The sequence below is a fragment of the Xenopus tropicalis genome, chromosome 3 (genome assembly GCF_000004195.4).
Source record: "Xenopus tropicalis strain Nigerian chromosome 3, UCB_Xtro_10.0, whole genome shotgun sequence".
Taxonomy (NCBI): Eukaryota; Metazoa; Chordata; class Amphibia; order Anura; family Pipidae; genus Xenopus; species Xenopus tropicalis.
Window position 1 is genome coordinate 5,803,740 of NC_030679.2, and position 72,089 is coordinate 5,875,828.

General features: G+C 49.2%; 3 protein-coding genes across 5 annotated transcripts in view; all 3 read left to right on the forward strand.

Moving 5' to 3' along the window:
- The first annotated feature begins 3,366 nt into the window (after positions 1–3,366).
- ssbp1 (single-stranded DNA binding protein 1, mitochondrial) lies at positions 3,367–10,379 on the forward strand. Of its 2 annotated transcripts, none has more exons than XM_012959268.3 (7): positions 3,367–3,457; positions 5,264–5,317; positions 5,667–5,727; positions 6,385–6,525; positions 6,613–6,703; positions 8,532–8,620; positions 10,220–10,379. In XM_012959268.3, exons 2-7 carry the CDS (start codon positions 5,294–5,296, stop codon positions 10,258–10,260), a joined length of 447 nt encoding a protein of 148 aa, XP_012814722.1. In that variant the 5' UTR covers positions 3,367–3,457; positions 5,264–5,293; the 3' UTR covers positions 10,261–10,379. The 2 variants fall into 2 exon arrangements, with proteins under 2 accessions (XP_012814722.1, NP_001072658.1); NM_001079190.2 differs by having other exon boundaries at positions 3,400–3,462.
- An 8,738-nt stretch (positions 10,380–19,117) lies between these two features.
- Positions 19,118–51,230, forward strand: creb3l2 (cAMP responsive element binding protein 3-like 2). Its single transcript, NM_001126879.1, has 6 exons — positions 19,118–19,524; positions 43,310–43,529; positions 45,605–45,792; positions 46,072–46,159; positions 46,465–46,644; positions 50,995–51,230. Exons 1-6 carry the CDS (start codon positions 19,426–19,428, stop codon positions 51,033–51,035), a joined length of 816 nt encoding a protein of 271 aa, NP_001120351.1. The 5' UTR covers positions 19,118–19,425; the 3' UTR covers positions 51,036–51,230.
- A 13,933-nt stretch (positions 51,231–65,163) lies between these two features.
- The window catches only part of dgki (diacylglycerol kinase, iota), a 153,764-nt gene continuing 146,838 nt past the window's right edge, over positions 65,164–72,089 (forward strand). For both annotated transcript variants that reach the window (XM_031898545.1, XM_031898546.1), the window contains exon 1: positions 65,164–65,442. In XM_031898545.1, coding sequence (XP_031754405.1) covers positions 65,276–65,442 — 167 coding nt within the window. In that variant the 5' untranslated portion in view covers positions 65,164–65,275. The remainder of the gene's footprint in view (positions 65,443–72,089) is intronic.

Consider the following 72,089-nt stretch of genomic DNA (forward strand, 5'->3'; position numbering starts at 1 on the left):
TGTAACTGTCACTGTGTCTGTCCCTTTCCCTTCTCTGCACTGCTGGTTCTGACTCCTGATACAACTCCCCAATATCCATTCATTCCTCATTCTCACTGGGTTTATAGTTATGTGTAACTGTCATTACAATGTCCCTTTCTGTCTGTCAGATTGGGGTGTCTGGGACCAACCACCCCCCATGTCTGTGCCCCCTGGACTGATCATGGTGGGCACATCACAAACTGATGCCAAAGGAAGAGGGGGGCCAGCCAGAAGTTGGTTGCCTATAGTAGTACTAGGCCTAAATCCTGCCCCCCCCGCTCTGCCTATTAACTGAAGTGATAGGGGGTACATCACACCACAGATTGCATAATAAAAATACATAACTGATAGAGATCCTTGCACAACAGAGCTTACAATCTAAGAATGGGAGGGGCTAGGAGACCAATTGTAGGGATGGGCAGGATAAGGAGCTGGCAAAAGTGAAACGTGCGCTGGCATTTACAGGGATGGGGGTCACCTTTGAGAGTTGCAGTTTTCATTAGTTTTTGAATGGTTTGCCTTCCTCTTCATTTTCCCAGCTTTCAAATTGGAATCACTGGCCCCAACACTACTCTTCTTTTTGAGCATTTACTATTGCTTTCAGGCCTCAAACTATAGCCTGGTTGCCAAGCATTAACAAGACCCTAGCAACCAAATAGCTGCTGTGAACAGTGTTGGACTGAGATGGCAGGGGCCCCCCAGAAAATGCTGGACCAAGGGCCCACTTTCAAAACTTTAATTCCAACTCTCCTCCCTCAAACTCTTTATTATTCTAGTCTCTTTTCTCTGCCATGAAACAGGCCAAATAGTTAGAAGCAAGAAGACCCCCTGACACCTGGGCCCCCCGGGAGTTTTCCTGGTATCCTGGGGGCCAGTCTGACACTGGTTGTGAAAAGAAAACTAACTGCAAACTGTATACATGGCTTATAGGCAGAGAGATTGGGAGAAAGTCAGTGTGAGAGGGAATGGGGAGTAGAACAGAAAGGGGGTTCCCTGGGTGAGTCCCTGGAGTACAGAGATGCTGGGTCACTGGTTTGGAAGGTATCGGGGGCCGATGCAGGGACTGGTATGATGGGCTGCTGATGGGAGAGCCTGGCAGTGCCACTTACTATGGGCCGGAGGTGCCAGTCTCTGCAGGGGGAGTCAATTCAGTCACAGTAGTTTATGTGATTAAACATGGAGTCAGAATGTTGGTGGCACCTCTGTGTCAGGGCTTGGGGACTGGGAGGCTATAGAAGCACTTACTATATTATATAGTGGCACATGCTTGCGTTATATGCCCTTTAGCGCTCAAACTGCAACTCCCAGCAGCCTCCCAACCGCTCAGGGTCAGTCTGGGAGCCTTAATCCTGCCTTGTCCCACAGTTCCCATACCCAGTCCCCTTACCCAGTCCCACAGTTCCCATACCCAGTCCCCTTACCAAGTCCCACAGTTCCCATACCCAGTCCCCTTACCCAGTCCCACAGTTCCCATACCCAGTCCCACAGTTCCCATACCCAGTCCCCTTACCCAGTCCCCTTACCAAGTCCCACAGTTCCCATACCCAGTCCCCTTACCCAGTCCCACAGTTCCCATACCCAGTCCCCTTACCCAGTCCCACAGTTCCCATACCCAGTCCCCTTACCCAGTCCCACAGTTCCCATACCCAGTCCCCTTACCCAGTCCCATAGTTCCCATACCCAGTCCCCTTACCCAGTCCCACAGTTCCCATACCCAGTCCCACAGTTCCCATACCCAGTCCCCTTACCCAGTCCCACAGTTCCCATACCCAGTCCCACAGTTCCCATACCCAGTCCCCTTACCCAGTCCCACAGTTCCCATACCCAGTCCCCTTACCCAGTCCCACAGTTCCCATACCCAGTCCCCTTACCCAGTCCCACAGTTCCCATACCCAGTCCCACAGTTCCCATACCCCAGTCCCCTTACCCAGTCCCACAGTTCCCATACCCAGTCCCACAGTTCCCATACCAGTCCCCTTACCCAGTCCCACAGTTCCCATACCCAGTCCCACAGTTCCCATACCCAGTCCCCTTACCCAGTCCCACAGTTCCCATACCCAGTCCCCTTACCCAGTCCCACAGTTCCCATACCCAGTCCCCTTACCCAGTCCCACAGTTCCCATACCCAGTCCCCTTACCCAGTCCCACAGTAGTCCACAGTTCCCATACCCAGTCCCATAGTTCCCATACCCAGTCCCCTTACCCAGTCCCACAGTTCCCATACCCAGTCCCACAGTTCCCATACCCAGTCCCCACAGTTCCCATACCCAGTCCCCAAGCCCTGACACAGAGGTGCTAACAACATTCTGACTCCATGTTTAATCACATATAAACTACTGTGACTGAATTGACTCCCCCTGCAGAGACTGGCACCTCCAGCCCATAGTAAGTGGCACTGCCAGGCTCTCCCATCAGCAGCCCATCATACCAGTCCCAGCATCGGCCCCCGATACCTTCCAAACCAGTGACCCAGCATCTCTGTACTCCAGGGACTCACCCAGGGAACCCCCTTTCTGTTCTACTCCCCATTCCCTCTCACACTGACTTTCTCCCAATCTCTCTGCCTATAAGCCATGTACAGAGAAGCTTCCCCCAGTGCCCCCTCTGCCCCCCCCTAACAGTAGCCCTAGGGCACAGAGCCAGTAGCCCCCCGGCACCCACTTCCCATGAAACAATGTTGCGGTGCCACACACTCACTCACACACACACTCTCACACACACACTCTCACACTCACACACACACTCACTCTCACACACACACTCTCACACTCACTCACACACACACACTCTCACACTCACACACACACTCACACACACACTCTCACACTCACTCACACACACACACTCTCACACTCACACACACACACTCTCACACTCACTCACACACACACACTCTCACACTCACACACACACACTCTCACACACACACTCTCACACTCACTCACACACACACTCACTCTCACACACACACTCTCACACTCACTCACACACACACTCACTCACACACACTCTCACACACACACTCACTCACACACACACACTCACTCACACACTCACTCACACACACTCTCACACACACTCTCACACACACACTCTCACACTCACTCACACACACACACTCACACACACACACTCTCACACTCACACTCACTCACACACACTCTCACACACACACACTCACACACACACTCACACACAATGTTTATTACACAAATAGAGTTAAATCGACAAAATAAACGACCAAGTTGAACCCCAGCGCCCCACAACGTTCTGCGCCTCAACTCTCCCTCACACACACACCCCGCCCTCACAGCCGGAAGTGGGGCAAACGCTGCCTATCCGCTGCCGGAAGTGGGGCAAACTATCCCGTTAGCAGCCGGAAGTTGGGCCGCTGGAAGTGTCCCCTGCCTGCTACTCACGTGGATAGAGTGACCCGGTAAGGTGAGTGGGGCAGAAAGGGCTACAGGGGCTCCGCATTGCCCGGCCTGGGGTAGGGGCGTGTAGCCGGGAATACTGCCGCTGGTAGAGCATGCTGGGAGATGTAGTTCTAAGTTGCAGCTGTTAGGGGTATATTCATACACTGGAGACCAAAGTGCCACCTCCTAGTCACTCAGCATTCCGCCCTATTGTATTGGCATTTGGTTATGGGGAAATGGCGTTTATTAATAACATTTTGGGGTTGAATGTGATGATTTCATGGGGCAATCTATATTATCACTAGGAGTAGGGGTGTACAGCACTCATCTGGGGAGTCACCCCCCCCCATTCACTAAACAGCCCATAACCCATAATGAGACATTAGTGCAATAGGCCCTTTAGAGTTAATTGTACAATGGCTCCAGGCCCTGTTTAATTATAGGGGTCTAATCATTGGCTCCCACGTCTCTGTATTACATTAGGGGGTCCCCAGAAAACAGTTGGCCCCCGAAACACATTGATGTCCTGATGCAGTTTTAGGTGCTGTTATCTGGGCCCTTAGCGGGTATGTTGGGAAGGTGCTCGTTTGGGTCAATAAAGGGCAATTACGTGCCATTGGGGCCCAGGGGGGCAGCTTATGTCTCTCTATGTATGGGCAGGGGGGTAAAGGGGGTACAACTGTACCAGTCCCCGTGAAATCTTCTTTGTTAGTGGGGCCCCAACGCGTCGCAAAAGTTACGTAACTTGTGCAAAAATGAAATTAAAAAAACTTAAGATAAATCCCACTGCCCCCAATGACCTGACTGACTTATTAGCACATCAATGATTTATTTTGACTGTTTATATGAACTGCTTATTATAGAGTAATATCGGCTGTATTGGGAGCTATTAACTGGAGTATATCAAAGTTTCCTACATGAACTTTCCAGCAGGGGAATGACTGGTTATCGGGCCCCACAGTAACATCATTGGGCCCCTAGGCTTACGCAATTTACGTAACTTATTCAAAAACTTACGTTACTTTCAAAGAAACTTATGTATAAACCCTGCTGACCCCCCCATTAAAGTACTGACTTATTAGCACATTCATTTATATGAACTACTGTTTATATGAACTACTACTGTCTGGTTATTGGGCCCCACAGTAACATCATTGGGCCCCTAGGCTTACGCAATTTACGTAACTTATTCAAAAACTAACGTTACTTTCAAAGAAACTTATGTATAAACCCCGCTGACCCCCCCCCATTAAAGTACTGACTTATTAGCACATTCATTTATATGAACTACTGTTTATATGAACTACTACTGTCTGGTTATCGGGCCCCACAGTAACATCATTGGGCCCCTAGGCTTACGCAATTTACGTAACTTAGGCAAAAATGTTACTTGGAACTCCACTGGCCCCCCAATTAAAATGCTGACTTAATTATTTTTACTAACTACTACTGACTAATTATTTGGGCCCCTAAACTTACGCAGTTTACGTAACTTTCATATCAAGCACTGACCATACAGAGGAGGGGCAGGTAGGTGGGAAGGGGTTAAACTAAGGGTAAATTACACTGACTTATTAGCACATTAATCAATTATATGAACTGTGTATTATAGAGTCACATCGGCTGTTTCTATTGCACACATAAGGGGCGTGGCCAATATTTTGGTACTGTGTTCATAGGGGGCCCCATAAAAATAATTTGTGTGGGTTTCTGATGGCAGCCCTGTATATGGGCCCCTGTAGCCTAGGGGGGCAATGCCCCAACCCCACACCCCTATATAATACATCCCAACTGCTACTCAATCCTCCAACTCTTCTGCTTTGTAGGTATCATTGGGATTAACAACCACAGGACAGATGTTCCAGCGGCCAGTCCTTCGGGTGCGTATGGGTCAATTGTATATTGTCTTATTGGGCACACAAACCGGCCAACACAAATATAGGCATCTCTTACTATACTGAAATACACTATCAAGGGTTAAAAGATGCTCAGGCTCGTTCATAAATACTGGGCAAATTTGCTCCTGGGCTGTAACCTGAGGCAACCAATCAATAATTAGCTTTACTTAGCCAGATTTGTGATTGGTTGCTACCCAGTGTCGGAAACAAACTCGCTGGGAGCTGTAGTTCAGTAACACTAGGGGTTGGGGTCTTTAAGCATTAATGTTCTATAGATATTGTCCCCTTTAGCCCTTCAACTGATATCTCTCCCTTCCCCGTCTTCTCATAGGTGCTTCGCCAGTTTGCAAGATGTCAGTCCTCCGATGCCCCATCCCACATACTGGAGAGATGTGAGTATTATCTGGGGCCCCCAAAGTATTATTTTATTGGTGCTGATTCCGGGAAGGTCCCCACTAGATGTTGCTGGGAGTTGCTCCTATTCAGCCACAGGGGCATTAGTGAGGTTGGGCAGTGATATTGGGGTTCCAAATCATTCCACAGGGGTTCAGTTGGGTTGCCCCTCCCATTGCTGCTATAACTGCCCCTGCCCTTCTGGGAAGGTCCCCACTAGATGTTGCTGGGAGTTGCTCCCATTCAGCCACAGGGGCATTAGTGAGGTTGGGCAGTGATGTTGGGGATCAGGCTCACAGTCGGGGTTCCATCCCACAGGGGGTCAGTTGGGTTGCCCCTCCCTTTGCTGCTATAACTGCCCCTGCCCTTCTGGGAAGGTCCCCACTAGATGTTGCTGGGAGTTGCTCCCATTCAGCCACAGGGGCATTAGTGAGGTTGGGCAGTGATGTTGGGGATCAGGCTCACAGTCGGGGTTCCATCCCACAGGGGTTCAGTTGGGTTGAGGTCCGGTTCTGACACTCCCCTCTGTTCGGCATATATTGAGATGATTTTTGAGACTGTTCCACTTTACCAAGTTAGCAGGGGGTGACTACTTTAATACTGTAGGCTGTCTGCCAATTGGTTCAACCTGAGCGCTAATGCCTATTGGTCCTCAGCTCTGAATAAGGTGCAGCTATTGGGCAGAGTCGGACAGGACCCGGTCATGAGACAAGCGGACGGGAAGAATCCAGTGACCATCTTCTCTCTGGCGACCAATGAGCTGTGGAGGTCGGGGGAAAGCGAGGTGTTCCAGACAGGTCAGAGACTGTGCCCAAGGGACTGGGAGCTGCATTATTAATGGGAATTTCTGATTGGGCCCTAACCCCCCCCCCATTCATTTACAGCTGGAGACGTTAACCAGAAAACCACGTGGCACAGGGTGTCGGTGTTCCGGCCTGGGCTTCGGGATGTGGCCTATCAGCACGTGAAGAAGGGGTAAGTCCAAAATAAAACTGTTTTTCAGCTTCGGTCATGGGGTTCTGCTCTGTTGTCCCCTGAGTGATAGTGATGCCTGAATTGGACTGGACCCGTGGGTAGGGCCAGCGTTAGTAAGCACAGGGCTACTTGCTTGACTGGAGCTCAGGATCTTGGCCCTCTGCCCACCCTGGGGCTTTGGGGGGGGGGGGGTGGGCTCTGCCAACTAAGTAGACTGGGGACCTATGTTAAAAAAAACAAAGCTCATCCGTGCCAGTTCTGTCTAGCCACTAGTCTTGTGCGGGTCACCCACACCCCAAACACGTCTTCTAATGGAAGAGCTGAACTCACCCATGACCCACAAGTGATTTGCCGGGGTCGACTGAACCCCCCCTGCGGGTATCGGGCCGGCCAGTACATCACTACTAGCCACGTCCCATGACCCGCAAGTGATTTGCCGGAGTCGGCCCGAACCCCCCCTGCGGGTCGGCCCAAACCTCCCTCACCCCCCCCCCCTGCGGATATCGGGCCAGTCAGCACATCACTACTAGCCACGTCCCATGACCCGCAAGTGATTTGCCGGAGTCGGCCCGAATCCCCCCTGCGGGTCGGCCCAAACCTCCCTCACCCCCCCCCCCCCGCGGATATCGGGCCAGTCAGCACATCACTACTATCCACGTCCCATGACCCGCAAGTGATTTGCCGGAGTCGGCCCGAACCCCCCCTGCGGTTCGGCCTGAACCTCCCTCACCCCCCCCCCCCCGCGGGTATTGGGCCAGCCAGCACATCACTATTAGCCACGTCCCATGACCTGCAAGTGATTTGCCGGAGTCGGCCCGAACCTCCCCCCGCGGATATTGGGGCCGGCCAGCACATCACTACTAGCCACGTCCCATGACCCGCAAGTGACTTGCCGGGTTTGGCCCGAACCCCCCCTGCGGATATTGGGCTGGCCAGCACATCACTACTAGCCACGTCCCATGACCCGCAAGTGATTTGCCGGAGTCGGCCCGAACCTCCCTCACCCCCCCCCTGCGGATATCGGGCCGGCCAGCACATCACTACTAGCCACGTCCCATGACCCGCAATTGATTTGCCGGGGTTGGCTGAACCCCCCCTGCGGGTATCGGGCCAGCCAGCACATCACTACTAGCCACGTCCCATGACCTGCAAGTGATTTCCCAGGGTCGTCCCGAATCCCCCCCGGGGTGGCCACATCCCTAGCCACGCCCTTATCCACCCAGGCCATTCCCCAGTCCAGCCGAACAAATGCCCCAGCTGCTCATTCCCAGTTAAGCCCTGTGCATTTTGTGCACGTGATTCAGGACAATCCTGTCTTTCCAGAACCCTATAGTATTGGGGCCCTTGACTGGACTCTCACTTGCCCCCCCTAAAGGGCAGTTTCTGCGTGGCACAATGACCTTCTAGAACCCCTGTGGTTCTAAGGCTGCCTGGGTTCCCTCCCACACCCTTAATACATACAGGCAGGATAATTGACTCCTGTTGTTTTTTATGCATCTCACGTAACGTTAATAGCAAGGTGAACTTGCCCTTTAAAATATTTTGCCTGTATAAGATTCTGCAATCTCCCAGGCCAGACTCACCCTTCTTATTACGGGAGGAGATGCCTAGGAGTGCCCAGGAACGCAGCCACTTTCCCAGCAGCCCTGAGTCACAGAGCATTCCTCTATAGTTACTGTATTAGAGTGCCGCGTGTGGCCTCATATATTGGTTTAAATGGCCAGTTCACATTTACTGGTGGGGGGGGGGTTTGGGGTATTTGGACAACGTATGACAAGGGTAACTACCCCAGCATGGGTATCTCATTCTTTGCCCGGGTCTGTTTCAGGGCGCGACTATTCGTAGAAGGAAAGATTGACTATGGGGAATATACAGACAAGAACAACGTGAGGAGACAGGCGACCACCATCATAGCAGGTAAGTCGGCAGCACCGGAGATTGTTTTATACTGGGCAGTCCAAATGATGGCCCTAGGGAACTACATAACCCACAATGCATTGCACCTGGATGTTCCTTTCCTTATTGACATCGCGTGTGCAGCAGGGGATTGTGGGAATGGGAGGATGCAGGCTGAAGGCCAGTAGTCAGCCAGATCAGCAGGGAAACAGGGGGCGGGGCTTAGGGAACTGTCCCAAACCCTATTATTACAGGGGTTGTTTAACTTTTACTATGTTACAGAATGGCCTATTCTAAGCAACTTTTCCATTGGTCTTCATTAGTTATTTGTTATAGATTTCGCATTTGCCACCTTCTTCTGACTCTTTGCAGCTTTCATATTGGGGGTCACTGACCCCAGCAGCCAAAAACTATTGCAATTATATTGTTCTGGTTACTTGTTATTACTTCTCTTTCTATTCAGGTCCTCTCGTCTTCATGTTCCAGCCTATGATTCAAGCTGCTGCCTGGTTGCTAAGGTAATTTGGACCCTAGCAACCAGATAGCTGCTGAAACTCCAAACTGGAGAGCTGCTGAATAAAAAGTGAAATAACTAAAATACTAAAAAAAAGAGATGCACCGAATCCCAGATTAGAATTAGAATTCAGAAAGGGTTAAATCAGCAGTGAAAATTTTTTTAACCCCTTCCGATCCTAATCAACATATGCTAATTAGGATTCGGTTCGGTATTCAGCCGAATCCCGCTGGGTGGGTTCGAAGCTTCCCTACTAAAAATAATAAAAAAAAAATGAAGACCAATTGCAAATTGCCTCAAACTATTACTCTCTACTATAAACCTTGAATCATGAAAAAGGCTGCATATTTTTTTCATTGCAAAGTTGCTTTATTATTATGTTTACTTTTGGAAAGGCTTAAGTTGTGTTTGGGTGGAGTTTCCCTTTAATTTTGGGTTGGCAAACAGTTTGCTTTAAAGGGAAACGAAAGTCAAAGTCACTTGGGGGTGCCAAAATGTTAGGCACCCCCAAGTGACTTTAACCGCTTACCTCGTACCCCGGGCTGGTGCCCCTGTTAGGAGAAAACAGCACCAGCCCGGGGCACCTGGAGCGCAGCACTTCCGTCTTCCTCGCTTCCTTTTCCTGAGTGCCAGCGGTGGGCGCATGCGCAGTAGAGTGAAAAGCCGACTTTAACATTTAAAGTTCGGCTTTTCACTCTACTGCGCATGCGCGCGCAGCGAATCAGGAAAAGGAAGCGCCGGCAGCTACCCCGGGCTGGTGCTGTTCCTTCCTCACAGGGGCACCAGCCCGGGGTAAAAGGTAGGCGGTCAAAGTCACTTGGGGGTGCCTAACATTTTGGCACCCCCAAGTGACTTTGACTTTATTTTTCCTTTAATATAAAGTAAACCTCAGGCTGCAGTGCAGTACTGCTTTGTGCCAGCAGAGGGCACCACTACCTAAACTTCCAACTTATGTTTCTGAACATTCCTGCTCTATGTCGTCTTTTGGCTTAAATGTACTATAATAATGCAGTTCAACAACAGCTCCCAGCTGATTGGTCCCCACCATACTCCTGTCTCCCAGCAGTGGGCCAATCACCTATTTTTGCTTATTTTTCCCCCTACAGATAACATCATATTCCTCAGTGATCTCCGGGACAAGCTGTGACTCCCCGCACCTTGGGTTTGTGTACAGCCCCTCACCCCCTGTTCAACTCCCCCATTTCTGGGTTTAATTGCCCCTCCTTTGTCTTTAGGGAAATAAAATATTGTTTTTTTTTCTTCTTATAATTGAGTTATTACAAGTATTTGGGCACCTTGGCCAATGTGGTGGGGAGTGGCAGTCGGTTATGAAACTTAGGGCTGGGGTTTGTTCTCCTTCAAACCATCACTGATCATGTGTTTATATAACGAATGGCAGCATTTAGATTCCTTTCCTGGTTGCCAGGGTGTGTCGCCTTAGCAACCAGGAAAGTGATATTGCAGGTGTAGTGGTTATGGGGTTGGGTTACCGTATGACCCAGTTTCCACTTATACACCTTGGCACATCAGCAGAGAAACCCTAGTCACCCTAATTAGAGATGGAGGCGGCCCAGTTTGTCCTGATCCACTTTCAGCGACCCAGATCCGCCATCGTATGGACACATCTAGAGTATAAAAATAAACCCGTCCTGCCCAAATGAACAAGGGGAATAGTCACTATTATATTTTTCACAGTTATAATTGGGGCAGTCGTGCCCGTATCTAGCCCCCCTGATTCACAGCTTCATGCAAAAAAAAAGTTAGCTGGGAGAGAGGGAGTTAATTCCGCAGGGAACCTACTTGTTACATCAGAAATAAATCTTGGGCGTCCCCTGGTCACAGAGCCAATGTGAGTAACGTCTGAATCCTCCAGTGCCAGGCTGCCCGCTCTGCCCAATGTAAAGCAAAGATTAATTCTGTTTGTTTTACTTCCTAAGGGAAACACTATGGCACCTCCTACCCATATGTATAAATACAAATATACAGAGAAGGAATGTTCTGGGCACACAATAAGCTGTACCCCCATACTGTACTGTCTAAGGGAAACACTATGGCACCCCCTACCCATATGTATAAATACAAATATACAGAGAAGGAATGTTCTGGGCACACAATAAGCTGTACCCCCATACTGTACTGTCTAAGGGAAACACTATGGCACCCCCTACCCATATGTATAAATACAAATATACAGAGAAGGAATGTTCTGGGCACACAATAAGCTGTACCCCCATACTGTACTGTCTAAGGGAAACACTATGGCACCCCCTACCCATATGTATAAATACAAATATACAGAGAAGGAATGTTCTGGGCACACAATAAGCTGTACCCCCATACTGTACTGTCTAAGGGAAACACTATGGCACCCCCTACCCATATGTATAAATACAAATATACAGAGAAGGAATGTTCTGGGCACACAATAAGCTGTACCCCCATACTGTACTGTCTAAGGGAAACACTATGGCACCTCCTACCCATATGTGGGGGCACAGCAGGTTGGGTTTCTTAATAGCAAAATTTGTTTTTGTCTGAACAGGAAGTATCATGTTTATTTTCCCCTTTTAGCCTTGGGTCATACAGATTTACATGGTAAAAGTCACACTACAGAAAGGAAGGAGGAAGTTAAACTGAGAATACCAGCTGTGATAACTGGGAGGGGGGTACAGTAAATGTGCCTCTCTGCAAGTGGGAGGCGCCATAGTGCTTCCCTGATTACCATCGCCTTGCTAATGCAATGGGACATTTAATATCCTGTTTTTTTCCTTATTAAAAAAACGGATTGTAACAAAAAGCATTACTCAGTGTAGCATTAGGATCAATCTGTTTTATGGTTGTCGGGGTTAGTGACCCCCCCAGCAACCAGACAATTGTCTTACTGCAAACTGTCTCAGGAGATCATTTACTTCCCCTTTAACTGAGGATCTTGGCAGGTTTCAGACTATTCTTTGGGTCCTTTTTTCCTAAAATATCTCCATTTGATTTGTTTGGTCGCGGCAATTCAGCCGTAAGCCAAATCATTTAGGGACTTTTCCAACTAAAGAGAAGAGAGAGGGTTTTCTTGTGTATAGTGCTAGACCGAGGGGACCTAAAGGCTTATGTTTAAAGGGGAAGTACTGCCAATTACTTTTAGAACTGAAGGCATCTCAGCAACTTATTTTGATTTCTAAATTATTTGCCTTCTTCAAAGTGCCTGTACTTGATTCCAACTAAGATATAATTACCCCTTATTGGGGGCAGAACAGCCCTATTGGGTTTATTTAATGGTTAAATGATTCCCTTTTCTCTGTAATAATAAAACAGTACCTGTACTTGATCCCAACTAAGATATAATTACCCCTTATTGGGGCAGAACAGCCCTATTGGGTTTATTTCATGGTTAAATGATTCCCTTTTCTCTGTAATAATAAAACAGTACCTGTACTTGATCCCAACTAAGATATAATTACCCCTTATTGGGGCAGAACAGCCCTATTGGGTTTATTTAATGGTTAAATGATTCCCTTTTCTCTGTAATAATAAAACAGTACCTGTACTTGATCCCAACTAAGATATAATTACCCCTTATTGGGGCAGAACAGCCCTATTGGGTTTATTTCATGGTTAAATGATTCCCTTTTCTCTGTAATAATAAAACAGTACCTGTACTTGATCCCAACTAAGATATAATTACCCCTTATTGGGGCAGAACAGCCCTATTGGGTTTATTTAATGGTTAAATGATTCCTTTTTCTCTGTAATAATAAAACAGTACCTGTACTTGATCCCAACTAAGATATAATTACCCCTTAGGGGGTAAGAAAGGTATGTACTTTCTTGCTGCAGGCTGTACTCATTTCCGTGCAGCCATGCTGTATAAATGAATTGCTCTTTACCCATGTGCATTTTATATTTGTAGTTTGTATGAAGTTGCGGAATAACTCCAATGGAAGGCGGGGAGCAGAGGTAGAGGGGTTCGGGGGGGGGGGGCGGCGCAGGTGAGATTCAGGATACAGACAGCATTGTGCCCAGGGGAGAATTCACGGGATTAGAGCCGGGAGCCTCACAAGCCGCCTTGTTCTTTGCAATATGTGCCGAAGGATTAAGGTCAGGGAGGGCTCCTATCCGAGGAAGACTTGAGGTGGGGTGTTAACAGGAAGAGAGAAGAGGAGGGGGGGTAAGAAGTAGAGAAGAAAGCCCCTTGGTTTTTCCATCTATTCACCATTATGTAGCAGGAGCGAGCAGCACAGAGTCCTATTTATAAACGCTTGCCTCGCTACGCACAGCCCTGCCATTCAGCAAATTAACTGAAATAATATGGCAAGCCCCCCCCCCGCACAAAGGCAACACTGTCACACAATGACTAAATTTAACTTCACGTGGGCCGGAGCGCGGGGCTGAAAGGGTGCCTTCTACCTGGAAAATGCCATGTACAAATCCTTGTTCCTGTTCAGGGCGCTCGCCCTTTTCTTTGTCTGTTTGTTTGTCTTTGTATTATTGTCTGAGTCTCTTTAATTGGTAAATCTGTTGGGCAGGGGTGTAACTTCCTGCCCCTGGGGTGCCAAACAAAATAAACTACCCCCCCCCCCATGCTTGCCTGCATTTGGAGAGGCCAACGACTACCCCACAAGACCCAGAGAACTACCCCTCTGCAGGTGCCTTCTTCAGCCCCTCTTCCCCCAGCCCTCTGCAGTTTCTACCAGGTCCAAAATAAGACTCCTAGCATTTCAAGGTACACAGAGGCCCAAACTGTCTATGGCATCTTACAGCAGCCCCAGAACTCTAGGGTACTGATTACAAAGTGGGACCAGGCCAACAAAATACCAGATCTTCTACCTGAACCAAGCTTCAGAGGGTCCACTAATCTACCCAGCCAATTGGCCCAAATCCCTAGGCAGAACCATAGTTCTCCTCCTTTACCCTAGGCCTCTGTGCCCTCCAATAATGGCATGGTGACCAATTTAGGGCCCTGCACAAGTAGGGCAATAGGAGTCTCTATTACATACTGGGCTGTTCCCAATATTAAGGCTTTTGGGTTTGGGCCTCTTTTTGAGGCCAGAACCTTAGGCTAAGCCAGAGTTAAGTGTTTGGCAATGTGGGGGCGTGGCTTGTGAATGCATAAACTCTATGGGTTCAGAAAGAAGAAGTCGGACCGGGGATTAAGGAAAGTGGGGGTGTGACTGTAGGTGGGAAGGAGTGAAAACGTTGCACTGACGCGTGTGAAATGGGATCGGGGTATTGTCACGAGCGACTGAACGGCAGCACAAAAGCTTCAGCGACGTCACAGGAAAGTGAGAAGCCTCTCGGTTCGTACAGTCCCACGGCGTCCTGCTTTACTGCAAAGGGTTAATCAGGGTTGCATTCGGATTTTAAGGATGCAGATTTACTTTACAAGGTTAAAGTGCCCCCCCCCCCCAAACCATCATCATCACAATGACGTGTTATGTCACTGCCTCCTCAGATGCACCCCCCTCCCTTACATGGCTGAGGTTACAGATATATAGAAACATTGGGGTAACAGTCACCCCGCTATAGTTCCAGGGGTACCCAGGGCACAAATAAGCACTCACCCCAAATCCCCCCCTAACTGGCCTTCAGGCTGGGCCCCCTTAGCCCATAACAAGGTTACAGATATATAGAAACATTGGGGTAACAGTCACCCTGCTATAGTTCCAGGGGTACCCAGGGCACAAATAAGCACTCACCCCAAATCCCCCCTAACTGGCCTTCATGCTGGGCCCCCTTAGCCCATAACAAGGTTACAGATATATAGAAACATTGGGGTAACAGTCACCCCGCTATAGTTCCAGGGGTACCCAGGGCACAAATAAGCACTCGCCCCAAATCCCCCCCTAACTGGCCTTCAGGCTGGGCCCCCTTAGCCCATAACAAGGTTACAGATATATAGAAACATTGGGGTAACAGTCACCCTGCTATAGTTCCAGGGGTACCCAGGGCACAATAAGCACTCACCCCAAATCCCCCCCTAACTGGCCTTCAGGCTGGCCCCCTTAGCCCATAACAAGGTTACAGGTATATAGAAACATTGGGGTAACAGTCACCCCGCTATAGTTCCAGGGGTACCCAGGGCACAAATAAGCACTCACCCCAAATCCCCCCCTAACTGGCCTTCAGGCTGGGCCCCCTTAGCCCATAACAAGGTTACAGATATATAGAAACATTGGGGTAACAGTCACCCCGCTACAGTTCCAGGGGTACCCAGGGCACAAATAAGCACTCACCCCAAATCCCCCCCTAACTGGCCTTCAGGCTGGGCCCCCTTAGCCCATAACAAGGTTACAGATATATAGAAACATTGGGGTAACAGTCACCCCGCTATAGTTCCAGGAGCCCCCAAAAACAGATTTCAGATATACATAGAGAGTTACATGTGGTACAAGAAGAGAATGATAGACATGAGAGCAAACAACAGAGTTTATAATGTAAGTAATATTGGTCTGTTTGTTTGAGCTGGAGGCACCAGGATTTCATAACAAAGGATAATTAAAAGAAGGATTTCTGTATATGAGCTGCATGTACTACTCCTCATAGAACAAACTCTAATGCAGGGGTCAGATGGGGAACTCCACCCAAAAAACTGTTTTGCCTAACGAAAGAAAATGTCATTCTAAGCAACTTCCCAATATTCATTAATTTCTCGTTTTGTAGCAGAAGTAAGTTCTCATCAGCTGGTTGCTGCGACATTGTTGCAGGAGTCAGAACTAGCAGCACTGAGAATGTAAAGAGACAGACAGACACAGTGACAGTTACTCATAACTATAAACCCAGTGAGAATGAGGAATGAATGGATATTGGGGAGTTGTATCAGGAGTCAGAACCAGCAGTGCAGGGAAGGGAAAGGGACAGACACAGTGACAGTTACACATAACTATAAACCCAGTGAGAATGAGGGATGAATGGATATTGGGGAGTTGTATCAGGAGTCAGAACCAGCAGTGCAGGGAAGGGAAAGGGACAGACACAGTGACAGTTACACATAACTATAAACCCAGTGAGAATGAGGGATGAATGGATATTGGGGAGTTGTATCAGGAGTCAGAACCAGCAGTGCAGGGAAGGGAAAGGGACAGACACAGTGACAGTTACACATAACTATAAACCCAGTGAGAATGAGGAATGAATGGATATTGGGGAGTTGTATCAGGAGTCAGAACCAGCAGTGCAGGGAAGGGAAAGGGACAGACACAGTGACAGTTACACATAACTATAAACCCAGTGAGAATGAGGAATGAATGGATATTGGGGAGTTGTATCAGGAGTCAGAACCAGCAGTGCAGGGAAGCGAAAGGGACAGACACAGTGACAGTTACACATAACTATAAACCCAGTGAGAATGAGGAATGAATGGATATTGGGGAGTTGTATCAGGAGTCAGAACCAGCAGTGCAGGGAAGGGAAAGGGACAGACACAGTGACAGTTACACATAACTATAAACCCAGTGAGAATGAGGAATGAATGGATATTGGGAAGTTGTATCAGGAGTCAGAACCAGCAGTGCAGGGAAGGGAAAGGGACAGACACAGTGACAGTTACACATAACTATAAACCCAGTGAGAATGAGGAATGAATGGATATTGGGGAGTTGTATTGGGAACTGTATAGGACAGAGAAGGCATTCAGCGCATGCAACTCTGTCTAAGCTACAGATTTAGGTGCTCGTGTGTTCACCCCCATAGACGACAAGGAAACATAATACTGAGTGACTTGCCCTTTGTGCTTCTTCTTACTTTTTAAATGTTATGGGGAACAGGTTAATCCTCTTGTGCCAAAGAGGGGCCCTGCCCTGTGTATAACAATGCTCTGGGACGTCAGGGGAAAATATAGAGTCACAGTAAGGCAGGTGGAAAAATGCCCCAAGCAAGTAAATCTACTTGCAGTACAGGCGGCAGCAGCCAAAGGAGGTGGGTGCAGAATAGGATCAAGGGAAAGGCCATTAAATACAGAGAAAATATAAATATAAGGCAGATTAACCTGCAACCAATTTACTTTACTGAACTCCCATAGAAATGAACCCTGTTGATATCAAGGTGCTAGGTTCCCCTTTAAAGGAAAAGCAAACTGAGTGTGTGTATTTACCTGGACAGAAGGATATAGTTTCACACGTATGATGGTAACGTTTGCCCAGGGCAATATTTACTCACTGTAACACCGACAGGAAGGCAAACAGCAGGAAAATGTGTCTCTGACAAACCTTCTGTCCTTTTTAGCTGGTCACCCTAAAGAATGAAAACATTTAGCTCAAAACATTTTTTTTGCACCCATTTACTTCCTGTTATTTTGCACAACAGAAGCTTGCACTCCTGATCCCCATTGGAAACGGCATTCCTGCACTGCTTTATGGCTGAGATTCTAGCTATCTGTATAACAGAGCATTCTGTCACAGTGGCACAGATCCTATCTGATCCCCCCCATTGTAAGCAGCAGTCCTGCCCTGCTTTATGGCTGAGATTCTAGCTATCTGTATAACAGAGCATTCTGTCACAGTGGCACAGATCCTATCTGATCCCCCCCATTGTAAGCAGCAGTCCTGCCCTGCTTTATGGCTGAGATTCTAGCTATCTGTATAACAGAGCATTCTGTCACAGTGGCACAGATCCTATCTGATCCCCCCATTGTAAGCAGCAGTCCTGCCCTGCTTTATGGCTGAGATTCTAGCTATCTGTATAACAGAGCATTCTGTCACAGTGGCACAGATCCTATCTGATCCCCCCCATTGTAAGCAGCAGTCCTGCCCTGCTTTATGGCTGAGATTCTAGCTATCTGTATAACAGAGCATTCTGTCACAGTGGCACAGATCCTATCTGATCCCCCCATTGTAAGCAGCAGTCCTGCCCTGCTTTATGGCTGAGATTCTAGCTATCTGTATAACAGAGCATTCTGTCACAGTGGCACAGATCCTATCTGATCCCCCCATTGTAAGCAGCAGTCCTGCCCTGCTTTATGGCTGAGATTCTAGCTATCTGTATAACAGAGCATTCTGTCACAGTGGCACAGATCCTATCTGACCCCCCCCCCCCCCCCCCATTGTAAGCAGCAGTCCTGCCCTGCTTTATGGCTAAGATTCTAGCTATCTGTATAACAGAGCATTCTGTCACAGTGGCACAGATCCTATCTGATCCCCCCCCCATTGTAAGCAGCAGTCCTGCCCTGCTTTATGGCTGAGATTCTAGCTATCTGTATAACAGAGCATTCTGTCACAGTGGCACAGAACCTATCTGATCCCCCCATTGTAAGCAGCAGTCCTGCCCTGCTTTATGGCTGAGATTCTAGCTATCTGTATAACAGAGCATTCTGTCACAGTGGCACAGATCCTATCCCCCCCATTGTAAGCAGCAGTCCTGCCCTGCTTTATGGCTGAGATTCTAGCTATCTGTATAACAGAGCATTCTGTCACAGTGGCACAGATCCTATCTGATCCCCCCATTGTAAGCAGCAGTCCTGCCCTGCTTTATGGCTGAGATTCCAGGTATAAGAGCAGTCTAGCTCCTTAAACAGAACGCTCGCATAAAATAATTCGGTAACTTTATATTTAATTACCCCGCGGGCATATTCCTCTCACACAACAAACACAACACTATTTCTCACAGCTTCTCCGTTAAACACATTCACAACACTTCACCGCACTTGAGGGCGGGCCTTACATTGTGTCGGTCGCCCTGATATTCTTGTCGCTATCGCATTGGCCGCGCCATTTTACATCTCTCTTCCCATTGGCTCTTACATGTGCCAATTACCTTATTCATCCCGTTACTGTAAAACAGAATCTCGTTTCCTGATTGGCCCGAGTTATAATCAAACAAACCGGGCACCGCCTACATTCCAATATTTATCCTTGAGTGGTTTCCCTGAAGGGGCGGGAAGGGGGCTTCGGATTGGTGGTTGCTCGTAAAGGGAAAAATAAAGACGAAGGTGATTGGTTGATTGCAGTTTAGGGTTGTGGTTGGGTTACAGGATGGAGGCGTCGCTCTAGCTTCCCTGTCAGTCTGAGTTTGGGACTGGGGAAGGAACGTAGTTAGTTGCGCTTTTCCACTTACTGCCCTGACCTCCCAGTGGACCCCAGTGCTGTTTTACACAGGGACAGGATTAATTAATATCATATTGTGTAAACAATTATTGCATAGAAACCTTATTGAGCGAATAATTGGCCCCCATAGCAACAAAATCACTTTTTTTTTTGTTTTTGTTGTTGTTTCTTTTACACTTTTTGAGTTGAACAATTTTGCAGGGGAATCAACTCCAAACCCCAAGAATTCCAATTTCAAGGCTTCCCCCCTTGATTTTATTTCCTTTTTTGTTTGTATAAATACCATGGAAATAATGGAGAGTGGGGATCCAGTGATCCAGTGGGACCGCAAGCTGAGCGAGCTGTCTGAGGCTGCCGAGAGCGATTCCTTGTACAACAACACGGTAAGAAATCCCAATAGCGGGAACATAACACGTCGCTTTATGGCGATATACAATATATAATGTCTGGGGGGGGGGGGGGTGGAAATGGGTTGGAAGTTATTAAGTAATGATGGGGGGCCATTAAAGTCCACAAGTTCCAATTATGGCTTCCCTCTGACTTTAAATGAGCCCCATTGTTAAAGGGCCGTGAACGCTGAGCACGATTGGCTGAGGTCCTGGCATCACTGTGTATTGGAGAAGGATGGGCCCCTCGCTAATACGCAGAGATAAGGACCAACAACTACTAACAGCTGTTCCCTAATGGGTAGTGCTTTGCTTTCTACTGGCGCTCAGGGTGTTAATTGTGGGTGTACGTGGGTGCAGGCCGGAATCGGTGATACCCCCCTACACACACACGTCTTTTTCCATGGATTGGGCCAAGCACATGGTACCGGGCTGGATCCGATGACTTTAATGAGTTCCACACACATAAACAGAGAAGCTTTGGGGGTACACAGGGATCCCCCTTGGAGTCACCGAGATTGTTATGAATATTATTGGCTCATAAGGGGGGGCAATGAAACCCCCAAATCAAGTTCAAAGACTGGGCATGCATCTAATGATCAAGTGGATCTTGGTCAGATTTGGCCAATCATGTGCAGGGCTGATGTGATCAGTGGCCTGTGGGCCAATGATTAGATCATACTGTGGGGATAGGGTGGGCAATGACCGCATCCACTTGCCCCTCACCCAGATCTGCCCAATAGATATCTAGCCCTGTAAGCTGCATGTTTGCTGTGGTCAGCAGTCGGTTTATTGGCCTGTGCCTGGCCAGCTTAAACCTGTATTCTTTATACAGGGTATGGGGCTTCTGTATAACACGCAATAGCACTTTATACAGAGTATGGGGCTTCTGTATAACGGACACTGGGCAATAGCACTTTATACCGGGTATGGGGCTTCTGCATAACGGACACTGGGCAAAAGCACTTTATACAGGGTATGGGGCTTCTGTATAACGGACACTGGGCAATAGCACTTTTATACAGGGCATGGGGCTTCTGTATAATGGACACTGGGCAATAGCACTTTATATAGGGTATGGGGCTTCTGCATAATGGACACTGGGCAATAGCACTTTATACAGGGTATGGGGCTTCTGTATAACGGACACTGGGCAATAGCACTTTTATACAGGGCATGGGGCTTCTGTATAATGGACACTGGGCAATAGCACTTTATATAGGGTATGGGGCTTCTGCATAATGGACACTGGGCAATAGCACTTTATACAGGGTATGGGGCTTCTGTATAACGGACACTGGGCAATAGCACTTTATACAGGGTATGGGGCTTCTGCATAACGGACACTGGGCAATAGCACTTTATACAGGGTATGGGGCTTCTGCATAACAGAGGCAATAGCATTTTATACAGGGTATGGGGCTTCTGTAAAACGGACACTGGGCAATAGCACTTTATACAGGGTATGGGGCTTCTGCATAACGGACACTGGGCAATAGCACTTTATACAGGGTATGGGGCTTCTGCATAACAGAGGCAATAGCATTTTATACAGGGTATGGGGCTTCTGTATAACAGACACTGGGCAATAGCACTTTATACCGGGCATGGGGCTTCTGTATAATGGACACTGGGCAATAGCACTTTATATAGGTTATGGGGCTTCTGTATAACGGACACTGGGCAATAGCACTTTATACCGGGTATGGGGCTTCTGTATAACGGACACTGGGCAATAGCACTTTATACAGGGTATGGGGCTTCTCTATAACGGACACTGGGCAATAGCACTCTATACAGGGTATGGGGCTTCTGTATAACGGACACTGGGCAATAGCACTTTATACAGGGTATGGGGCTTCTGTATAACAGAGGCAGTAGCACTTTATACAGGGTATGGGGCTTCTGCATAACGGACACTGGGCAATAGCACTTTATACAGGGTATGGGGCTTCTCTATAACGGACACTGGGCAATAGCACTCTATACAGGGTATGGGGCTTCTGTATAACGGACACTGGGCAATAGCACTTTATACAGGGTATGGGGCTTCTGTATAACAGAGGCAATAGCACTTTATACAGGGTATGGGGCTTCTGCATAACGGACACTGGGCAATAGCACTTTATACAGGGTATGGGGCTTCTCTATAACGGACACTGGGCAATAGCACTTCACTGAGGGGGGGGGACACACAAAGAAACTTGGACCTTAAAGTTGAGCTTATGGGGGGGTATGAAAATCCCAATTTGTAGAGGGTTAGATTTGGTCATTGCCAAGGGTTGGCCCAATAGCATTGATCTGTTCATTCGCTGATGGCCCAGTTGAGTAGATCTGAACAGAATTGGACCAGACCAGATTGGACAATCCAGTGGCAAGCCAGACCAGTGTAGCCTCATAGTAGCCACAGTGAGCGGCCAACTTGCCCAAGCTTAAGCACGTGGCTACCTGAAACCCAGCATTGCTTTCATAGCAACAGGTTGTGTTCTGAGCACGTGTTTGGGTGTGAGATAAAGGGACGACATTCCGATGGGTCGGGCAGTTTATATTTTTTCAATAAAGGGCAAGTACAGAAAGGCAGGATTTACACACACAAAGCTCGTCATTTTCTTTGTAAATGTCACTGGCTGACAAACTACAAGAATGCCGCTAAGGTTCTAGAAGCTGAATTGTGATTGGTGGCCTAGGAATGAAGTGAAAGCAGCCAGTCACCTCGTAGCTGTAAAGTGGGGTTTCAAGAAGGAATATGGTGGGGTTGGTTGTTGTTCAGACACAATTGTCAGGTCCCTCCCCTGGGGCAATTCTGATTGGCTGTCGTTTAATTCCAGTCACGTGCATCCCATTGGTGCATTTGAAGGTCTAGGGGCAAGTTCTATGTCGAAGAAATTACCCTGTCCGATATCGTGGTACCATGGGCATCGGGCGGTTTGTTGATTGGGCAGTCAGACCACAGGCCAAGTGTCCGGCCACTGGTACAGATACATGTCGTTGAGTTGCTTTCCATTTGGGAATTTAAACTGCCACTTGGTTTAACTTTAAAGCAAAGGTTAACTTCCCCTTTAATTTGATCAATGTAAGCCTAGTATTGCCTTGGTGCTCGATTGCATCATTACTGTTTATATGCAGCTGCGGAGCTGACTTGGGCTTCTCATAACACACACGGTAAATATTTACTCGGCCCATACTCCGCTGTGAGTGGTGACAGTGATGAGTGGCAGCTGCTGCTGGGAGTTGTAGTTCAGCCTGACTGACTGTGCAGCTATTCCCTGCACGTTGCTGCATGTCTTTGTAAGTCGCAGCTTGCTTTTATTGAGTTGGGTCATTAGTCAGCAGCTTCTAACCGTCTGAACCAAAAAAGCACCTACGGCCTATTTCTTTTCTTTTAAAGGGGAAGCAAACCTCAAAAAAGGGCTGTTAATGTAATTCTAAGCTGTATCCATTCACTATAAACTTTCAATGGGCTTTATAAATGTTATTTGAAAGCAGTGTCTGCCCATTGCTTTCTTTTTCAGCCCTGCTGGTTCCGACTGTTGAAACAATGTAGCAGAAGCCAGATGATTAACGGACAAAGGAGAACTATAATTATATTAACAGATGTATATAATGCCGTTAAACAGTTACCTTTTTTTCTATAGGAATAAGTGTGCCCTTCGGGGGGGGGGGGGTAAATTGCACGGTTGCACAAGATGAGTTCACTCTTCCAGAATTTGTGGCTGGAAAATCTGAAACTTCTAATTCTGCTCGAATGCGTCGCTGCATGTATCCCCCCCCCGGCCTGAGGCTAACGGTCTATGTTCGTTTGGGGGGGTTTGTACTGAGTAAGGGGAAATACATGGTTGCTCTGTTTTTTTTGCTTTTTGTTTATAATCTGGACGTTGTGTAAAATTCAACAGGAGAAACCTCCTGCTGCCCATTGTTTTCTATGGCTGAAGCAGGCAGAAGTTTCTCCTGTTTGATCCACATTGTAAAACCAATAAGGGGAGGTGAAAACATGTAATCAAAGTCAATTGCAAGCCCAAGAGCAGAGCGATAGTATTTGGGGCAAGCGTATGAATGCCCAATTTGGGCCAAGCTCAATAAATAAATGACTTACCAAGACGGTCCCTGGGCTTCTAGGGGCTTCTAGAACCTTTGGCATGCAATAGAAGCTCTAGTTCAGGTGCAGGCAGCATACAGCCTGAGGAACACTGCCTGACCAAAACGGGCAGAAGGTCCCTGGGCTTCTAGAACCTTTGGCTCTAGTTCATGTGCAGGCAGCATACAGCCGGAGGTACACTCCAGAACAAATGACTGACCAAAACGGGCAGAAGGTCCCTGGGCTTCTAGGGGCTTCTAGAACCTTTGGCTCTAGTTCACGTGCAGGCAGCATACAGCCCGAGGAACATTCCAGAACAAATGACTGACCAAAACGGGCAGACAGTCCTTGGGCTTTTAGGGGCTTCTAGAACCTTTGGCTCTAGTTCAGGTGCAGGCAGCATACAGCCCGAGGAACACTCCAGAACAAATGACTGACCAAAACGGGCACAAGGTCCCTGGGCTTCTAGAACCTTTTTCATGTTATAGAAGCTCTAGTTCAGGTACAGGCAGCATAAAGCCTGAGGAACACTCCAGAACAAATGACTGACCAAAACGGGCACAAGGTCCCTGGGCTTCTAGAACCTTTTTCATGTTATAGAAGCTCTAGTTCAGGTACAGGCAGTATAAAGCCTGAGGAACACTCCAGAACAAATGACTGACCAAAACGGGCAGAAGGTCCTTGGGCTTCTAGAGGCTTCTAGAACCTTTGGCTCTAGTTCAGGTGCAGGCAGCATACAGCCTGAGGAACACTCCAGAACAAAGTTCTAGACAAACTGCTGCATAACACAAATGCCTGGAATTCTTCTAGCAAATAGGGGCTGAGAAATGAGATGGACAACGTTCCGTGCATATTTTGAATCAACGTGCAGTCAACAGTCCAGAGATTTTACTTATATTTACTTATAAAGGCCAATTTATATCTATGGACCCCCCTCCAAGAAGTGACCCCCAAAAACTGCCACCCTCGGCCTTTAGCAGGGTCGGACTGGGCCGCCGGGACACTGGGAAAAATCCCGGTGGGCCCCGGCGGCCCTGACGCGTTAAACATTTCAGGGGGGGGATGTCGGGTGGGGGACCCTGCGGGGGGTTAGGGGGGCTCCTGCGGGGGTAGGGGGGGTTAGGAGGCACGGTGGGCCCTGGTGGGATGGCAGTAGTGTGGCACATCTAAGGGTCTACGTGCTATTAGATGCAGGCATTCCGCTGCAATAACAGTGCCAACATCTTATTGGTTGCTATTGGTTACTGCTCCTGGGTAAACTTTTTAATGGGGATACTGTCTCTTTAAGTTAAAACTGTATTCATCCAAAATTAACCCCCCGAAGATGGTTTCTTCCTACAAAAAAAAGCATTTGTGGGTTAAAACGTGGGCTACAAATGAAAGCCATATGGTGGGCCGGTCTTGGCCGAGTCCGTGGTCGACCCAGAAGACGAGACGATGGTGTTTAGTGGCCGCAGCCGGCCCGTTATTAACAGAACTGCCGAACGGATCAGCTGGGCCTGGGACCGCAACTGCCTTGAAATAACAGCCCCTGGGTTTGTTTTTAGACTGGCTGCCCCGCTTCCTTTGTCTCCCAGCATGCCCGGGGCCTTTGAAATCCGACCCGTCTGCAGCTGATTGTAGGTACTCGCCCGCTAAGTGCCCACCTAACTCAGGGCGCATACTTTCAACCACTTAAGAGGTTAAAACCGTGGAAACTGGCCAAGTCGAGGGTTAAAGAAAAAAAAAAAAGACACAAATGCCTAAGATCCCAGAATGGGAGAGTTTCTAGCGGCTTTCCAGTTTGGAATTTCAGCAGCTATCGGGTTGCTAGGGCCCAGATTACCCTAGCAACCAGGCAGAGGTTTGAATGGGAGGCTGAAAGATGAATAGGAGGGGGGCAGAATGGCATGAAAAGTAATAGAAATTAACAGAAACAATAAAAACAGTAGCCTAACGGAGCAATAGTTTTTTGGCTGCCGGGGTCAGCGACCCCCCCAGGGAAGAATTAGAAGAGGGTACATTCACTGGCGAGGGGATCTTCTCCTGATATGCCCACCTACAGGTGGGCAATATCGGGCTAATTTGATCCTTTGGCCCCAACGACTATAATTGTGCAGCTAAACACTCAGGGTGAAGACACACAGAGCTACTAGGTTGCAGCTACTTGTCGCGGCTACTGAAATAGATCATTAAATGATCATTTACTGATAACGGTCTCTACGAGGCAATTCTCAGTATTGTCTACGGCAGGGGATTATCTGGAGTTTAGTAGCTGCTACTAAGTAGCTCCGTGTGTCTTCACCCTAAGGATTCAGCCTAATCCATGTATAAGGCACCCTATTCCCAGCCTTTGATTGCAAGCTCTTTGCACCGATGGGATATGAGTGGGGTTATACACACAGTGATTGGTCCTATAGCGGCTGTGTCTGTACCGCTGGTGCCAAGCATAATCCCACAGCCTTATATCAACCCGGGCAGAATCCTGGGAAGCTTTGGTCGGGGAAGGGAGAACCAATCACGACCCAGTCTGGGGGGATCCGATTTCCTACATGCCGCAGATTGTTAGTCTTTTCCGTAGACGCTATAATGAGACGGCAGATAAACATAGTGCATGGCTAGACGCACACATCATCCCACTGCCTGTTACCTATATAACTGCCGCTGAGCAACTGCTGGACCGGCGCCAGAACCAAGACTCACAGTTTTAGACTTTCTATTCGGGCCCTGCAGCGGGTGGGGTACCAATGGGTTACCCCAGCGCCGGATTTGAGAATAGGGTACCCCCTTTTATTGCTTATCTTTCTGTACAGTCCCTCCCCTATTCATATTCCAGTTTCTCATTCAAACCACTGCCTGGTTGCTAAGGGTAATTGGGACCCTAGCAACCATATAGCTGCTGAAGTTCCAAAATGGAGAGTTGCTGTAAATGTGGTTAGTGAGTTGTGGATCAGGTTGTGGATAAGGGGTCAGGTCGGGTAGTGGGTCATAGTCATAGAGTAAAAATGCAGGTCCGAGTTGAACAAAGAGCTTGCAATCTAGTCTTTTCGTCTGCCCGGTAATAACCTCGGCACTGCCTGAATGTGCCTCACTCGCCCGGTTAAGGTGCCCAGAGCCAGCCCTCTATCGACACCCAGAGGCGTGACGCCCGTGGCGCTATTAGAAGTAGGGGTGTTCCCAGAATGGGAAAGGGATCCGTATGGGATTTGCCTGGCAGCCAATAAACTGCTCCGTGCATTCCAGGCAAAGCTGTAACCTTAGGTGACTCCGCAGCTGCCGGATTGTGGGAACGGCTCTCCCCTTGGCTTTATCTGTTGGGCTTTTGGCTTCTGTGGTCATTATTCCAGGTATCGGAGCCTTTGCCTATACCAGGAGTGGGCCCCCTGCACTTCTATAGGGTCTTAAAGGCACTTCTGGTTTAAAGGGACGGGTCCCCTTTCAGTAGGTTATAGAATGGCCTATTCCTAAAAACTTTTCAATTGGTCTTCTTTTTTTTTTTCCATAGTTTTTGTATTATTTGCTTTCCAGCTTTCAAAAGGTTGGGGGGTCACTGACCCCGGCAACCCAAAAAAACCCCAAAAAACGATTGTTCGCTGAGGCTGCAGTTTTATTGATTTATTGTTTTGGATCCAGTAAGGAATAATTATATCTTAGTTGGGATCAAGTACAGGTACTGTTTTATTATTACAGAGAAAAGGGAATCATTTAACCATGAAATAAACCCAATAGGGCTGTTCTGCCCCAATAAGGGGTAATTATATCTTAGTTGGGATCAAGTACAGGTACTGTTTTATTATTACAGAGAAAAGGGAATCATTTAACCATGAAATAAACCCAATAGGGCTGTTCTGCCCCAATAAGGGGTAATTATATCTTAGTTGGGATCAAGTACAGGTACTGTTTTATTATTACAGAGAAAAGGGAATCATTTAACCATTAAATAAACCCAATAGGGCTGTTCTGCCCCCAATAAGGGGTAATTATATCTTAGTTGGGATCAAGTACAGGTACTGTTTTATTATTACAGAGAAAAGGGAATCATTTAACCATTAAATAAACCCAATAGGGCTGTTCTGCCCCCAATAAGGGGTAATTATATCTTAGTTGGGATCAAGTACAGGTACTGTTTTATTATTACAGAGAAAAGGGAATCATTTAACCATGAAATAAACCCAATAGGGCTGTTCTGCCCCTAATAAGGGGTAATTATATCTTAGTTGGGATCAAGTACAGGTACTGTTTTATTATTACAGAGAAAAGGGAATCATTTAACCATGAAATAAACCCAATAGGGCTGTTCTGCCCCAATAAGGGGTAATTATATCTTAGTTGGGATCAAGTACAGGTACTGTTTTATTATTACAGAGAAAAGGGAATCATTTAACCATTAATTAAACCCAATAGGGCTGTTCTGCCCCCAATAAGGGGTAATTATATCTTAGTTGGGATCAAGTACAGGTACTGTTTTATTTTTACAGAGAAAAAGGAAATCAATTTTAAAAATCGGAATTATTTGATTAAAATAGAGTCTATGGGAGACATGTCGATTGGGTTCGGGGGTTCGGCCGAACCCAAAAAAGTGGGTTTGGTGCACCCCTACTTTTTATTACTAATCTTTCTATTCAGACCCACTCCCATTTATATTCCTGTCTCTCTTTTAAACCACTGCCTGGTTGCTAGGATAATGTGGACCCTAGCAACCGTATAGCTGTTAAAATTCCAAACTGGGGTCTTGCTGAACCTTTCAGCCTCTCTGGAGTCCCTGTTCTATTGGTGCCCGGGGGAAATGTTTTTTTTAGTGTGTGCTAATTAGGATTCGGATCGGTTCGGTATTTGGCTGAATCCGTCAGGGTGGGTTTTAGGGGTTCGGCCAAACCCAAAAAAGTGGGTTTGGTGTTTTCCTACTTTTTATTACTTATCTTTCTGTTCAGACCCACTCTCTTTTATATTCCTGTCTCTCTTTCAAACCACTGCCTGATTGCTAGGATAATGTAGACCCTAGCAACCACGTAGCTGATAAAATTCCAAACTGGGGTCTTGCTGAACCTTTCACCCTCTTTGGAGTCCCTGTTCTATTGGTGCCCGGGGTACAAGGAGTTAACTAGACTTGCTTATGGGCGAAATGCAGGCCGTTGGTGGTCTTCTCCTTCATGCATGGTTCTCAGCAACGTTCTTGATGACTCTTACCGACTAGGTTCTAGGTCCAACTGCTCTTCTGCCCAAACCCCCGCTGCTCCCTATAGCTTGCTGCCCTAAGCCTGTGTCCCCAATATGGAGCTTATAGCCCCCCATCAGTTGAAAAACTACTCTACAAATGGTCATGTGATGCCGACCAGTGTGGCTTACCCCATAGACTCTGTATGTAACATAATAGGGAGTGTTTATATGGCTATTCCCATTCCAGCTGCCCCGTGTCCATGAATATATCATGTTTATTGGGTGTGCTCCCATAGCAACACCCGTGTCAATCCGGACTATGGATGGAATCCTTCCAGCTGGTTCATTGGCCGGAGTGGGATTCTCTGCTTTTTCTCAGGGTGGAATTCCACTGTCGCCCGGCTGGTTTCTCCTTTCTAATAGTCACTGGAATGCATTGAAAATGGGCCTGAAAAAATTCTCCGCTGGAACATTTGTTTTTCTTCTCCAGTAATTAAAAATATGAGGGTGTATCTTATTTGGTCCACTAAACATGCCTTCTCCCTGTATTTGTACTAAAACATATGGGTGGGAGCTGCCTTATGGGTTCCCGGAGATTATAGCTTATTGTGTACCCAGAGCATTCCTTCTCTGTATATTTGTATTTATACATATGGGTAGGGGGTGCCATAGTGTTTCCCTTAGACAGTACAGTATGGGGGTACAGCTTATTGTGTGCCCAGAACATTCCTTCTCTGTATATTTGTATTTATACATATGGGTAGGAGGTGCCATAGTGTTTCCCTTAGACAGTACAGTATGGGGGTACAGCTTATTGTGTGCCCAGAACATTCCTTCTCTGTATATTTGTATTTATACATATGGGTAGGGGGTGCCATAGTGTTTCCCTTAGACAGTACAGTATGGGGGTACAGCTTATTGTGTGCCCAGAACATTCCTTCTCTGTATATTTGTATTTATACATATGGGTAGGGGGTGCCATAGTGTTTCCCTTAGACAGTACAGTATGGGGGTACAGCTTATTGTGTGCCCAGAACATTCCTTCTCTGTATATTTGTATTTATACATATGGGTAGGGGGTGCCATAGTGTTTCCCTTAGACAGTACAGTATGGGGGTACAGCTTATTGTGTGCCCAGAACATTACTTCTCTGTATATTTGTATTTATACATATGGGTAGGGGGTGCCATAGTGTTTCCCTTAGACAGTACAGTATGGGGGTACAGCTTATTGTGTGCCCAGAACATTCCTTCTCTGTATATTTGTATTTATACATATGGGTAGGGGGTGCCATAGTGTTTCCCTTAGACAGTACAGTATGGGGGTACAGCTTATTGTGTGCCCAGAACATTCCTTCTCTGTATATTTGTATTTATACATATGGGTAGGAGGTGCCATAGTGTTTCCCTTAGACAGTACAGTATGGGGGTACAGCTTATTGTGTGCCCAGAACATTCCCTCTCTGTATATTTGTATTTATACATATGGGTAGGAGGTGCCATAGTGTTTCCCTTAGACACTACAGTACCAGCCCGTTTATCAGCACCAGGATGGAGGGGGCAAGAAAGAGAACTGGGAAGGGGATTCGCTTCCCAGATCCACATTTCTGCTGATGCTGGGAAACTCTAAGATCCAGATTACAGTGCGGTTGCATCAGGCTCAGTGCTTCCAATCTGAATTTCTCTCCAGGCTCAGAAAGATTCCTGTACTGTCGGCCAGAACAGATGGTGAGCAGAACTTTGCCTTGTGCCCCTGCGGCTCTCACTTTGGGACTTATGGACCCATCTGTCACTCACTGCTTAAAGGGACTCTATCTATACAGCGTAACCTTGCTACCTGGCCCGATAACTGTGTACTGGAGCCAACGTGTTATCTCTTCTGTGCTTGTATAAAGTAGCTTTAGTTTTATGGCTGTAATACTAATTATAGAGCATTCTGTCACAGTGGCACAGATCCTATCTGATCCCCCCCATTGTAAGCAGCAGTCCTGCCCTGCTTTATGGCTGAGATTCTAGCTATCTGTATAACAGAGCATTCTGTCACAGTGGCACAGATCCTATCTGATCCCCCCCATTGTAAGCAGCAGTCCTGCCCTGCTTTATGGCTGAGATTCTAGCTATCTGTATAACAGAGCATTCTGTCACAGTGGCACAGATCCTATCTGATCCCCCCCATTGTAAGCAGCAGTCCTGCCCTGCTTTATGGCTGAGATTCTAGCTATCTGTATAACAGAGCATTCTGTCACAGTGGCACAGATCCTATCTGATCCCCCCCATTGTAAGCAGCAGTCCTACCCTGCTTTATGGCTGAGATTCTAGCTATCTGTATAACAGAGCATTCTGTCACAGTGGCACAGATCCTATCTGATCCCCCCATTGTAAGCAGCAGTCCTGCCCTGCTTTATGGCTGAGATTCTAGCTATCTGTATAACAGAGCATTCTGTCACAGTGGCACAGATCCTATCTGATCCCCCCCATTGTAAGCAGCAGTCCTGCCCTGCTTTATGGCTGAGATTCTAGCTATCTGTATAACAGAGCATTCTGTCACAGTGGCACAGATCCTATCTGATCCCCCCATTGTAAGCAGCAGTCCTGCCCTGCTTTATGGCTGAGATTCTAGCTATCTGTATAACAGAGCATTCTGTCACAGTGGCACAGATCCTATCTGATTCCCCCATTGTAAGCAGCAGTCCTGCCCTGCTTTATGGCTGAGATTCTAGCTATCTGTATAACAGAGCATTCTGTCACAGTGGCACAGATCCTATCTGATCCCCCCCATTGTAAGCAGCAGTCCTGCCCTGCTTTATGGCTGAGATTCTAGCTATCTGTATAACAGAGCATTCTGTCACAGTGGCACAGATCCTATCTGATCCCCCCATTGTAAGCAGCAGTCCTGCCCTGCTTTATGGCTGGATATTTTCACAGCCCGGCATTAATTATATGTGCATAGCTGAAGTTTGGGATAATAGTTTCCGTTGGAGCTTTGCAGTAACTCTTTCTGGATGTCCTGCGCCACTGATACCCCCAGCCCCTATAGGGCTCTGTAAAGCAATGAAGGCAAGCTTTGTCTGCCAACAGCGGTGCCTGTGTGTGTGCATGTAAGGCTGGCATAAGCGGGCACTCATAGAATGATGTGGGCAGGCCGGGAAACAAAGGGGACTTTGAGCCAGAGAGTGAAGTGAAGGGAGAAAATGGCGAGCGTATGTGTTTTGGCCGTGTCCAGATGTAAGATGTCATTGTGTGGGTTGAGGGGGATACGCTCCCCCCCAGAGAATCCCGAGCGAGCTCGGCACTGGCACACATCTGGTAAGACTGTGAGTCAGCCCTCCGTGCAAAATAGCCGCTTTGTCCCGTTCCCCCAGAGGGTCAGCTCCTTCTCCGCAGCAAAAACCCCACAATTGTGTTTCCCTGAGTCAGTTCAGACCCTTAACCCTTTACCCGCCGGACTATTTTTGAATCATTGCATAGGGCTGGTGTATGTTTCTACCCCTACGGCAGCTCTGTGCAACAGAACTGGAACTAGACTTGTACCCCAAGAGCTTGTATTTTGCCTTTGCTTGTGCATTCTGTTTGACACCCCCCCCCCCCCCGCTCAGAGTTTGTGGGGTAAACAGGGGGCTAAGAGCAACCAGTAATCACAGCAGGGGGGTCAATGTGACACGGAACAGTGTGTTTGCCCAGTCCTTTGCTTCTGGGTCGGATTGTGTTGACACTGCTGCCTTTGGGTTGGTTTGACCCTATTACGTTAACTAGAATTCCTCCATATTGATCTGATCTCTATTGGCCCCCGCAGGTGTACTTAAGGGAGTTCCCTACCCTATAAAAGCCCCCCCCCCTGCTGGGCTAAAGGTCATTAAGATGCATGTAAACAATTGACATGTTTGCTTGCCCTTTACATGTGTGCTAGCCCATCCCATGGCTATACAAGGCCCTTGGTGGCCAATAGGGATCAACCAAATCCACTACTTTAGGAACCAAATCCTGGATTCGGTGCATCCCTAGTGACCCCCCCTGTATTTGGATCTGGCTAATGATAGTGAGTAAGCCACATGGGACAAATGCCAGCCCCGTGCATGAATGAGCCGCCGGGTTGGCTGGCGCTGTGTATCTAGTGGTGCGTGGGAGCAGGGTCCAAAGATCAAAGGGCGCGTCTTGATCATCAATGACCTTATGGATTTTGGCAATAATCCTGCCCCCAAACCCCCCCCACAGGAACAGGGTCCAAAATGTGCTGCTATGGCTTATGCCAAATAAAAACATTAGATCAGTCTTTGGCCATGGGGCATGCTGGGAACTGTAGTTGAGCAACGGCTCCTGATTAACAGGTTAAAGCTCACGGACTGTCACAGGCAGATATTCTGAAATTACTGTCTTGGCCAATAATGGGGCCCTATAGTGAATAGAGGTCCAGGCATTGCTTGTGGCCTAGGTTGGGGGGGGCATCTGCTATGTGTATATGTAGCCCAATCCAGATCTGGCCAATTGTAGGGTAGGACCGTGGGGGGCCCATACACAGGCAGATAAGGTGCTGAATCAGCACCCAAATCTGTATCTGAAATCTGCCCGTGTATGGGCACCTTAACTGTGCCAGGCTGGGAGAAGGGAGACAGGCCCGGACTGGCAATGTGTGGGTTCTGGAAAGGCCCGGACTGGCAATGTGTGGGTCCCGGAAAGGCCCGGACTGGCAATGTGTGGGTTCTGGAAAGGCCCGGACTGGCAATGTGTGGGTCCTGGAAAGGCCCGGACTGGCAATGTGTGGGGACTGGAAAGGCCCGGACTGGCAATGTGTGGGTCCTGGAAAGGCCCGGACTGGCAATATGTGGGTCCTGGAAAGGCCCAGACTGGCAATGTGTGGGTCCTGGAAAGGCCCAGACTGGCAATGTGTGGGTCCTGGAAAGGCCCGGACTGGCAATCTGTGGGTCCTGGAAAGGCCCGGACTGGCAATGTGTGGGTTCTGGAAAGGCCCGGACTGGCAATGTGTGGGTCCCGGAAAGGCCCGGACTGGCAATGTGTGGGTTCTGGAAAGGCCCGGACTGGCAATGTGTGGGTTCTGGAAAGGCCCGGACTGGCAATCTGTGGGTCCTGGAAAGGCCCGGACTAGCAATGTGTGGGTCCTGGAAAGGCCCGGACTGGCAATCTGTGGGTTCTGGAAAGGCCCGGACTGGCAATGTGTGGGTCCTGGAAAGGCCCGGACTGGCAATCTGTGGGTTCTGGAAAGGCCCGGACTGGCAATGTGTGGGTCCTGGAAAGGCCCGGACTGGCAATGTGTGGGTCCTGGAAAGGCCCGGACTGGCAATCTGTGGGTTCTGGAAAGGCCCGGACTGGCAATCTGTGGGTTCTGGAAAGGCCCGGACTGGCAATCTGTGGGTTCTGGCAAATGCCAGAGGGGCTGCAGTAAGGTGCTATAGACAGTCACTATTTATTGGAGCTGGGGGGGCAGTTTGTGCAGTTGGAATGCCGGGGCCTATGTGGAATCCCAGTCGGACCTGCAGGGAGATCTCTGATTGGTGAAGTTGAACACAGAGGGAATTTCACTGCTTTCCCTGCAGGGAATTAATGGGAGTTTTTAAAGTTTTATTATTTCGCTAAAAAGTGGGTTTTACTTGGAAATATTTGTTTACTTCCTCTGGCCGCCCCCCTGGGGGGGTGGGTTACTGTACACATCTGCTTCTGACTCTCTATAAGCCATGTGGTCCCCCAGGAACTTGCCGGCCGGGGGGGGGGGGGGGGGAGATGGAGCGGCCATGGCCAAACCAAACACAGATGTGGAGAGTGTTATCTAGAGCTGTATGTGTAGCCATGCTAGCCCTGGGCTATATACAGCTCTTATTGAACTTGGGCCACGGAGCTCCGCCCCCTGGTACCCCTGACTGTAAGCCTTTCAGCCCACTCTACTAGTTAGTGACTAGTTAGTATTCTCTGTGTTTGCCCTGCCAGTCGTTTCTCTTGCCTTGTTATTAACTGTTTAATTGCCCCTAAGTATAGCCGGCTAATACCCAGTAGGTGTCCCGGCTTGTATCTGTGTCAGGGTGGAACAGAGAAACCCCGGCTGGAATGCAGGGAAAGGGTTGCCCCGGGGGCATCTCAGAGCTGTTGGTGTAATGTCTTTACAAGGCCATAAATGTCTGCCTGCTTACTGCAGTGCATTCTGGGAGTCCTGATGGATTTAACTCCTTCTCTTCCTTTGCAGTAGTAGATTTATAATAATGATGCTAATTATAGTCATGATTAACTAGGAAACTCCTTAAAGACTGGATTAGAAACTCAGCCTCGTGCCTTAATGATATCAATGACATCTCATATCCTTATCCATTACAGTAGGGGGTACATTATCCCTTATAATACATGAGTGATACTCAGAGTTCCCTGTATAACTCAGCCTGCAGCCTTGTGCCTTTATATGGGGGGCACAGAACCCCTCAGTGACTGCTAATATCCTTATCATTTACAGTAGGGGGTACATTATCCCTTATAATACATGAGTGATACTCAGAGTTCCCTGTATAACTCAGCCTGCAGCCTTGTGCCTTTATATGGGGGGCACAGAACCCCTCAGTGACTGCTAATATCCTTATCATTTACAGTAGGGGGTACATTATCCCTTATAATACATGAGTGATACTCAGAGTTCCCTGTATAACTCAGCCTGCAGCCTTGTGCCTTTATATGGGGGGCACAGAACCCCTCAGTGACTGCTAATATCCTTATCATTTACAGTAGGGGGTACATTATCCCTTATAATACATGAGTGATACTCAGAGTTCCCTGTATAACTCAGCCTGCAGCCTTGTGCCTTTATATGGGCACAGAACCCCTCAGTGACTGCTAATATCCTTATCATTTACAGTAGGGGGTACATTGGCCCAATCAGACAGACTATGGATGTAATAGAGATGATGCAGAATGATCAGGTAGTGCTGGGGGGCACGGGGGAACCAGGCAGGCTTTGTGCAGGAGAATAGAAGAGGTGTGTGTATGAGAGGAATGCTCCTGTTGCCCCTCCCGTAGGAATTTGCCCTGTCTGGACTCCTCTCTCCACTGGAAACATCTAAGAATTTCTCACCCATATCTGCCCCTGGGCTCCCGGAGGGTTTGTGCCAACTAGTACCCTGTAACTTACCACCAAATAAATATATATATATATATATAAAATCTGATTTTAAAGGGGAAGTTCACTCAAATATAGTTCATTTTGCCTTTTAAAGAAATTGTAACTCTCCACGATTTTCCAGCAGACGCTTTTTGCCCTTTTTCGCAATATATTTTGGATTTTAGAGGGGTAAAGAGGCAATATGCCCTCCTGTACTCCCAGAATCCTTTGCTGCTGCCTAACATATATTACCCTGGGGGCAAGGTGGTTGCTATGCATACATCTCCCTAGTGTTATGGTGATGGGGCTGCTGTACATTCCGGAACGTCGGGCTGGTAGAAGAATGTGACATTTGCATTTGTGCTGCGGGAGTGTCGCATAAACCATGACTGCCTACAATTGCCCCGGGGGGGGGGGGGGGGGGGGGGGGGGGGGGGGGGGGGTAAATGTCCAAGTTTGATCTGCCCAAGATGTTATCTCGCAGGTTCCTAGGATACTGCAACGTGTGCCCAAACTGGCTTGTAGCTATAGTAACCAGTGGTACATACTGGTGAATGAAAAGGGCCCCATTGGAAGTTAGTCCAGGTCCAGTAACCCATAGCAACCAGTCAGCAGGTAAGATTTACTGGTCACCTGTTTAAAAGCAAATATCTTATTGGTTGCTATGGGTGCGGTACCCGCTAGTGACACTGTGCTGGGAGGATGTAGGGGCCCATGGGGGGTATTTACGCCTCTGAATGAAGCTGGGCGGCCAAATTGGGCAAAGATCCATTCACCTTGGCCGCAATAGGAGTCATGCAGATCCAACGGGAGAAGCCACATCAACTGGGGCAATTAGGACCCCCAGATAGTTCTAGGAAACTGTTGGCCGCCCCCTTCCTTGTAATCCGGCCAGAGCTTAGTTTCTAAAAGTCGCAACTCTCCAGCTGAGAATCCTGCTGCAACTCCATTGGGCCGGGAAGGGGGGGGCAGCTCTGATAGAAAGCAGATGTTTGTACATACTGTGCCTGGCTCTGCCCTGCACCCCCGGGGCCAATGTGCCCGTCACCCCCTCCTCTCACTAGCCCCCCCCCAGGCACTTGTTATTGCCATACGTGACAGAAATGTCATTTGTTTTTATTTCATGCTCTGTGCAGTTCTCATGCTAACTAAAGAAAAGCAGCTGAAGGTTTAACTTCCCCTTGAATTTTTCAATATTCTGAAGAGACACGAGCTGCGCACAGTTTGTATGTATTCTGGTCTATTAAAGAGCCGGATAGTTCCGGGCATGCTGCTGTACGTCGGGTTTCTGCTGATAGGCGTTTAAAGGGGAAGTAAAGGGGTAAATGAATATCATTTTCATTCCAAAGGGGAGAGCCACAGAACCGAAATGTTAAAGAATTAAAAGAAAATGTAAGGACAACTTTCCCTTTAATGAGCTGTACAGGATGCTTAGACGCAACCTGTGAAATCTGATAAAGTGCAACTGCAGGAAAACTGCGACAGAACCAGCCCAGATACGATCGTTAGCACATTACTGATCCGTTAGCCTATCTGGGTTACATCATGTTCTGCCCCCACCCACGTTTGGTGGGCCCTCTGGTCTGGGAGCCTCTGAGAAGCACTTGTGTATTGGGTACTGGGCTATAGAATGGCCTGTAATGGGGTGCCCACTGTAGTGCTTGGGCCTGTAATGGGGTGCCCACTATGGTGCTTTGGCCTGTAATAGGGTGCCCACTGTAGTGCTTGGGCCTGTAATGGGGTGCCCACTGTGGAGCTGTGGCCTGTAATGGGGTGCCCACTGTAGTGCTTGGGCCTGTAATGGGGTGCCCACTATGTTGCTTTGGCCTGTAATGGGGTGCCCACTGTGGTGCTTTGGCCTGTAATGGGGTGCCCACTGTGGAGCTGTGGCCTGTAATGGGGTGCCCACTGTAGTGCTTGGGCCTGTAATGGGGTGCCCACTATGTTGCTTTGGCCTGTAATGGGGTGCCCACTGTGGTGCTTTGGCCTGTAATGGGGTGCCCACTGTGGAGCTGTGGCCTGTAATGGGGTGCCCACTGCAGGGTGCTTTGGCCTGTAATGGGGTGCCCACTGTGGAGCTGTGGTTTGTAATGTGGTGCTCACTGCAGGGGTGCTTTGGCCTGTAATGTGGTGCTCACTGCAGGAGTGCTTTGGCCTGTAATGGGGTGCTCACTGCAGGGGTGCTTTGGCCTGTAATGGGGTGCCCACTGCAGGGGTGCTTTGGCCTCTAATGGGGTGCTCACTGCGGTGGTGCTTTGGCCTTTAATGGGGTGCCCACTACGGTGGTGCTTTGGCCTGTAATGGGGTGCCCACTGCAGTGGTGCTTTGGCCTGTAATGGGGTGCCCACTGCAGTGGTGCTTTGGCCTGTAATGGGGTGCCCATTGTGGTGCTTTGGCCTGTAATGGGGTGCCCACTGTGGAGCTGTGGCCTGTAATGGGGTGCCCACTGCAGGGGTGCTTTGGCCTGTAATGGGGTGCCCACTGCAGTGGTGCTTTGGCCTGTAATGGGGTGCCCACTGCAGGGGTGCTTTGGCCTGTAATGGGGTGCCCACTGCAGGGGTGCTTTGGCCTGTAATGGGGTGCCCACTGTGGAGCTGTGGTTTGTAATGTGGTGCTCACTGCAGGGGTGCTTTGGCCTGTAATGGGGTGCCCACTGCAGGGGTGCTTTGGCCTCTAATGGGGTGCTCACTGTGGTGGTGCTTTGGCCTTTAATGGGGTGCCCACTACGGTGGTGCTTTGGCCTGTAATGGGGTGCCCACTATGGAACTTTGGCCTGTAATGGGGTGCCCACTGCAGTGGTGCTTTGGCCTGTAATGGGGTGCCCACTATGGAACTTTGGCCTGTAATGGGGTGCCCACTGCAGTGGTGCTTTGGCCTGTAATGGGGTGCCCACTATGGTGCCTTTTTGTTCTGATGAGCAATAAGGAAGGGGGGCTTTAATGCATTTGTAACAAGCTTTGCACTGGTGTGGCCCCCCCTCCTTGAAGATCACTATACAATTCACCTGTATATAGAAAGGAGCTGGGGGTGCAAGGGAGTAGGAGCTGAGGGGGCACGGGAGTACTACTAGGTGCCACGGGCAGTAACAGTGAAAGTCTGGGGGTTCCTAGTGGGGCAGTAAGATGAACAGGGGGGGTGCAACAGAGTATCCCTTCTCCCCCAGGGTGAGATTCTGCCCAGAGAGAGGCGCTGGGTCCCTGTGCTGATTGGGCGACGGATTCCAGCGCTGGATAAAGAGCCGCTTTGTGCCTTGTTATATAACCCCCGGGGGCTCATATTTCAGCTGCTGGCTGGGGCCAGTCTGGATGCTGTTTGGGCTTGTCTGCCCTTTAAAAGCAAATATCTGCCTGAGGCCTGGGCTAGTGGCCGGGGGCTAGTGCAACTCCTCGCTTTATGGCCTGATTGATTGTCTGAGGGTCAACATGTCCAACAAGTGGTTTCACTTGTGTTTGGAATCCCCAGCTCTGAAAGCCAATCAGCCCATATTGTTCCAAGAGCTTTTGGGTGTATTTCCCCTTTAAATATCATCGTTACTAAATTGAATAGAAATAGGGACAAGCTGTGTGGGCAAAGGAAGGGTTAATGTGTGGGCAAAGGGAAGGGTTAATGTGAGGGCAAAGGAAAGGATTAATGTGTGGGCAAAGGGAAGGGTTAATGTGTGGGCAAAGGGAAGGGTTAATGTGTGGGCAAAGGGAAGGGTTAATGTGTGGGCAAAGGGAAGGGTTAATGTGTGGGCAAAGGGAAGGGTTAATGTGTGGGCAAAGGAAGGGTTAATGTGTGGGCAAAGGAAAGGGTTAATGTGTGGGCAAAGGAAAGGGTTAATGTGTGGGCAAAGGAAAGGGTTAATGTGTGGGCAAAGGAAAGGGTTAATGTGTGGGCAAAGGAAGGGTTAATCTGACTGAATGATGAATGGCTGGATGGAGGGAATGGGAAATGCAGGAGGGCTGATAGGGCCCCACAGTGAGATCATTAAGCAATATGGCAGATTCCCGGCAGAGGGGAGGGGCCTGTGTTAGGGGCGGGCACAAGTTCATCTGGAGCCTGGGGCTCCTGTTGGCCCACGGCTACAATAACAAGGCAAGTCCATCTTCTGTCCTCATGTGTTTTCTCTCTGCCCCCCCCCCCCCCCCCCCCCGACATGGTTGAACTGCTCCCAGCATCCCCTGCCAGCCCACGGTTGAGAGTTGTAGTTCAGCGCCGCTGCGTCTGTATTGTACCCGTGCCAGGGATTAAAGGGAAACTCATCCCATAATTACACCCCTGTTCCTTTAGAGGTTCCGCTCTAATATCCTTTGGTGGTTTTGTTTGCTCTGCTCCGGCTGAGCTTTCTAATCTCCTAGTTAACCCATCCCCGGTATCTCCAGGCAGCAGTGCTGTAATGGGAATAGGAAATGATATCTTCGTTCTTTAGCCCTTGGATATTTGCCCTTTTCTTTTTGTTAGGGAGGAGAACGCCGGGTTGTGACTCATGGAAAGCTGATTGGGTTCCAGGCTGTGAAATGTCTGGGTTTCTGCTTCTTCCACACAACTGTCTGGATCCAATGCTGCTTTTTTTTTTTTTTTTGACTAATATATTTGGCTCCTGTCCCTGTCTGTCCCTGAGGAATGAGCTGCTGGGAAGCAACAGCACTGAGAGGGTTAAACTTCCCCCCCCCCACCCCCTTCCTGTATAGCAGCTAAATAATATTACAGATTGTGACTGTCAGTCCTGCAGGGATTCTATGGTATTTAGGTGTGTGGCCCTTTAACCAGATGATATAAAGGGGAAGTAATCCCAAAAAGGAAAAGAAATATCATTCTAATCAACTCCCCAATACCCATTCATCCCTCATTCTCACTGGGTTTATAGTTATGTGTAACTGTCACTGTGTCTGTTCCTTTCCCTTCCCTGCACTGCTGGTTCTGACTCCTGATACAACTCCCCAATACCCATTCATTCCTCATTCTCACTGGGTTTATAGTTATGTGTAACTGTCACTGTGTCTGTCCCTTTCCCTTCCCTGCACTGCTGGTTCTGACTCCTGATACAACTCCCCAATACCCATTCATTCCTCATTCTCACTGGGTTTATAGTTATGTGTAACTGTCACTGTGCCTGTCCCTTTCCCTTCCCTGCACTGCTGGTTCTGACTCCTGATACAACTCCCCAATATCCATTCATCCCTCATTCTCACTGGGTTTATAGTTATGTGTAACTGTCACTGTGTCTGTCCCTTTCCCTTCCCTGCACTGCTGGTTCTGACTCCTGATACAACTCCCCAATACCCATTCATTCCTCATTCTCACTGGGTTTATAGTTATGTGTAACTGTCACTGTGTCTGTCCCTTTCCCTTCTCTGCACTGCTGGTTCTGACTCCTGATACAACTCCCCAATATCCATTCATTCCTCATTCTCACTGGGTTTATAGTTATGTGTAACTGTCACTGTGTCTGTCCCTTTCCCTTCCCTGCACTGCTGGTTCTGACTCCTGATACAACTCCCCAATACCCATTCATCCCTCATTCTCACTGGGTTTATAGTTATGTGTAACTGTCACTGTGTCTGTTCCTTTCCCTTCCCTGCACTGCTGGTTCTGACTCCTGATACAACTCCCCAATACCCATTCATTCCTCATTCTCACTGGGTTTATAGTTATGTGTAACTGTCACTGTGTCTGTCCCTTTCCCTTCCCTGCACTGCTGGTTCTGACTCCTGATACAACTCCCCAATATCCATTCATCCCTCATTCTCACTGGGTTTATAGTTATGTGTAACTGTCACTGTGTCTGTCCCTTTCCCTTCCCTGCACTGCTGGTTCTGACTCCTGATACAACTCCCCAATACCCATTCATTCCTCATTCTCACTGGGTTTATAGTTATGTGTAACTGTCACTGTGTCTGTCCCTTTCCCTTCTCTGCCACTGCTGGTTCTGACTCCTGATACAACTCCCCAATATCCATTCATTCCTCATTCTCACTGGGTTTATAGTTATGTGTAACTGTCACTGTGTCTGTCCCTTTCCCTTCCCTGCACTGCTGGTTCTGACTCCTGATACAACTCCCCAATATCCATTCATTCCTCATTCTCACTGGGTTTATAGTTATGTGTAACTGTCACTGTGTCTGTCCCTTTCCCTTCCCTGCACTGCTGGTTCTGACTCCTGATACAACTCCCCAATATCCATTCATCCCTCATTCTCACTGGGTTTATAGTTATGTGTAACTGTCACTGTGTCTGTCCCTTTCCCTTCCCTGCACTGCTGGTTCTGACTCCTGATACAACTCCCCAATACCCATTCATTCCTCATTCTCACTGGGTTTATAGTTATGTGTAACTGTCACTGTGTCTGTCCCTTTCCCTTCCCTGCACTGCTGGTTCTGACTCCTGATACAATTTATTACTATGTACCATACTAAGTACAACACTGTCAGACGTAGGGAACAAAGAAGACTCTGTGGGGGGGTTTGGTTCTGGGCACAGGGAAGCTCTGTGATTCGCAGAAGGGGCTCCATCCTGTTTACCCAACCCCTGGGCTGTGTGGGGGTCAGTGTACGCGCAGCTGGAGGGCTGTCACTTTCCCCCAATGTCATCTTTACACTCACACCCTAAACCCAAACAAAGACGCTGTTACTTTTCCCACCAGATGTAACTGGACTCCAGCCGGGGGGCCACTGGGGTTCCCTTTCACTGTTTGGCTGCAAAATGTACTGTATTTATAAAGAAGGTGTTGTCTTTCGTTTACTTTCCATTGTGTGCCCAGAGCATTCCTCCTCCTGTGTATTTGTATTTATACATATGGGTAGGAGGTGCCATAGTGTTTCCCTTAGACAGTACAGTATGGGGGTACAGCTTATTGTGTGCCCAGAACATTCCTTCTCTGTATATTTGTATTTATACATATGGGTAGGGGGTGCCATAGTGTTTCCATTAGACAGTACAGTATGGGGTACAGCTTATTGTGTGCCCAGAACATTCCTTCTCTGTATATTTGTATTTATACATATGGGTAGGGGGTGCCATAGTGTTTCCCTTAGACAGTACAGTATGGGGGTACAGCTTATTGTGTGCCCAGAACATTCCTTCTCTGTATATTTGTATTTATACATATGGGTAGGAGGTGCCATAGTGTTTCCCTTAGACAGTACAGTATGGGGGTACAGCTTATTGTGTGCCCAGAACATTCCTTCTCTGTATATTTGTATTTATACATATGGGTAGGGGGTGCCATAGTGTTTCCCTTAGACAGTACAGTATGGGGGTACAGCTTATTGTGTGCCCAGAACATTCCTTCTCTGTATATTTGTATTTATACATATGGGTAGGAGGTGCCATAGTGTTTCCCTTAGACAGTACAGTATGGGGGTACAGCTTATTGTGTGCCCAGAACATTCCTTCTCTGTATATTTGTATTTATATGTGCCAGTTTGCATATTATTCAATGCTGATTAACCCCTTCTCCTCCAGTATTACTTATGGTCTTTGCTTTTTATATCTTTCCAGCCCTTCTCGGAGCTTATCGATGACTCCGCCCTGCTGGATGTTCTGGGGCAGCTCATGGGGGACCCGTTCCTGACAGAGAAGTACGAGATGATGGAAGTCGAGATGAATCCGAGCTCCCCATCTCCCATGATCAAAGCGGAGCACAGTTACTCTCTGTGCGGCGACTCTCGCCCCCAGTCCCCCTTTACTCACGCTTCCTCCGATGACAACTTTAGTGACGGTAAGGGACATGGGTAAGAGAGCAGCCCAGGGGCAGGAACTGGGGAGAATCAGGAATTACATGGGGGTAGATTCAAGACCACAGGTAAGAGAGCAGCCCAGGGGCAGGAACTGGGGAGAATCAGAAATTACCTGGGGGTAGATTCAAGACCATGGGTAAGAGAGCAGCTCAGGGGCAGGAACTGTGGAGAATCAGGAATTACCTGGGGGTAGATTCAAAACCATGGGTAAGAGAGCAGCTCAGGGGCAGGAACTGGGGAGAATCAGAAATTACCTGTGGGTAGATTCAAGACCATGGGTAAGAGAGCAGCTCAGGGGCAGGAACTGGGGAGAATCAGGAATTACCTGGGGGTAGATTCAAGACCATGGGTAAGAGAGCAGCTCAGGGGCAGGAACTGTGGAGAATCAGAAATTACCTGGGGGTAGATTCAAGACCATGGGTAAGAGAGCAGCCCAGGGGCAGGGACTGTGGAGAATCAGGAATTACCTGGGGGTAGATTCAAGACCATGGGTAAGAGAGCAGCTCAGGGGCAGGAACTGGGGAGAATCAGAAATTACCTGGGGGTAGATTCAAGACCATGGGTAAGAGAGCAGCTCAGGGGCAGGAACTGGGGAGAATCAGGAATTACCTGGGGGTAGATTCAAGACCATGGGTAAGAGAGCAGCTCAGGGGCAGGAACTGGGGAGAATCAGGAATTACCTGGGGGTAGATTCAAGACCATGGGTAAGAGAGCAGCTCAGGGGCAGGAACTGGGGAGAATCAGAAATTACCTGGGGGTAGATTCAAGACCATGGGGAAGAGAGCAGCCCAGGGGCAGGTGGGGAATAGGAGCTCTGTAAGGGGTTAACAAAGATCTAATCCCAAGAGGTGACAATCTGGGCTTTAGTAATGGGCCTCTATGAATACATATGCATAATATCTAATAAGGAATCAGAAGATTCCCGCTGCAGACTACAGCGGTTTTTAAGCAGCCATGTAGTATGTATCCTAATTGCCTATTGATCAAACTGGATTATATGTGGCATACTTCCCCTTTAAACGAATGCACCTTGCCTCCTGGGTAAGTTTGAACCCAGTCTCTCAGTCAGGGCAAGGGTTAAACTTTGAGTTCTAGAAGGAAAGTGCCGGAAGCTCTGAGCATTGAGATTCTGTTCCAGTGACATCAGGAGAAAGTGATTAACCCCTCCCCGGCTGGCTGGCTGGCAGGGATATAGGCCCAGCCCAGTATGGGGGGGGGGGGCACACAGTCTCAGCCAATGGCTGATTAGGGGTCATGGTGGGAGTTGTAGTCCAACAGCAGCTGAAGAGGTAGGTAATTCTGCCCTTGCACTTGGGGCAATAGGGCAGTTACATTGTGGGGTGGTCTCCATTTTGTGGTCTATCACTAAATTAAAGGCCAAGTAAAGCTCCCAGGTAACATTTGCTGCTCTATGAGGCTGAAGTTTTATTGGTTTTTGTTACTTTTTATACCTTTATTTCTCTATTGAGGGCCTTTGCTATTCATACACCAACCTCTCATACAAACCGCTCCCTGGTTGCCAAGGTAATCCGGACCCTAGCAACCAGATAGCTGCTGAACCAAAAGTGAAATAACTAATAAACTACAAACAATAAAAAATGAAGACCAATTGCAAATTATCTCAGAATATGACTCTTTACCTCATACTACAAGTTGTGCTTCCACTATCAACAGTCTGGGGCGGACTTTGCGCAGTCAGGGCCAGTGGGCACAGTCCATCTCTGTATATTTCTTATCTCAGAAGCTGCTGATAGTCCGTCCTGCTGCTGAGTCCGAGGGTTCGCGGTGTTTTTGTTGCTCACACTGCCCCGGGTCAGCGGTCGGACCCAGGATTGGTCAATATTGTCTCTCCGGAAGAAGGTAGAATAGAAACACTTATTGTGAAAACTCTACAGCGCCCTCTGGTGGCCAAAGGTTTAGCCCATTAGGGATAATGGGGGGGGGGAAGTGGGAATTGATAGACAAGCAGTTTCAATATGTGTTTAAGTTAAATGTCTTATTCCCAGTTTAGGAATGATTATATTTATTTATTCTCATTTGTTCTCTTTCTCTACAGCCGACCTGACTGGTGATGATTGGTGCCTGAATGGGGAGCTCACCGCCACAAGCCCCGCCTCCAAAATTAAGGTGGAAATTCCTCTCGATGAGACCCCTGGCCTGGTCCCGTCTGTGTCTCTGGCAGCCAACGCCGTCTCCGCTTCCCCAGAGGCTGACAATCCATCCGAGATGCCGGTTCCTGAGCAGGTAAATAGTCCAAAGCGGAATGGGGGTCATGATCAGACTCTGTAATTCTGTCTCGCTTTATGGCAGGGATTTTAGATATACAGTCAGGATCAGTTACCCTTTATCTTAATTACAGCACTGCCGGGAGAGGCCTGCGCCTAATTTGGCTAGGATTGTGTTTGATTGTACAGCGCTGCGGAATATGTTGGCGCTTTATAAATAAATGTTGATAATAATAAAGCTTAGGATGAATAGAAATAGAAATGCGCACAGAATTCACTTTCCTCTTTCTTATTTCAGGGTAAGATTCTGAGCCCCGTTTCCCTGCCGCAAATTAAACTGGAGCCGCACGAGGTGGACCAATTCCTTAATCTGTGCCCAAAGGAAGGTGCGTCCATAGTGTTTCCCTTAGACAGTACAGTATGGGGGTACAGCTTATTGTGTGCCCAGAACATTCCTTCTCTGTATATTTGTATTTATACATATGGGTAGGAGGTGCCATAGTGTTTCCCTTAGACAGTACAGTATGGGGGTACAGCTTATTGTGTGCCCAGAACATGCCTTCTCTGTATATTTGTATTTATACATATGGGTAGGGGGTGCCATAGTGTTTCCCTTAGACAGTACAGTATGGGGGTACAGCTTATTGTGTGCCCAGAACATTCCTAATGCCTCTTTTATCTCCAATTCCAGCTGCCACCACAGAAGCCCTACAGATGCCCCCCACCCCCCCTAGCAGCCATGGAAGTGATTCAGAAGGGGGTCAGAGTCCCACTAGGTCTCTCCCACCCCCCAGCCCGGTCCAGTCACAGGCTGGTGGCAAAATGCCTGCTCGCAGCCCCTCTGCTCTCTCCAACTCGCCCCTGCTGACTGCCCCCCATGTAAGTCTAAGCGCCTCTGTATGATTAATGCCCACGTCTCAACTAATCTCATTTGTTGGTCGTACCAGTGATGTCACAAGTGCGGCCATCTTGGTTACCGTGGCTTTGTTCTTGCCCTACAGAAGCTGCAAGGGACCGGCCCCCTTATGCTCACAGAGGAGGAGAAGAGAACTCTAGTGGCTGAAGGTTACCCCATCCCCACCAAACTGCCCCTCACCAAAGCAGAGGAGAAGGCACTGAAGAAGATCCGCAGGAAGATTAAAAACAAGGTGAGAGGGAATCTGGTCTCTGTGCCACCCTGTTACATGCAGTGTATAGTGCCCAAGTGCCACCTGTGTATGCTTGTGCCCAGGGTGGCACGGGGGGTACAGGATAGGGAATATACAGACCAACCCAGTCCATAAGGTTAACAATTTGCCTTACTTGGCAGGGTGGCCAACATGTCAGCACACCCCTAGTTTTTTTAACCTTAACTTCTCCTTTACCTGAGCGCAGAGAGGAATTGCTAATGCAGCCTTAGTGTGGGTTTACTTACCCTTTATTTCCAATCTCTTGTCAGATCTCCGCCCAGGAAAGTCGCAGGAAGAAGAAAGAATATATGGACAGCTTGGAGAAGAGGTAACTTGGGGTGCAGAGGGGAAGTGAGGGGAATTAGGGGGCTCTGTAATTGGGAGAAGAGGTGACTTGGGGGGCTCTGTAATTGGGAGAGGAGGGGGCTTGGGGGGCTCTGTAATTGGGAGAGGAGGGGGCTTGGGGGGCTCTGTAATTGGGAGAGGAGGGGGCTTGGGGGCTCTGTAATGGGAAGAGAAGGTGACTTGGGGGTCTCTGTAATTGGGAGAGGAGGGGGCTCTGTAATGGGGAGAGAAGGTGACTTGGGGGGCTCTGTAATTGGGAAAGGAGGGGGCTTGGGGGCTCTGTAACTGGGAGAGGAGGGGGCTCTATAATTGGGAGAGGAGGGGGCTTGGGGCTCTGTAATTAGGAGAGGAGGGAACTCGGGGGGCTCTGTAATTAGGAGAGGAGGGGACTCGGGGGGCTCTGTAATTAGGAGAGGAGGGGACTCGGGGGGCTCTGTAATTAGGAGAGGAGGGGACTCGGGGGGCTCTGTAATTAGGAGAGGAGGGGACTCAGGGGGCTCTGTAATTAGGAGAGGAGGGGACTCGGGGGGCTCTGTAACTGGGAGAGGAGGGGACTCGGGGGGCTCTGTAACTGGGAGAGGAGGGGACTCGGGGGGCTCTGTAACTGGGAGAGGAGGGGACTCGGGGGCTCTGTAACTGGGAGAGGAGGGGACTCGGGGGGCTCTGTAACTGGGAGAGGAGGGGACTCGGGGGCTCTGTAACTGGGAGAGGAGGGGACTCGGGGGCTCTGTAACTGGGAGAGGAGGGGACTCGGGGGGGCTCTGTAACTGGGAGAGGAGGGGACTCGGGGGCTCTGTAACTGGGAGAGGAGGGGACTCGGGGGGCTCTGTAACTGGGAGAGGAGGGGACTCGGGGGGCTCTGTAACTGGGAGAGGAGGGGACTCGGGGGGGCTCTGTAACTGGGAGAGGAGGGGACTCGGGGGGCTCTGTAACTGGGAGAGGAGGGGACTCGGGGGGCTCTGTAACTGGGAGAGGAGGGACTCGGGGGGGCTCTGTAACTGGGAGAGGAGGGGGGTGAGAGGCAGAGTTGTTACATACATATGGTGCTGTAACTGGGAGGAAAGGTAACATGGGGTGAGAGGTGGGTCGGGGTTGGCGCAGGTAATTACTGCTTGTATGCACTGGTATTAATGATATAAATATCTGCCCAAGGAACTGGCACAATTCTGCCAATATCTCGGGCAGCTTGTGGCACCATTACAGGGGACGTTCCCCAAAGCTCAGTTTAAAAAGCCCCAACCCTTGTGCCAGATAATAAGATAATGCAGCACACGAAAACCCTTAACAACATGCAGCAGTGAATGGGTTACTCCAATTGGCCACACCCATTTTAATGATAGCTCTCTTAACATTTGCCAGGCTACCAATCAGCTTGCAGCATTCCTGTTCAATTGTGTCTCTTTGCTTTAACAGGGTTGAGAATTGTTCCTCGGAGAACAGCGAGCTGCGCAAGAAGGTGGAAGTTCTGGAGACGACCAACAGGTCAGAACCTTGTCTGGGTGGCGCCAAAGCCTATGGGTCATGTAGGGATAGGTGCAGGTAGTAAGGGGTTAAATGCTTGCACCTATCTCTGGCATTCATGCTGGCTGCAAAAAAGGGGCAAAATGTGCTTTTTTGCTGTGATTGGCTGTCAGGTTCAGGCTCACTCCCTGATTGGCTCTCCTGTCGCTCTTTCTCTGCAGGACCCTACTTCAGCAGCTCCAGCGTCTGCAGGCGATGGTCACGGGCAAAGTTACCCGCTCGTGCAAAGCCGCCGGCACCCAGACTGGCACCTGCCTTATGGTGAGTCTTGTCCTTTGTTATATATCGGGGGGCTCATTAACTTCTGTGCCAACAGGCCCCTCTGCAACCCTGCGCACCCCAACAACGTCTTTCTTCCTCTCTTCTCTCCTGCAGATGGTCGTCTTGTGTTTTGCTGTTATTTTTGGAAGCTTTACCCAAAATTTAGATCTATATTCATCATCAAGCAAGACTATCCGCGAGCCGAGCCAGCATTCAGCCCCAGAGTCCTATGCAGCGTCTATAGGTAAGCGCTATATAGAAAAATTGGGGTAACAGTCACCCCGCTATAGTTCCAGGGGTACCCAGGGCACAAATAAGCACTCACCCCAAATCCCCCCCTAACTGGCCTTCAGGCTGGGCCCCCTTAGCCCATAACAAGGTTACAGATATATAGAAACATTGGGGTAACAGTCACCCCGCTATAGTTCCAGGGGTAACCATTCCCTGTCCCTTCCCAGTTCGTTCCCGGAAGCTCTTGCTCTTCGAGGAGCACCAGGCGCTAGAGGAACTACACAGCTCAGCGGTGACGTTGGACACACAGGACATCTGGGAGATCCAAGCCGAGTCCGTCTCTAAACAGCAGGCGGCGCTGTTGGAAGAACTCCATTTGTCCCAGGAGAAAGCATTCAGCCTATCAAATGACAGCAGGAGCGACGTGCCAGTTCGGCACAGGTAAGAGGCGGGGAGACCTGTGAAGGAATCGGGGTGCATTGTGGGTATCTCCTGTAAATGAACCTTTCAGATAAAGGGGAACTAATCCTGCCTTGTGTTTTGTGAGCCAATGGGATCCTCTTTCTCCCTCTGAGCTTTCTGCTTTTTAACCCTTTCTAGGTTCACTTCGGAATTTGGACATAACGACACCACCAAAGTCATAGAGTTGGACCGGACGGTCAACACGACTTCCTAATGGAGGATCCTGTCCCCAGCCCCCTCTCTTTTCTTACCCCCCCACTGCTCCACATTGACTTCTCTTACCCCTTTGCCCCCCCCATGAGCCCGCCCCCTTGGACTTGTCCCGCTGTGCTGGGCTTAGGAGGCCGGGACTCATCCCTGATATCGGCGAATGAGAGACGTTTGCAACAAACGAGAGGCTGATTCCTTATGAGCATCAAATATGGCCGCCCACATGAGCATAACATGGCCGCCACACTGGGAGTGTCAGTCTGTCCCTCGTTTGCAAGGACCGAGGTTGGAGGTGGAACGGACCCCCCATTCTCTGATTCTGGGGACCCCGCTGATTTTGCCTTTGGGGACAAAACGAGCAACTTTTTATATTTATTTATATGGAAGCAGCCCTACTGCTTTGTGATACAACACTGCCACCTAGGGGACGGGACATGTATGACAGCCATATTTTATTTGCAGAATTGGTGTTGCTTGCCCTTTAATTACCAGAGGGAATACATACAAATAGGCAAGGCTTTAGGTATAAGTTATAGCAGTGATCTCTGTATCCCGGTGCCTTAATGAGTCCCAACCCCGGCAGCTTCTGCCTTGCTGCCCCGGAAGCCATTGTTGCCACACTGGTCATCAGACCCCCCTAATCCTCCAACCTGTTTTCCCATCATGCCTTCCGTAGCAAGTTCAGGACCAAAGAGAGGAAGGTAATTGGGTCGGACTTGGGACTTTGGGGGTGTCCCTAGACCCAATAATAAGATTCCCTTACAAGTCGCAGTTTCATTGGTTTCTCTCCGCCCCTATCGACTGTTGTAAATAGTATTTATTAGTTCTGTAAAGGGGAAGTAAACCCCATGGAAGATCCCGTCTTTGTATATTATTGTCTCTAGATCCTTCTGATATTCCACATTACTTCTCAGTGATCTCTTTTATAAACCCCCGCCCCCAGCTAGCCGCTGATTGACAGGGTGAGTACTTACCCTTTAATTCTAAGCACTGGTCCATTGATCTGTCTCACTGTCCCCCCCCCCCCCCCAAAACGAAGTTGGCAAATCAGTGTCTGTTCTGAAGTCTCCTCCCCTGACGCGAGTCAAACGAAAACGGGACATGCTTCTCTCTCCCTCCAGATAGCGAGGGGTTAAACAACACCCCCCCTCCCCCTTCTCTTATTGTGACTTTTAGCTTCTCTATTTTTGGTATTGTATTTTTTATAAAATGTAAACTGAAAAAAAAAAATCCAATAAAAAAAATAGCTGCATTCTGATTGGTTTGTACCGAGTCTGGCATTGGGGGGGGCAGGGCTTAGCTGAATACAAGACTGCAGCGGCTCAGGGGGGGGGGGCTGGAGGGATTTGTTCAGTCACGCCCCCTAGCGGTCATTATAAAGGGCTTGCTGCACTCTAGGCAGTGTGCAAAGGGGCGGGGCTTATTGTTGAGTGGGCAGGGCTTAGACAGTCCCAGTGTTCCTGATACAATATCATTCTTAAAAAGCCAAGATTCACAGCTGGAATATTCCTGGTTTGTAGGAAGATCATAAATAGCGACTTTCCGGCGTGGGAGCCTTGGTCATGTGATCAGACTGAGCAGCTGCCGCGCTCTCATTAACACCATTAATTAGCAGCAGCTCTTTAGCACAGGGCACAGGGTACTGTCTAACTGCCACCTTGTTACACCCCATGGGGGAGATATACTCCTCATTGGCACATTCCCTGTACTAAGCACAATTCAGCAGGAACAGCCCCCTAAGTTTGCCCATAGCCTGTACAGAGAGATACCATAAAACTATGGCACATAGGGATTCCCCTGTACTAAGCACAATTCAGCAGGAACAGCCCCCTAAGTTTGCTCATAGCCTGTACAGAGAGATACCATAAAACTATGGCACATAGGGATTCCCCTGTACTAAGCACAAATTCAGCAGGAACAGCCCCCTAAGTTTTGCCCATAGCCTGTACAGGAGAGATACCATAAAACTATGGCACATAGGGATTCCCCTGTACTAAGCACAATTCAGCAGGGAACAGCCCCCTAAGTTTGCCCATAGCCTGTACAGAGATACCATAAAACTATGGCACATAGGGATTCCCCTGTACTAAGCACCAATTCAGCAGGAACAGCCCCCTAAGTTTGCTCATAGCTGTACAGAGAGATACCATAAAACTATGGCACATAGGGATTCCCCTGTACTAAGCACAATTCAGCAGGAACAGCCCCCTAAGTTTGCCCATAGCCTGTACAGAGAGATACCATAAAACTATGGCACATAGGGATTCCCCTGTACTAAGCACAATTCAGCAGGAACAGCCCCCTAAGTTTGCCCATAGCCTGTACAGAGAGATACCATAAAACTATGGCACATAGGGATTCCCCTGTACAATTCAGCAGGAACAGCCCCCTGAGTAAGCTTCTTTGCCATTTTCTATTCAATGCTATGGGAAAACCAAGAATGAATCTCAGGTCGGTACCCACCCGTGTCCCTGAACGTTGGAGGAATAAGTTCAGGAAGGAGAGCAGCCATGGTAGTTACCCATTTATATACATGCAAGTATGGAAAGCCCCAGCAGAGGGCAGCACAAACCAGATTAAGATCAGAAACAGAGTAGCCTGTATTTTGGAACATTCAGTACCATCAACCTAAGAGGATTCTGGGAATTCTAGCTCATCAATAGTTGAATATCCCCCCCATCTTTCCCCCAGCCCCCCCCCCCCCACTGTCACAGTGTAACCCCCATATCATATATGCACATAATGTAACTGTATAATATATAGGCACAGATATAACCCCCATCTTTCCCCCACTGTCACAGTGTAACCCCCATATCATATATGCACATAATGTAACTGTATAATATATAGGCACAGATATACCCCCCATCTTTCCCCCAGCCCCCCCCCCACTGTCACAGTGTAACCCCCATATCATATATGCACATAATGTAACTGTATAATATATAGGCACAGATATACCCCCCATCTTTCCCCCCCCCCCCCCCCCACTGTCACAGTGTAACCCCCATATCATATATGCACATAATGTAACTGTATAATATATAGGCACAGATATACCCCCCATCTTTCCCCCAGCCCCCCCCCACTGTCACAGTGTAACCCCCATATCATATATGCACATAATGTAACTGTATAATATATAGGCACAGATATACCCCCCATCTTTCCCCCAGCCCCCCCCCCCACTGTCACAGTGTAACCCCCATATCATATATGCACATAATGTAACTGTATAATATATAGGCACAGATATACCCCCCATCTTTCCCCCAGCCCCCCCCCCCCCACTGTCACAGTGTAACCCCCATATCATATATGCACATAATGTAACTGTATAATATATAGGCACAGATATACCCCCCATCGTTCCCCCCCCCCCCACTGTCACAGTGTAACCCCCATATCATATATGCACATAATGTAACTGTATAATATATAGGCACAGATATACCCCCCATCTTTCCCCCCCCCCCCCACTGTCACAGTGTAACCCCCATATCATATATGCACATAATGTAACTGTATAATATATAGGCACAGATATACCCCCCATCTTTCCCCCAGCCCCCCCCCCACTGTCACAGTGTAACCCCCATATCATATATGCACATAATGTAACTGTATAATATATAGGCACAGATATACCCCCCATCTTTCCCCCAGCCCCCCCCCCACTGTCACAGTGTAACCCCCATATCATATATGCACATAATGTAACTGTATAATATATAGGCACAGATATACCCCCCATCTTTCCCCCAGCCCCCCCCCCCCCACTGTCACAGTGTAACCCCCATATCATATATGCACATAATGTAACTGTATAATATATAGGCACAGATATACCCCCATCGTTCCCCCCCCCCCCCACTGTCACAGTGTAACCCCCATATCATATATGCACATAATGTAACTGTATAATATATAGGCACAGATATACCCCCCATCTTCCCCCCCCCCCACTGTCACAGTGTAACCCCATATCATATATGCACATAATGTAACTGTATAATATATAGGCACAGATATACCCCCCCATCTTTCCCCCAGCCCCCCCCCACTGTCACAGTGTAACCCCCATATCATATATGCACATAATGTAACTGTATAATATATAGGCACAGATATACCCCCCATCTTTCCCCCAGCCCCCCCCCCCCCACTGTCACAGTGTAACCCCCATATCATATATGCACATAATGTAACTGTATAATATATAGGCACAGATATACCCCCCATCTTCCCCCAGCCCCCCCCCCCCCACTGTCACAGTGTAACCCCCATATCATATATGCACATAATGTAACTGTATAATATATAGGCACAGATATACCCCCCATCTTTCCCCCAGCCCCCCCCCCCCCACTGTCACAGTGTAACCCCCATATCATATATGCACATAATGTAACTGTATAATATATAGGCACAGATATACCCCCCATCTTTCCCCCCCCCCCCCACTGTCACAGTGTAACCCCCATATCATATATGCACATAATGTAACTGTATAATATATAGGCACAGATATACCCCCCATCTTTCCCCCAGCCCCCCCCCCACTGTCACAGTGTAACCCCCATATCATATATGCACATAATGTAACTGTATAATATATAGGCACAGATATACCCCCCATCTTCCCCCCCCCCCACTGTCACAGTGTAACCCCCATATCATATATGCACATAATGTAACTGTATAATATATAGGCACAGATATACCCCCCATCTTTCCCCCAGCCCCCCCCCACTGTCACAGTGTAACCCCCATATCATATATGCACATAATGTAACTGTATAATATATAGGCACAGATATACCCCCATCTTTCCCCCCCCCCCCCCCCACTGTCACAGTGTAACCCCCATATCATATATGCACATAATGTAACTGTATAATATATAGGCACAGATATACCCCCCATCTTTCCCCCCCCCCCACTGTCACAGTGTAACCCCCATATCATATATGCACATAATGTAACTGTATAATATATAGGCACAGATATACCCCCCATCTTTCCCCCAGCCCCCCCCCCCACAGTCACAGTGTAACCCCCATATCATATATGCACATAATGTAACTGTATAATATATAGGCACAGATATACCCCCCATCTTTCCCCCAGCCCCCCCCCACTGTCACAGTGTAACCCCCATATCATATATGCACATAATGTAACTGTATAATATATAGGCACAGATATACCCCCCATCTTTCCCCCAGCCCCCCCCCCCCCACTGTCACAGTGTAACCCCCATATCATATATGCACATAATGTAACTGTATAATATATAGGCACAGATATACCCCCATCGTTCCCCCCCCCCCCCACTGTCACAGTGTAACCCCCATATCATATATGCACATAATGTAACTGTATAATATATAGGCACAGATATACCCCCCATCTTTCCCCCCCCCCCCACTGTCACAGTGTAACCCCCATATCATATATGCACATAATGTAACTGTATAATATATAGGCACAGATATACCCCCCATCTTCCCCCCCCCCCCCACTGTCACAGTGTAACCCCATATCATATATGCACATAATGTAACTTTATAATATATAGGCACAGATATACCCCCCCATCTTTCCCCCAGCCCCCCCCCCACTGTCACAGTGTAACCCCCCATATCATATATGCACATAATGTAACTGTATAATATATAGGCACAAGATATACCCCCATCTTCCCCAGCCCCCCCCCCCCACTGTCACAGTGTAACCCCCATATCATATATGCACATAATGTAACTGTATAATATATAGGCACAGATATAACCCCATCTTCCCCCAGCCCCCCCCCCCACTGTCACAGTGTAACCCCCATATCATATATGCACATAATGTAACTGTATAATATATTAGGCACAGATATACCCCCATCTTTCCCCCCCCCCCCACTGTCACAGTGTAACCCCATATCATATATGCACATAATGTAACTGTATAATATATAGGCACAGATATACCCCCCCATCTTTTCCCCAGCCCCCCCCACTGTCACAGTGTAACCCCATATCATATATGCACATAATGTAACTGTATAATATATAGGCACAAGATATACCCCCCATCTTTCCCCAGCCCCCCCCCCCACAGTCACAGTGTAACCCCCATATCATATATGCACATAATGTAACTGTATAATATATAGGCACAGATATACCCCCCATCTTTCCCCCCTCCCCCCCACTGTCACAGTGTAACCCCCATATCATATATGCACATAATGTAACTGTATAATATATAGGCACAGATATACCCCCATCTTTCCCCCAGCCCCCCCCCCCCACTGTCACAGTGTAACCCCCATATCATATATGCACATATGGTAACTGTATAATATATAGGCACAGATATACCCCCCATCTTTCCCCCAGCCCCCCCCCACTGTCACAGTGTAACCCCCATATCATATATGCACATAATGTAACTGTATAATATATAGGCACAGATATACCCCCCATCTTTCCCCCCCCCCCCCCCCACCTGTCACAGTGTAACCCCCATATCATATATGCACATAATGTAACTGTATAATATATAGGCACAGATATACCCCCCATCTTTCCCCCCTCCCCCCCACTGTCACAGTGTAACCCCCATATCATATATGCACATAATGTAACTGTATAATATATAGGCACAGATATACCCCCCATCTTTCCCCCAGCCCCCCCCCACTGTCACAGTGTAAACCCCCATATCATATATGCACATAATGTAAATGTATAATATATAGGCACAGATATACCCCCATCTTTCCCCCAGCCCCCCCCCCACTGTCACAGTGTAACCCCCATATCATATATGCACATAATGTAACTGTATAATATATAGGCACAGATATACCCCCCATCTTTCCCCCAGCCCCCCCCCCCCCCACTGTCACAGTGTAACCCCCATATCATATATGCACATAATGTAACTGTATAATATATAGGCACAGATATACCCCCCATCTTTTCCCCCAGCCCCCCCCCCCACTGTCACAGTGTAACCCCCATATCATATATGCACATAATGTAACTGTATAATATATAGGCACAGATTACCCCCCATCTTTCCCCCCTCCCCCCCACTGTCACAGTGTAACCCCCATATCATATATGCACATAATGTAACTGTATAATATATAGGCACAGATATACCCCCCATCTTTCCCCCAGCCCCCCCCCCCACTTTCACAGTGTAACCCCCATATCATATATGCACATAATGTAACTGTATAATATATAGGCACAGATATACCCCCCATCTTTCCCCCAGCCCCCCCCCCCCACTGTCACAGTGTAACCCCCATATCATATATGCACATAATGTAACTGTATAATATATAGGCACAGATATACCCCCATCTTTCCCCCAGCCCCCCCCCCCCACTGTCACAGTGTAACCCCCATATCATATATGCACATAATGTAACTGTATAATATATAGGCACAGATATACCCCCCATCTTTCCCCCCCCCCCCACTGTCACAGTGTAACCCCCATATCATATATGCACAAAATGTAACTGTATAATATATAGGCACAGATATACCCCCCATCTTTCCCCCAGCCCCACCCCCACTGTCACAGTGTAACCCCCATATCATATATGCACATAATGTAACTGTATAATATATAGGCACAGATATACCCCCATCTTTCCCCCAGCCCCCCCCCCCCCACTGTCACAGTGTAACCCCCATATCATATATGCACATAATGTAACTGTATAATATATAGGCACAGATATACCCCCATCTTTCCCCCAGCCCCCCCCCCCCACTGTCACAGTGTAACCCCCATATCATATATGCACATAATGTAACTGTATAATATATAGGCACAGATATACCCCCCATCTTTCCCCCAGCCCCCCCCCCCCCCACTGTCACAGTGTAACCCCCATATCATATATGCACATAATGTAACTGTATAATATATAGGCACAGATATACCCCCCATCTTTCCCCCAGCCCCCCCCCCCCACTGTCACAGTGTAACCCCCATATCATATATGCACATAATGTAACTGTATAATATATAGGCACAGATATACCCCCCATCTTTCCCCCAGCCCCCCCCCCACTGTCACAGTGTAACCCCCATATCATATATGCACATAATGTAACTGTATAATATATAGGCACAGATATACCCCCCATCTTCCCCCCAGCCCCCCCCCACTGTCACAGTGTAACCCCCATATCATATATGCACATAATGTAACTGTATAATATATAGGCACAGATATACCCCCCATCTTTCCCCCAGCCCCCCCCCCACTGTCACAGTGTAACCCCCATATCATATATGCACATAATGTAACTGTATAATATATAGGCACAGATATACCCCCCATCTTTCCCCCCCCCCCACTGTCACAGTGTAACCCCCATATCATATATGCACATAATGTAACTGTATAATATATAGGCACAGATATACCCCCCATCTTTCCCCCAGCCCCCCCCCCCACTGTCACAGTGTAACCCCCATATCACTGATGATCCCATTGTGGGAAGGCAGCAGCAGGATACAGATACCACAAGGGGCAGATAAGGACAGTGGGGGGGGGGGGGGGGGGGCAGATGCAGAGCATTTAAAGTATTTATACATTTCATCTCTCCTTTCCATTGGGAGCAGGGATCCCGCAGACTCTGTTACACAAGCACATAATCAGGGCTGCGCGTCTCTACTTACCCCTGGGGGGGGGGGGGGGGGCTGCTTCTTACCTCCAGACAGGAGCCTGTATTTCTTATAGAATGTTCAGTAGAGTGTATGCTCTTCAGGACAAGAGGATATAAAACAAACTGTCTGTCATTATCCTCTGCTGTGCTTGTACCAGCGCTTACTGGGGCCTACAACTAAACCATGATTGGGGGGCCCCACATCCTGGGGGAGAAAGGCCTGAAGCTTGGGAAATAATGATGTCCTACTGTCTCCATCTTGCCCTACTGTCTCCATCTTGTCCTACTGTCTCCATCTTGTCCTACTGTCTCCATCTTGTCCTACTGTCCCCATCTTGCCCTACTGTCTCCATCTTGCCCTACTGTCTCCATCTTGCCCTACTGTCTCCATCTTGCCCTACTGTCTCCATCTTGTCCTACTGTCTCCATCTTGTCCTACTGTCTCCATCTTGTCCTACTGTCCCCATCTTGCCCTACTGTCCCCATCTTGCCCTACTGTCTCCATCTTGCCCTACTGTCTCCATCTTGCCCTACTGTCCCCATCTTGCCCTACTGTCTCCATCTTGCCCTACTGTCCCCATCTTGCCCTACTGTCTCCATCTTGCCCTACTGTCCCCATCTTGCCCTACTGTCTCCATCTTGCCCTACTGTCTCCATCTTGCCCTACTGTCCCCATCTTGCCCTACTGTCCCCATCTTGCCCTACTGTCTCCATCTTGCCCTACTGTCTCCATCTTGCCCTACTGTCTCCATCTAGCCCTACTGTCCCCATCTTGCCCTACTATCTCCATCTTGCCCTACTGTCCCCATCTTGCCCTACTGTCTCCTTCTTGCCCTACTGTACCCATCTTGCCCTACTGTCCCCATCTTGTCCTACTGTCCCCATCTTGCCCTACTGTCTCCATCTTGCCCTACTGTCTCCATCTTGCCCTACTATCTCCATCTTGCCCTACTGTCCCCATCTTGCCCTACTGTCTCCCATCTTGCCCTACTGTCCCCATCTTGCCCTACTGTCTCCATCTTGCCCTACTGTCTCCATCTTGCCCTACTATCTCCATCTTGCCCTACTGTCCCCATCTTGCCCTACTATCTCCATCTTGCCCTACTGTCCCCATCTTGCCCTACTGTCTCCATCTTGCCCTACTGTCCCCATCTTGCCCTACTGTCCCCATCTTGTCCTACTGTCCCCATCTTGCCCTGCTGTCTCCATCTTGCCCTACTGTCTCCATCTTGTCCTACTGTCCCCATCTTGCCCTACTGTCCCCATCTTGTCCTACTGTCCCCATCTTGCCCTACTGTCTCCATCTTGCCCTACTGTCTCCATCTTGCCCTACTGTCCCCATCTTGCCCTACTGTCTCCATCTTGCCCTACTGTCCCATCTTGCCCTACTGTCTCCATCTTGCCCTACTGTCTCCATCTTGCCCTACTGTCCCCATCTTGCCCTACTGTCCCCATCTTGCCCTACTGTCTCCATCTTGCCCTACTGTCTCACACTACTGTCTCCATCTTGCCCTACTGTCCCCATCTTGCCCTACTGTCTCCATCTTGCCCTACTGTCCCCATCTTGCCCTACTGTCTCCATCTTGCCCTACTGTCCCCATCTTGTCCTACTGTCCCCATCTTGCCCTACTGTCTCACACTACTGTCTCCATCTTGCCCTACTGTCTCCATCTTGCCCTACTGTCTCCATCTTGCCCTACTGTCCCCATCTTGCCCTACTGTCCCCATCTTGCCCTACTGTCCCCATCTTGCCCTACTGTCTCCATCTTGCCCTACTGTCCCCATCTTGCCCTACTGTCTCCATCTTGCCCTACTGTCCCCATCTTGCCCTACTGACTCCATCTTGCCCTACTGTCCCCATCTTGCCCTACTGTCTCCATCTTGCCCTACTGTCCCCATCTTGTCCTACTGTCCCCATCTTGCCCTACTGTCTCCATCTTGCCCTACTGTCCCCATCTTGTCCTACTGTCCCCATCCTGCCCTACTGTCCCCATCTTGCCCTACTGTCTCCATCTTGCCCTACTGTCTCACACTACTGTCTCCATCTTGCCCTACTGTCCCCATCTTGCCCTACTGTCTCCATCTTGCCCTACTGTCCCCATCTTGCCCTACTGTCCCCATCTTGCCCTACTGTCTCCATCTTGCCCTACTGTCTCCATCTTGTCCTACTGTCTCTATCTTGCCCTACTGTCTCCATCTTGCCCTACTGTCTCCATCTTGCCCTACTGTCCCCATCTTGCCCTACTGTCTCCATCTTGCCCTACTGTCCCCATCTTGCCCTACTGTCTCCATGTTGCCCTACTGTCCCCATCTTGCCCTACTGTCCCCATCTTGCCCTACTGTCTCCCATCTTGCCCTACTGTCCCCATCTTGCCCTACTGTCCCCATCTTGCCCTACTGCCCCCATCTTGCCCTACTGTCTCCATCTTGCCCTACTGCCCCCATCTTGCCCTACTGTCTCCATCTTGCCCTACTGTCTCCATCTTGCCCTACTGTCTCCATCTTGCCCTACTGTCTCCATCTTGTCCTACTGTCTCCATCTTGCCCTACTGTCCCCACCTTGCCCTACTGTCTCCATCTTGCCCTACTGTCTCCATCTTGCCCTACTGTCTCCATCTTGCCCTACTGTCCCCACCTTGCCCTACTGTCTCCATCTTGCCCTACTGTCTCCACCTTGCCCTACTGTCTCCATTTTGCCCTACTGTCTCCATCTTGCCCTACTGTCTCCATCTTGCCCTACTGTCTCCATCTTGCCCTGCTGTCTCCATCTTGCCCTGCTGTCCCCATCTTGCCCTACAGTCTCCATCTTGCCTTACTGTCCCCATCTTGCCCTACTGTCCCCATCTTGCCCTACTGTCTCCATCTTGCCCTACTGTCCCCACCTTGCCCTACTGTCTCCATCTTGCCCTACTGTCTCCATCTTGTCCTACTGTCTCCATCTTGCCCTACTGTCCCCACCTTGCCCTCCTGTCTCCATCTTGCCCTACTGTCTCCATCTTGCCCTACTGTCTCCATCTTGCCCTACTGTCTCCATCTTGCCCTACTGTCTCCATCTTGCCCTACTGTCCCCACCTTGCCCTACTGTCTCCATCTTGCCCTACTGTCTCCACCTTGCCCTACTGTCTCCATTTTGCCCTACTGTCTCCATCTTGCCCTACTGTCTCCATCTTGCCCTACTGTCTCCATCTTGCCCTACTGTCTCCATCTTGCCCTACTGTCTCCATCTTGCCCTACTGTCTCCATCTTGCCCTACTGTCTCCATCTTGCCCTACTGTCCCCATCTTGCCCTACAGTCTCCATCTTGCCCTACTGTCTCCATCTTGCCTTACTGTCCCCATCTTGCCCTACTGTCTCCATCTCGCCCTACTGTCTCCATCTTGCCCTACTGTCCCCATCTTGCCCTACAGTCTCCATCTTGCCTTACTGTCCCCATCTTGCCCTACTGTCTCCATCTTGCCCTACTGTCCCCATCTTGCCCTACTGTCTCCATCTTGCCCTACTGTCTCCATCTTGCCCTACTGTCTCACACTACTGTCCCCATCCTGCCCCAGGACACGTACTTATAGGTATTGCGCTGGGGGGCACCACTGCATCTCTTATACAGATATAGGAAGGGAATATCATGGGGAATAGTTCAGAACATAAAGCATGAGAGGTGCAGTGAGGGGGTGCAGTGAGGGGGGGGCAGTGTGGGGGGGCAGTGTGGGGGGGGCAGTAAGGGGGGGGCAGTAAGGGGGGGGCAGTGTGAGTACCGTATGGGTCTGTTATTAAAGTCGCTGAGGCCAATGGTTATATAGGGCAGGGGTACGGCCATGACAGATGGGCACTGACAGTGGGTGATACAAGCGGAGTGATTCCGGGGGCGGCAGCGCTACAACTCCCCTTCTACTCACTACCCCTGGGTCTCAGAGAGTGGCCATATAAAACAACATGTTAACCCAAAAATAATTTCTTGCCTAACAAAAGAAATGTCTGTTCCTGCTGAATTGTGCTTAGTACAGGGGAATCCCTATGTGCCATAGTTTTATGGTATCTCTCTGTACAGGCTATGGGCAAACTTAGGGGGCTGTTCCTGCTGAATTGTGCTTAGTACTGGGGAATCCCTATGTGCCATAGTGTTATGGTATCTCTCTGTACAGGCTATGAGCAAACTTAGGGGGCTGTTCCTGCTGAATTGTGCTTAGTACTGGGGAATCCCTATGTGCCATAGTTTTATGGTATCTCTCTGTACAGGCTATGAGCAAACTTAGGGGGCTGTTCCTGCTGAATTGTGCTTAGTACAGGGGAATCCCTATGTGCCATAGTTTTATGGTATCTCTCTGTACAGGCTATGGGCAAACTTAGGGGGCTGTTCCTGCTGAATTGTGCTTAGTACAGGGGAATCCCTATGTGCCATAGTTTTATGGTATCTCTCTGTACAGGCTATGAGCAAACTTAGGGGGCTGTTCCTGCTGAATTGTGCTTAGTACAGGGGAATCCCTATGTGCCATAGTTTTATGGTATCTCTCTGTACAGGCTATGAGCAAACTTAGGGGGCTGTTCCTGCTGAATTGTGCTTAGTACAGGGGAATCCCTATGTGCCATAGTTTTATGGTATCTCTCTGTACAGGCTATGGGCAAACTTAGGGGGCTGTTCCTGCTGAATTGTGCTTAGTACAGGGGAATCCCTATGTGCCATAGTTTTATGGTATCTCTCTGTACAGGCTATGGGCAAACTTAGGGGGCTGTTCCTGCTGAATTGTGCTTAGTACAGGGGAATCCCTATGTGCCATAGTTTTATGGTATCTCTCTGTACAGGCTATGAGCAAACTTAGGGGGCTGTTCCTGCTGAATTGTGCTTAGTACAGGGGAATCCCTATGCTTGTCATCATGATATAAAGATGAGGAGGTGGCAACACTCTTATAATGATCCCATAATACAAAAATGGTTGCTCCTATAATTATAATGATGTCATGAGAAGCAGGGGCAGTATCTCTATAAAGAGAATTCAATATTGATCAGTATGGAATGGATGCCCCTGTAATAAAAATCTTATAATAAACAGAATGGGTCCTCATAATAATATTCCTAGATTATTCCTGTGTATCCTTATCATTTACAGTAGGGGGTACATTATCCCTTATAATACATGAGTGATACTCAGAGTTCCCTGTATAACTCAGCCTGCAGCCTTGTGCCTTTATATGGGGGGCACAGAACCCCTCAGTGACTGCTAATATCCTTATCATTTACAGTAGGGGGTACAGTATCCCTTATAATACATGAGTGATACTCAGAGTTCCCTGTATAACTCAGCCTGTAGCCTTGTGCCTTTATATGGGGGGCACAGAACCCCTCAGTGACTGCTAATATCCTTATCATTTACAGTAGGGGGTACATTATCCCTTATAATACATGAGTGATACTCAGAGTTCCCTGTATAACTCAGCCTGCAGCCTTGTGCCTTTATATGGGGGGCACAGAACCCCTCAGTGACTTCTAATATCCTTATCATTTACAGTAGGGGGTACATTATCCCTTATAATACATGAGTGATACTCAGAGTTCCCTGTATAACTCAGCCTGCAGCCTTGTGCCTTTATATGGGCACAGAACCCCTCAGTGACTGCTAATATCCTTATCATTTACAGTAGGGGGTACATTATCCCTTATAATAAATGAGTGATACTCAGAGTTCCCTGTATAACTCAGCCTGCAGCCTTGTGCCTTTATATGGGCACAGAACCCCTCAGTGACTGCTAATATCCTTATCATTTACAGTAGGGGGTACATTATCCCTTATAATACATGAGTGATACTCAGAGTTCCCTGTATAACTCAGCCTGCAGCCTTGTGCCTTTATATGGGCACAGAACCCCTCAGTGACTGCTAATATCCTTATCATTTACAGTAGGGGGTACATTATCCCTTATAATACATGAGTGATACTCAGAGTTCCCTGTATAACTCAGCCTGCAGCCTTGTGCCTTTATATGGGCACAGAACCCCTCAGTGACTGCTAATATCCTTATCATTTACAGTAGGGGGTACATTATCCCTTATAATACATGAGTGATACTCAGAGTTCCCTGTATAACTGAGCTTTATTCCCAGCTGTTCTCCCCACACACTGTGCTCCTCCCCTTTCTCATTGCTCCTCCCATTGCTGAGCTGCTCATGAATATGAAATGCCCATGTAACATGCTGGTAGGAATGAGGGGCAGAACATTACCGGGGCAGCTGGAGGGGCAATTGGTGGGAGGGAGGGGCAGTAGGGGGGAGGGAGGGGCAATTGGTGGGAGGGAGGGGCAGTAGGGGGGAGGGAGGGGCAATTGGTGGGAGGGAGGGGCAGAGATTCTTATCCCTATAATGGGTGGGAGGGAGAGTGTGGGGGGGAATCCTCCTACAGACGGGGGGGGGGGGGAGGGAGCAGCTGATATTGGATTGTAGGCATGTAAGGGTTAATAGCGGAGCAGCTGCTGTGATTGGCTGGGGAGGAGTTTCCCACAACGCCCCGCTCTGCTCCAGGGATGCTACAAGCGCAGCGTCTCCTCCATTTGCAGCGGCCGGGAGCGGAGAGCCGTCTGTGCCCGGGACCCCCCTGCAGCCCCCCGGGCCGGCACAGCCATGAACCCCCCGCCCGACGGAGCCCAGAGCCGGGAGAACGGATGCCGGGGTGCGGAGGGGGGGCACGAAACGGCCGGGGAAGAGCCGGGAACCGGGCACCGGGAAAGGGAGGAGTCGGTGGAGGAAAAGCTCCGGAGCCTGACCTTCCGCAAGCAGGTGTCATACAGGTGAGGGGCATGGGGGGCACATAGTGTCATACAGGTGAGGGGTATGGGGGGCACATAGTGTCATACAGGTGAGGGGCATGGGGGGCACATAGTGTCATACAGGTGAGGGGTATGGGGGGCACATAGTGTCATACAGGTGAGGGGTATGGGGGGCACATAGTGTCATACAGGTGAGGGGCATGGGGGGCACATAGTGTGAGTAATGGCACAGGTGTCATACAGGTGAGGGGCATGGGGGGCACATAGTGTCATACAGGTGAGGGGCATGGGGGGCACATAGTGTCATACAGGTGAGGGGCATGGGGGGCACATAGTGTCATACAGGTGAGGGGTATGGGGGGCACATAGTGTCATACAGGTGAGGGGTATGGGGGCACATAGTGTCATACAGGTGAGGGGCATGGGGGGCACATAGTGTCATACAGGTGAGGGGCATGGGGGGCACATAGTGTCATACAGGTGAGGGGTATGGGGGGCACATAGTGTCATACAGGTGAGGGGCATGGGGGGCACATAGTGTCATACAGCTGAGGGGCATGGGGGGCACATAGTGTCATACAGGTGAGGGGTATGGGGGGCACATAGTGTCATACAGGTGAGGGGCATGGGGGGCACATAGTGTCATACAGGTGAGGGGCATGGGGGGCACATAGTGTCATACAGGTGAGGGGTATGGGGGGCACATAGTGTCATACAGGTGAGGGGTATGGGGGGCACATAGTGTCATACAGGTGAGGGGCATGGGGGGCACATAGTGTGAGTAATGGCACAGGTGTCATACAGGTGAGGGGCATGGGGGGCACATAGTGTCATACAGGTGAGGGGCATGGGGGGCACATAGTGTCATACAGGTGAGGGGCATGGGGGGCACATAGTGTCATACAGGTGAGGGGTATGGGGGGCACATAGTGTCATACAGGTGAGGGGTATGGGGGGCACATAGTGTCATACAGGTGAGGGGCATGGGGGGCACATAGTGTGAGTAATGGCACAGGTGTCATACAGGTGAGGGGCATGGGGGGCACATAGTGTCATACAGGTGAGGGGCATGGGGGGCACATAGTGTCATACAGGTGAGGGGCATGGGGGGCACATAGTGTCATACAGGTGAGGGGTATGGGGGGCACATAGTGTCATACAGGTGAGGGGTATGGGGGGCACATAGTGTCATACAGGTGAGGGGCATGGGGGGCACATAGTGTCATACAGGTGAGGGGCATGGGGGGCACATAGTGTCATACAGGTGAGGGGTATGGGGGGCACATAGTGTCATACAGCTGAGGGGCATGGGGGGCACATAGTGTCATACAGGTGAGGGGTATGGGGGGCACATAGTGTCATACAGGTGAGGGGCATGGGGGGCACATAGTGTCATACAGGTGAGGGGCATGGGGGGCACATAGTGTCATACAGGTGAGGGGTATGGGGGGCACATAGTGTCATACAGGTGAGGGGTATGGGGGGCACATAGTGTCATACAGGTGAGGGGCATGGGGGGCACATAGTGTGAGTAATGGCACAGGTGTCATACAGGTGAGGGGCATGGGGGGCACATAGTGTCATACAGGTGAGGGGCATGGGGGGCACATAGTGTCATACAGGTGAGGGGCATGGGGGGCACATAGTGTCATACAGGTGAGGGGCATGGGGGGCACATAGTGTCATACAAGTGAGGGGCATGGGGGGCACATAGTGTCATACAGGTGAGGGGCATGGGGGACACATAGTGTGAGTAATGGCACAGGTGTCATACAGGTGGGGGGTATTGGGGGCACATAGTGTGAGTAACGGCACAGGTGTCATACAGGTGAGGGGCATGGGGGGCACATAGTGTGAGTAATGGCACAGGTGTCATACAGGTGGAGGGCATGGGGGCACATAGTGTGAGTAATGGCACAGGTGTCATACAGGTGAGGGGCATGGGGGGCACATAGTGTGAGTAATGGCACAGGTGTCATACAGGTGAGGGGTATGGGGGGCACATAGTGTGAGTAATGGCACAGGTGTCATACAGGTGAGGGGCATGGGGGGCACATAGTGTGAGTAACGGCACAGGTGTCATACAGGTGGGGGGCATGGGGGGCACATAGTGTGAGTAATGGCACAGGTGTCATACAGGTGAGGGGCATGGGGGGCACATAGTGTGAGTAATGGCACAGGTGTCATACAGGTGGGGGGTATGGGGGCACATAGTGTGAGTAACGGCAAAGGTGTCATACAGGGGAGGGGCATGGGGGGCACATAGTGTGAGTAATGGCACAGGTGTCATACAGGTGGGGGGTATGGGGGGCACATAGTGTGAGTAATGGCACAGGTGTCATACAGGTGAGGGGCATGGGGGGCACATAGTGTGAGTAATGGCACAGGTGTCATACAGGTGGGGGGTATGGGGGGCACATAGTGTGAGTAATGGCACAGGTGTCATACAGGTGAGGGGCATGGGTGGCACATAGTGTGAGTAATGGCACAGGTGTCATACAGGTGGGGGGTATGGGGGGCACATAGTGTGAGTAATGGCACAGGTGTCATACAGGTGGGGGGTATGGGGGGCACATAGTGTGAGTAATGGCACAGGTGTCATACAGGTGGGGGGTATGGGGGGCACATAGTGTGAGTAATGGCACAGGTGTCATACAGGTGGGGGGTATGGGGGGCACATAGTGTGAGTAATGGCACAGGTGTCATACAGGTGAGGGGTATGGGGGGCACATAGTGTGAGTAATGGCACAGGTGTCATACAGGTGGGGGTATGGGGGGCACATAGTGTGAATAATGGCACAGGTGTCATACAGGTGGGGGGTATGGGGGGCACATAGTGTCATACAGGTGAGGGGTATGGGGGGCACATAGTGTCATACAGGTGAGGGGCATGGGGGCACATAGTGTCATACAGGTGGGGGGCATGGGGGGCACATAGTGTGAGTAACGGCACAGGTGTCATACAGGTGGGGGGTATGGGGGGCACATAGTGTGAGTAACGGCACAGGTGTCATACAGGTGGGGGGTATGGGGGGCACATAGTGGGAGTAACGGCACAGGTGTCATACAGGTGGGGGGTATGGGGGCACATAGTGTGAGTAACGGCACAGGTGTCATACAGGTGGGGGGTATGGGGGGCACATAGTGGGAGTAACGGCACAGGTGTCATACAGGTGGGGGGTATGGGGGGCACATAGTGTGAGTAACGGCACAGGTGTCATACAGGTGGGGGGTATGGGGGGCACATAGTGTGAGTAACAGCACAGGTGTCATACAGGTGGGGGGTATGGGGGGCACATAGTGTGAGTAACGGCACAGGTGTCATACAGGTGGGGGGTATGGGGGGCACATAGTGTGAGTAACGGCACAGGTGTCATACAGGTGGGGGGTATGGGGGGCACATAGTGGGAGTAACAGCACAGGTGTCATACAGGTGGGGGGTATGGGGGGCACATAGTGTGAGTAACGGCACAGGTGTCATACAGGTGGGGGGTATGGGGGGCACATAGTGGGAGTAACAGCACAGGTGTCATACAGGTGGGGGGTATGGGGGGCACATAGTGTGAGTAACGGCACAGGTGTCATACAGGTGGGGGGTATGGGGGGCACATAGTGTGAGTAACGGCACAGGTGTCATATAGGTGAGGGGCATGGGGGGCACATAGTGTGAGTAATGGCACAGGTGTCATACAGGTGGGGGGTATGGGGGGCACATAGTGTGAGTAATGGCACAGGTGTCATACAGGTGAGGGGCATGGGGGGCACATAGTGTGAGTAACGGTACAGGTGTCATACAGGTGGGGGGTATGGGGGGCACATAGTGTGAGTAATGGCACAGGTGTCATACAGGTGAGGGGCATGGGGGGCACATAGTGTGAGTAACGGTACAGGTGTCATACAGGTGGGGGGTATGGGGGGCACATAGTGTGAGTAATGGCACAGGTGTCATACAGGTGAGGGGCATGGGGGGCACATAGTGTGAGTAATGGCACAGGTGTCATACAGGTGAGGGGCATGGGGGGCACATAGTGTGAGTAACGGCACAGGTGTCATACAGGTGGGGGGTATGGGGGGCACATAGTGTGAGTAACGGCACAGGTGTCATACAGGTGAGGGGCATGGGGGGCACATAGTGTGAGTAACGGCACAGGTGTCATACAGGTGAGGGGCATGGGGGGCACATAGTGTGAGTAACGGTACAGGTGTCATACAGGTGAGGGGCATGGGGGGCACATAGTGTGAGTAACGGCACAGGTGTCATACAGGTGAGGGGCATGGGGGGCACATAGTGTGAGTAATGGCACAGGTGTCATACAGGTGAGGGGCATGGGGGGCACATAGTGTGAGTAACGGCACAGGTGTCATACAGGTGAGGGGCATGGGGGGCACATAGTGTGAGTAATGGTACAGGTGTCATACAGGTGAGGGGGCACTAGTGATGTAATGGAAAGGTGGCACAGATGGTAAGGGGCATAGGGACAACAGGTATTATACAGGGGAGGGGGCAGGTTGGTTTAACAGGCAGCTAGTACAGGTGCCATTACTGTGACGGGGCACAGGGGCCATAGCAGGACAAACAGGCACAGTAGGTATGGGGCATCTGCCACACACAGGGGCACATTACACTAATAGGGGCCAAAGGGCAGGTATCAGGCAGCAGCTTAGGGAAAGGGCACATGGGGTCACCTCCCTTCTACTCCCTGTTGCAAAGAGAAGATATACTGTATCCTTATCATTTACAGTAGGGGGTACATTATCCCTTATAATACATGAGTGATACTCAGAGTTCCCTGTATAACTCAGCCTGCAGCCTTGTGCCTTTATATGGGGGGTACAGAACCCCTCAGTGACTGCTAATATCCTTATCATTTACAGTAGGGGGTACATTATCCCTTATAATACATGAGTGATACTCAGAGTTCCCTGTATAACTCAGCCTGCAGCCTTGTGCCTTTATATGGGGGGCACAGAACCCCTCAGTGACTGCTAATATCCTTATCATTTACAGTAGGGGGTACATTATCCCTTATAATACATGAGTGATACCCTGTAGTTGAGGAGAGATAGGAGTGTGACAGAGATAATTGCTATAAATGTGTAGGTGGGAGAGTGGGGGGGGGGGGGGGGGATACACCTACAGAGGAGGGGGGGGGGCAGAAGGTGATATTGAATCTTAGGAATGTAAGGGTTAATAGCAGAGCAGGTACCCCATAGGCTGAATGTGTCGCAAGGGTAAGTGAGAAATCTGATATGCAAAGAAAGGGGGTTATAGTGGGGTCTGCTTAATTGTTTATGATTATAGTGTAACGTTCCATTAATAGGGGGGTTACTGAGTTTATGTGCAAATGTTGGGGGGGGGGGGGGGAATGTAATTCTGTTACATAACAGAGGTATTTATACTGCCTACAGCTAAACTGCATGGGCCGCTGCCTGCTGAGGATGATGGGAAAACAGTTGCCTGAAGGTTGACATTATTACTGTGTATTATAGTTACATATGGGTACAGATATGGGGTGATAATATATGTTTTATACTGTTTTATATCTGACACCCCCCCCCCATTGTAAGCAGCAGTCCTGCCCTGCTTTATGGCTGAGATTCTAGCTATCTGTATAACAGAGCATTCTGTCACAGTGGCACAGATCCTATCTGATCCCCCCATTGTAAGCAGCAGTCCTGCCCTGCTTTATGGCTGAGATTCTAGCTATCTGTATAACAGAGCATTCTGTCACAGTGGCACAGATCCTATCTGATCCCCCCCCCATTGTAAGCAGCAGTCCTGCCCTGCTTTATGGCTGAGATTCTAGCTATCTGTATAACAGAGCATTCTGTCACAGTGGCACAGATCCTATCTGATCCCCCCATTGTAAGCAGCAGTCCTGCCCTGCTTTATGGCTGAGATTCTAGCTATCTGTATAACAGAGCATTCTGTCACAGTGGCACAGATCCTATCTGATCCCCCCCATTGTAAGCAGCAGTCCTGCCCTGCTTTATGGCTGAGATTCTAGCTATCTGTATAACAGAGCATTCTGTCACAGTGACACAGATCCTATCTGATCCCCCCCATTGTAAGCAGCAGTCCTGCCTTGCTTTATGGCTGAGATTCTAGCTATCTGTATAACAGAGCATTCTGTCACAGTGACACAGATCCTATCTGATCCCCCCCATTGTAAGCAGCAGTCCTGCCCTGCTTTATGGCTGAGATTCTAGCTATCTGTATAACAGAGCATTCTGTCACAGTGGCACAGACCCTATCTGATCCCCCCCCCATTGTAAGCAGCAGTCCTGCCCTGCTTTATGGCTGAGATTCTAGCTATCTGTATAACAGAGCATTCTGTCACAGTGGCACAGACCCTATCTGATCCCCCCCCCCATTGTAAGCAGCAGTCCTGCCCTGCTTTATGGCTGAGATTCTAGCTATCTGTATAACAGAGCATTCTGTCACAGTGGCACAGATCCTATCTGATCCCCCCCCATTGTAAGCAGCAGTCCTGCCCTGCTTTATGGCTGAGATTCTAAATATTTGTATAAGAGCAGAAACAGTCTGTATCTGTGTATCTCTTATGCTTTATGAGGTCACAGATAATGATGATGTCACCCTTTGTTTGTGTCTCCCATCATGTTACCTCCGCTGATTGTTGCCTTCACAGGAGCTTTGGTTTTGCTTC

Coding starts and splice junctions, on each gene's coding strand:
- ssbp1 (XM_012959268.3), top strand. CDS start 5,294: ATGTTCCAGCGGCCAGTCCTTCGG. Junction 5,318..5,666: donor TCCAGCGGCCAGTCCTTCGG/GTGCGTATGGGT, acceptor GTCTTCTCATAG/GTGCTTCGCCAGTTTGCAAG. Junction 8,621..10,219: donor GGCGACCACCATCATAGCAG/GTAAGTCGGCAG, acceptor TTCCCCCTACAG/ATAACATCATATTCCTCAGT.
- creb3l2 (NM_001126879.1), top strand. CDS start 19,426: ATGGAAATAATGGAGAGTGGGGATCCAGTGATCCAGTGGGACCGCAAG. Junction 43,530..45,604: donor CGATGACAACTTTAGTGACG/GTAAGGGACATG, acceptor CTTTCTCTACAG/CCGACCTGACTGGTGATGAT. Junction 46,645..50,994: donor CAACTCGCCCCTGCTGACTG/CCCCCCATGTAA, acceptor ACTGTCCCCCCC/CCCCCCCCAAAACGAAGTTG.